This window comes from Dasypus novemcinctus, chromosome 11 (genome assembly GCF_030445035.2).
Source record: "Dasypus novemcinctus isolate mDasNov1 chromosome 11, mDasNov1.1.hap2, whole genome shotgun sequence".
NCBI classification, from domain to species: domain Eukaryota; kingdom Metazoa; phylum Chordata; class Mammalia; order Cingulata; family Dasypodidae; genus Dasypus; species Dasypus novemcinctus.
The window spans coordinates 4900661-4966544 of NC_080683.1; the positions used below are offsets into that span (position 1 = coordinate 4900661).

The following is a 65884-nucleotide window of genomic DNA, read 5'->3' on the forward strand; positions in this document are numbered from 1 at the left end:
AGAGTCTTTAAACACTAAACATTATAGGTTGATAGAGATAAAATTCATTAAATGGGAAAAGGGATCTTTTTTATTAGAACATAAAATCTTCAGCAAAGACAATAGGAGCCAACTTGTCCCTTAGGCAGAGTAGGCACGGTGCTCTAGGGCCCGAGATATGTCCAGGGGTTCATGAAAATGTTTTCATTTCTTTTAAAATAGAAAAAAAAATGAACTTTGGGTCAAAGAAAAAATTTAATGCATAATATGAATATATTCAGCTTTATATCAGCACAATCATAAAATATAATTTTAATCTTCTTTTTTAAAGGAAGAAGGGGTCCTCAGAGGCAGAAGTGCCCAGGGCCCACGGAGGTCATACGGCAGTCCCGGACATAATAATCAGGAAATTTTATGTGCTTAACAGCAAAGCAGCAAAATACAAAAAAGCTGGCAGAGACGCTCCACTCTGAGCTCCTGACATCGTGGCTGCAACAGCTGAGCATGACTTTGGGTTGCCCCATCTGGGAGAGGCTGAGCGGACGCGTTCAAGTGCGGTCGTGGAAGGGCAAAGGGTCTGTTTAGCAGGGAGCCGAGGAGGAAGGACAGCAGACCCTTCTCAGTCTCAGTCATCCCAGCGCACCTTCAAACAGTGTCCCAGTACCCCCCACCCCATCCCAGGGCTCATCCCCATCTGTTCTCTTGTGACACCAGGCCCCAGCCACAGACAAGTGGCCCTTGGAGAGACTTTCCCAAACCAGGCCAACCAGACGTCTCTCCCGGAACCTGACCCGTAGGTCCCGGGACACAAGAGCAGCTCTGCCAAGCAGGGTTCGTGGCCGCGCTCCGGGGGCAGAGTCCACGGGCCCCTGCTCCTGAGGTCCCCAGGGCAGGCAGCATTCCTCCCTAATAACCCAACCCTGCCTTCAATTCTTTGAGCACCCCAATATTTTTACAATACATTCCCTTTGGGGCTTAAGCTGTTCAGAGTCAGATCTTGCTGTTTGCAAGAAAAAGAAACAAGTAGTATGGGGGCTCGGACGGCCCTCAGATCAAAAGCGTAAAAGGGGAGCCCCAGACACTGGTGTGTCAGCAGTAACCAGAAAGGCAGAACCACGATGGCTCGGTCAGGTCCCTTGCCTCTCTTTCCAGTGCGGCCTGTCCTTAAAGGCGCAATTCTTCCCTTTCAGAGCAAATACCATCTCTACTTGGCAAAAGATGCTCGTGTTCAGAGAGCAGCCCAGTTAGAAGCAAAGCACCGCTAACGTCGGGGACACCCGAAGCCTCAAATCTAACCTCCGCCCAGACCTACTCAAACCAGACCACCTGCCTCTGGGGACTTGTCCATCCCATCCTTCTGTCCCCAGGACCCCAATTAAACACAGCCCTACTTCCCACCTTCCCCTCCCCTAACATCTCTGAAACATGATCGTTGGTCTTTGGTTTTTGTTTCTTTGCTTCTATCTCATTCTGAAAAGGAAGAAGAACCTTCAGATGGTAATAGAAGTGCCAACACCTGGAGAGCTGCAGTTGTGAGAGATCTTTACTAGCCCTAGCAATGCAGGTATAACTTACTTAGCTAATAAGTTATATTTATTATATATGTTTCTTTCCCAGTAATAAAGCCCAGCCCCTGGGGAGAGAGGATCACAAAATGGGACTATAGCACCCACCAGCATACTTTGGCCGGAGTATGTGTGGAGTCGGAGCCACTTAGAGGTGAAGAGGCCAGGCCAGGAACGTGGCTCCGCCCCTCGCGCGGCCTTCATGTCCAACGTGTCCATTGTCTGTTACGCTTTGGAAAACCATCCATTTCTCTTTTTTTTACACATTTTTAAAATTAAAGTTAATAGATCATAAAGAATGTTACATTAAAAAACATAAAAGCTTCCCATATAACCCACTCCCCACCCCCACTGCCATCATTTTTGCATCTATTTCTTGAGAATCAAAAGACCTTCGGCCTGGAAGGAGGGTGTTACTAATTGAAAGTGAGGCCAGAGCCAGGTAAACAAAAGGGAGGGACGGGGGGGGGGGGGGGCGGTGTGGGGTGGCTCTCCCGGTCGCTGTGCTCATCCCTCCCTCCGTCCAGGGGCACTGGAGCTGTCCTGGGCCTTCAACCAGCCCTGGAGGCGCAGGTCTTGCCCGTGGAGATGGGTCTGCCGGCAGCGCCTCTTAGGCTTCCACCTTCCCAGGCGGCTGCACTGAAGATGAGGAAAACGGGACAGGGGCCGGGTACAAGCCGCAGGCCCCGAGCCTGAACAGCTCACCTGGTCAGGAAGCAGGCCGGATGTGGCCCCGGCGCCCCCTGCCCAGCACACCGAGCTGGCAGAAGCAGGCGCGACACCACCGTGAAACTGGGTCACCCATTGCCCCCCACTTCCAGCAACTTCTTCCTGAGGTAGCCAGAGCCCTGCTCACCGGCTCCCTCCGCTCTCTTCCCTTCCCCGCCCCAGCCACCCTGATCCATGCAGAAACTACAAATCCCAACATGACCACAGCCACGGGAGGGGGAGAACATTGGCTGGTAGCTCCCTGCTGTTGCTGTTGTGTGATGCTCCCCTGTACCGGAATCTAAGTCATCCGTATTTTACAAGTTGCCTTTTTTTTTTAATTAGATGACATTTTTGGCTTTTTGTTTTTTATCGCTCCCCTCCCGCCCCCAGATGGTACCCTCATCAGTCTGCTCATCTTCTGTAGGAGGCACTGGGTAAGGAATCAGGGCCCTCCCATGTGGGAGGCGGGTGCCCAACTGCTTGAGCCACATCCGCTCGCCCTACAAATTCCCTTTTGGCCTTGAGTCACAGGCGCCACAGCCAGCCCTCCGCTCTCCCATCCCAGATCCCGTCCACAGCCTCCAACCTGCTGCGGGCTGTGTGCCTGTCTCCCTCAGTCCCTAACCCCACCTGGGCGGGGCCCTGCTAGAGCACAGCTCCATCATGCAACTCACCTCTCAACAACCATCAATGACTCCCTCTTACTGAGTTCAAGTTAAACTTTGAGAAGCATCAAGACTTCAGAAACCAGCCCCTCTCTCCTTTAACACCTCCCCACTCCCATCCAGAAGCTTCCATTTCCCCCAAGCCATTGGCGCCCCGGTCAGCACCCACATACCCAGATGCCAGGTGCCCGCAATACCCTGGAACCCTCCCCTCTAGAGCCCTGCCCCTAACTCTTTCCATCTTTCCTCAGCGCCAGGCGCAGGCGGCTGAGAGGAGGGAGAAGTCCCGCTGCAAGGAGAGGGCGGGGGTCCCGGCGTCCTCGGCCACACCTTGGCACACAACGGCTCATAAAGTGTCAGATGGGGCTGGTAGCGCACCAGTCAAGTGCGCGTCTGTGGATTGGCCTAGCCGCTGTGTATAAATGTTATTTGAGTGGCTGAATGGCATTGTTTCCACGGAGAAAAGCCCTCTGAGCTCTGAGCATCTGATCAAAAGTGACCTTTGGCGACACTCCCCTTTTTGCGCTGGGAGCGACAAACTTGGGTTCGGCGCCAACTTCAATGAGCATGCGCAGAGAAACCTCAGCGCTGGCCCCGCCTGGCTGGGAGAGGGTGCGGGTCTGGAGGGTGGGAAGCATCGATTTAGGGCTGATCCCTCCTCCCTCTTTTTTTTTTTTTTTTTTTTTGAGGTGCCAGGGCCGGATTTGAACCAGGACTTCCTACGTGGGAAGCCGGTGCTCAACCACTGAACGATATTGGCTCCCCTGAGTTGGCTTTTCATTTGGTTACTTGTTTGGGTTTCTTGTTCTGTTCTTAGGAGATATGGGGACCCTACCGGGACCTCGCATATGGGAGGCGGGCTCTCAACCACTTGGGCCCCCCCAGTCCCCCGCTCCCCAAGGCTGATCTCCTGAGCTCCGGGCCGTCGGGGAACACCCAGCGGGGTCTGAAACCTTCGGGCCTTGGAGACTGGGCTGGAGGACGCGAGTGGTTCCGGAGACCCGTTCCCGCCCTTCACCCCACCGGGACGGGCTGGGAAGCGCTGAGCACTCCTTCTCCTTTCGGCCTCCTCCTGGGCTGCAGGAGGTCTGAGGGGGCTCGTGGGAGCCGAAGGAGCGGCAGCGGCTGGGGACCTCTGAGGGACCCGATTTATCCCGCTCGCCCTGCAGCGCACCGAGGCCTCGGCGCGGGCTCCAGGGGGTAGCAGAGGCGGGGAGACGCGCGGAGCCCGGGCGCGGGGGGCAGCAGAGGCGGGGAGACGCGCGGAGCGGGGGCGCGGGGGGCAGCAGAGGCGGGGAGACGCGCGGAGCCCGGGCGCGGGTGCAGCAGAGGCGGGGAGACGCGCGGAGCGGGGGCGCGGGGGCAGCAGAGGCGGGGAGACGCGCGGAGCCGGGCCGCGGGGGGGGGGGGGCAGCAGAGGCGGGGAGACGCGCGGAGCCGGGGCGCGGGGGCAGCAGAGGCGGGGAGACGCGCGGAGCCGGGGCGGGGGGCAGCAGAGGCGGGGAGACGCGCGGAGCCCGGGCGCGGGGGCAGCAGAGGCGGGGAGACGCGCGGAGCCCGGGCGCGGGGGCAGCAGAGGCGGGGAGACGCGCGGAGCCCGGGCGCGGGGGCAGCAGAGGCGGGGAGACGCGCGGAGCCGGGCCGCGGGGGCAGCAGAGGCGGGGAGACGCGCGGAGCCGGGGCGGGGGGCAGCAGAGGCGGGGAGACGCGCGGAGCCCGGGCGCGGGGGCAGCAGAGGCGGGGAGACGCGCGGAGCCCGGGCGCGGGGGCAGCAGAGGCGGGGAGACGCGCGGAGCCCGGGCGCGGGGGCAGCAGAGGCGGGGAGACGCGCGGAGCCGGGGCGCGGGGGCAGCAGAGGCGGGGAGACGCGCGGAGCCGGGGCGGGGGGCAGCAGAGGCGGGGAGACGCGCGGAGCGGGGGCGCGGGGGCAGCAGAGGCGGGGAGACGCGCGGAGCCCGGGCGCGGGGGCAGCAGAGGCGGGGAGACGCGCGGAGCGGGGGCGCGGGGGCAGCAGAGGCGGGGAGACGCGCGGAGCCGGGCCGCGGGGGCAGCAGAGGCGGGGAGACGCGCGGAGCCGGGCCGCGGGGGGGGGGGGGGGCGCGTCGGGGTTCTGACCCCGCGCCTTCGTCTGCGGCTGGACTCCCCCGTTCCCGGGGGAGAGCTTCCTGGGATCGGAACGGCTGACGCCCGGCTTTCAGGATTGGGTTTGTCCTTGCGGAGCGGGGACGGTCGCGGCGGTGCGGTCGAGATCCGCGGGCCGGAAGAGGTAGGCGGGGCAGGGGCGGCGGAGGGGCGTCCGTGCTCGGCCCCGGGCCGGGGTACGAGAGCGCCCCGCCAGGCCCGCCCCGGGCTTTGCGGACGCGAAAGCGGACACCCTTGCACCCGTGCACACACATGCCGGCGCCCCTGCGGCCCTGGGAACGGGGCCCTGGGAACGAGCTTCGTAACCTCCCGCCCGGGGACCAGCTGCGCGGGGCTGGGAAGCCCCAGGGGGACGCCAGGCTGCGCGGCCAGCGCTGTGCCCATGCGCCCCGACACCTGCTCTGGGGGGACACGCGCTGCTGCATTAGCCGCAACAGAGACAGCTCCGGAAGGGGGGGGTGGGGACGGCCGGGAGAGGGAGGGGACGGGACGGGGACCGTGAGCGACGCCAGCTGAAGCCTCCAACGCTGTGGGTGCGAATCCACGCAAGAAGGGAGTACCTGGCTTTCGGTGCCAGGACCATGGCAAGGCTGGGGGAGGGACAGTCAGAAGTCCAGGGGCAGTGAGTAGGGACTCGGAAGCAGGCCATTTAAGTCTCCTTCCGGCCTTGATGTCCCTAAAGATGGAGGGGGAGCCTGGGTGGAACAGGGCAGGGTGGGCACGCCCACACTCAAGCCACCTCCCGCTGGTATCAGAACCCTGGGCCGGAGGGACCCTGGTTCCCCACCCCGTGCCACTGGGGCACCGGTTTTGTGCGTCTGTATTTGGCACCCGGGCTCTGCAAACTGCTAGGGCATCCCAGCGGGACGGGCCCCCCGGGGAGTAGGGGCGAGCCGTCCCCCTCTGGTCACAGCCTGCCTGGAGGAAGGGACGCGGGGGACGTGGTGAACTGAGTAAATTAACACAAGCAACCGCACACACACCCCAGGATGAGACATCACGTTGTTTAACCATCAACCACAACGCACCCTGGTCACAGGGCGGGCAAGGTCCTGGGAGTCCCCTCCACCCGCACGCCAGGTAGTAACCCTTTCACTGCAGTCAGGGAGGGGAGGAACCCAGGGGAGGGACTGGGCGTCAGGATGGCAACAGGATATTTGGGGGCTCAGGGCCATGGCGGTTTACCAGCAAATAGAAGTCCCACATTGCGACAGCCTGCTGAACGCAGGCCCTCACCCCCCATTCCTCCCTGGGGAGTGCCTGGTCACCGGCACCCAGCAGCCCCCGCCAGACCCAGGCCAAGTGGAGAACAGCAGGTGTGGAAGAGGGAGCCAAACACCTGGGGAGGAAACGCCCCCGGGGAGACAGAGCCGGCGCCCTGAGGCAAAGCAGACCCTGATTCCGGGGCGCACAGTGGGAGCTCAGGGGGGTGGGGAGGAGGCGTGGGGGCCCCCTGCAGTCACTGAGGAGAGCCCCGAGCAAGGAGGGGGGTGCCGGGGCGCCCAGGCCCAACAGCTGCTGATTCTCGTTGGCATTTCTCTCTTTATCTTTGTGTTCATTTGTTTTCTGCTCTTTAAATAATAGAATTTTAAATACAAAATACACAGTGTCCTTTCTCTTCCACTTGTTTGGGGCGCTGGGAGGCGAGTTTTAAATAAGGGTCTCAGCTCTCTGACAGGTCACAGGCTCCAGGCGGGAGGGCGAGAGCCCCAGGTGCCACCGCTCCTGGGGTATCTGGCACCCAGGTAACCCCTCCCCGGGACCGCCCCTGCCTGGGGGCCCCTGGGGGCCTGGCCCAAGGCCCCGTGGGTGGCGAGGGCCCCCTGGGGAGGGGGCGGTGTGCTGATGCCAGCGGGTCCCAGGTGGGCCTGGGTCAGGCAGAGAAGGGCCTAGCCCATGAAGCACACGGGCCCCAGCAGCACCCCGCCCCGCCTCGGAGGGGCCCCCAGGTCTGCGAAGGAGGCGTCGAGGACCGGCAGCTGCTCCACCACAGGCGTCCGCACCTCCAGCACCGTCCGGCCCTGCTGGGACTTGACGGAGAAACAGAGGAGGACGAGTGAGCACGGAGGGGGCAGGCGGACCCCCGGACCCCGGCCTCAGGCCCCCGCCCGCGTCTCCTCTGAGCACCCCGAGGCGGTATTCCTCCAGCCTGCACCACGTGTTCAGGCGTGCTCCATTTTCTTCCCAAAATTTCTTCCAGAGTCAGGAAGGGGCAAGGTCGGAAAGTTCTTTGTGTGTGCGTGTGAGAGTGTGTCTGTGCGTGCGTGCATGTGCGTATGTGTGGGTGTGCACAGCCAGGGAGGGGGCCTGGGTTTTCTCTGAGGGGCTCTCTGGGTGGGTGGTGGTGGGAATGTGTCGAGGTAAGCGGCTGTGCCTGTGATGACAGCCTCCGTGGTCCCACGTCCATCCAGGCGGCCTGGGTGTCTGTGTGTCCACCTGTGACCCAGGGGGCAGGTGCCTCTGCCGGGCAGCCTGTGCGTGAGCCGGCTCCCCTCGCCCTGGGTGGCTCTGGTGGGTGCACAGGCGTGGAGCCCACCCAGTCTGACCGCCATCCTTCGCCCTCCTCATCCCTGCCTGAGCTCCCTTGGGCCCGTCGGGTGCCGGGAAGCTGGACTCCTCCTGGTTCTCCCCGAGCGCTGCTGCCCAAGGGACCCCCCAACCCCGAGCCTCAGGGCCCAGGACCCCCGGCTCTCCCTGCTCCCACCTGACAGCCGTCTCTGAACTCCTTGACGTAGGGGCTGGTCTCGGGGCTCAGCTCGTCCTCGTTGGCGCCGCGGAGCCGCAGGGGGCCGTCGCGGGCCGCCCCGGAGCACGGGTAGGAGATGTTCTGGTGAGCGGAGACGCTGAGCAGCCGCAGGAAGGTGAGCTGCACCACGCCCACCGGGGAGCCCTCCGAGTCCACGTAGGAGAACTGGGAGAGAGGGGGGAGCTCAGGGGCGACAGCGACGGCGCTGGGGAGCACCGGGGCGGCTGAGGCAGGGGCATGAGAAGGCAATGGGTGCAAGGAACTAGGGAAAAGGGGGGGCTGGAGAGGGAGCCAGGGGCCTGGGGGCAAACGAAAGGCAGACTTGTGTGTGGGATTGTCAAGGGAAAGAGGCAACATGGGCACTGGGGGGCAGATAAGAAAGCAGAAGGAATCCAGGAGTGGAGAGGGGCTGCAGGCCCTGCTGGGGAACACGCCTGGGGGGCGCCCTAGACCGAGGGGTACACTACGGGGCCAGCGCCCACCTGCGTGACATCGTCCCTGGGCACCACACAGGTTTCCCCGCCTGCTGTAAAATTGCAGAAAACCCGGAAGGCGTCCCGAGCACAGCCCTGGTTGGGGTCGACCCAGTACTCTCCTGTTGGGTGGGGGAGAGCGACGGTCAGGCCACCCCAAGCTCCCTCCCCAAGATGCCCCTTGCCCGTCGCGACTCCCACTGCCCTCCCTCTGCTCCAACCCCCTCCAGCCCTCTCCCCAGCATCCGCCCTCGCCCTATCCTCTCCCCCCACCCGTGGCCCCACGGACAGCACATGCTCCTCCTCCCATGCTCTCCCCCAACAGCAACCCCAGGTCCTGTGAGCGGAGGGGGGAGTGTGCACTCACACTGGGCCACGTGAGGCTGCAGGCTCACACGTTTGTGTAAATGCAGTTATGCATGTACGCGTGGGTATGTGTATCTGGGCTGGCATGGAGCTGGTAGCACTGGTACGACACTACCAGTTGTTAAAATAGTCGCCTACCTCTGGCCTTGGTGAGAAACAGCCGCTGTGCTGAGCCCCTCAATCCCCAGCCCCACATCAACGTCTTCCCAAGACCCCCAGCCTCCCCCCGGTGGCCCCGGGCCCATGCTGCCACCAGTGCTTTGACGACTGCCCCTGGTGCATGCCCCGAGGTGGGCACTGACCGTCGGGCAGCTCAGGGTGGCACAGCTTCAGGTCCTGGCAGGTGCGGGCGGGGCTGTCCTGGGTCCCCGCCGGCCGCCTCATCTGCTCGATCTCATCCCGCAGGGAGTCCAGTGAGCCGAAGATCTCCTCCAGGCCCCCGGGACTGCCCGGGGCGCCGCCAGCGGGCACGGCCTCGTCTTCCTGCACGAGGCGGCTTCCGTCCACCGAGCGCCGCGTCTTCTTGGGCATCTGGATGGGCAGCGGCTGGATCACCTCTCCAGGGGGGCCCTGCGTGGAGGCACAGACGGGCAGGGCGAGAGGCGAGGTCAGCGTGGGGGTGCGAGAGAGGGAACCCCAGACCAGAGGGGCAGTCAGAGCGGCGGCCCGACTCGCAGCTCACCGGGTGGCCCGGGGGGCCCTGGACGCCCTTCTCTCCCTTGGGTCCAGCTGGGCCCTGTCAAAGAAGAAAGCGAGCTCAGGGAGGGGCCGGCGGCCACAGGGGGACTCTCCGGCCTGGAATCAGGGGCTCAGCAGGGAGGCTATTTGCCCTGCACAGGCAGGGGAAGGCCCAGGCCAGAGCTGATGGGGTCACTCACTGCGGCTCCTTTGGCTCCTTTGGGGCCAGCGGGTCCCTGGGAAATGAGGAACAAGAAAGAGGCGGTCACCGCCGGTAAGGACAGGCCACGGGGGGACGGAGGGCCGGGTCGTGAGTCCAGGGGACCCTGGGCTGACCACAGGGGGAGCAGGGGGCAGGGGACATGGGAGGCCCAGGGCGTTTGGGGCTCCTGAGGGCTGGGCTTGTCGGGCGGGCAGGTGCCAGGGGAGGAGGAGGCCGATGACGCAGGGGGGCAAAGGAGTGAGGGGTTTCCGGGGGGAGCAGGTGGGTACTCACGGGCAGGCCGGGCGGCCCTCCAGGGCCCAGGGGGCCGGATGCTCCTGGGATGCCCTAGGACGGGGAGGGGGCCGGGTCAAAGGGGCCCTCCCGCCCCGCCTTCTCCGGGCGTCTGTCCCTCCACCCTACAGCCGGATCTCCTCGCCCACCGGCTTCCCAACCCCGACGCGGACCCCATCCTCGTCCCCCAGCCCTTCCCGGACCACTGCCTCCACTCACCGTCTCTCCCTTCTGGCCGGGGGAGCCCTGAGGGCCAGGAAGCCCCCGATCGCCCTTCTCTCCCTGCTCCCCAGGGGGCCCGATCAGTCCAATGAGGCCTGGGTGACCCTGGAGAAGGGGTCAGGTGGTCAGGGGGTGCAGAGGGAGACGGGTGGGTGGGGGAGAAGCAGATGCACAGGGTCGGAGCCAGGAAGACTCAGAGAAGGACAAGAGGGGCTGGGAGAGACCCCCGGGGGTAAGACCCCGAGCCCGCAGCAGGTGGGGGCACTGGGGGCCCTCAGGCTTGGGGGCTGAGGCTGAAGGGAGAGGCCCTGCCTCTGCCTGTCACTCACCTTCTCTCCCTTGGCTCCAGCATCGCCCCTGAGGCCAGGAAGCCCCGGGGGGCCCTGTGGGCAAACGGGAGGTCACTCTCTCCAGGTACAGGTGGGACCAAGTTCTCCCCCCACTGCTTCCACTCCCTGCAGGGCTCGGCCCACTGCCCCCCCCCCCCGGGGCTGCCCCAGCCCACCCGCCCCTTCTGCCATCACTCACCACAGGACCCGGGGGCCCCGCCTGGCCTGTGGCTCCAGGACGGCCTTGCTGGCCCTGCAGTAAAGGAGACCATCAGGGTCAGGGCTGTCCCCGCCAGGCTCGCCCCTCTTCTCTCCACTGCCCGCTCCTCTCCTGGCCCTTCCCCCTACCCCCCCCAGCCCACGTCCCCCTCCCCTCCAGACTCACCACTGAGCCCGGGAGCCCCCTCAGACCATCAGGGCCAGGCTTTCCTGCGGGGCCTGCAGGACCCACGGGGCCGGTCTTTCCCGGGGCGCCCAAAGCGCCAGGATCCCCCTGAAACACACGCAAGGAATGCGTCCTAAAGGGCGGGGGGCGGCGTGCAGGTTGGAGCTCGGGGGTACAGGGTGGAAGGGGTGAGGCAGGCCGGAGGGGCAGGAGCCCAGGAGCGGCGGGGGCAGGAAGCAGCGTGGAGGACCGCGCCCCCCACACGTGCAGGTGGACTTCAGGGAAGCATCTGGAGACAGGCGCCCAGGGGCAGGGTCCAGGGCGCGGCGGCCTCTCCTCACCTTGGCTCCCTTCTCGCCTTGTCGCCCCTCGGGACCAGGTGTGCCGGCAGGGCCCTGCAGGAGGAGGCAGGAGAGAAGGTGAGGCCGCGGGCAGCCGGCTCGACGCCGTCGCCCTCCCTGTCCGCTGGGCACACACCTGCGCACACAGGAGCGAACGCAGGGGCCGAGCCCCGCAGGGAGACCCCACGGCTCCGCGGGGTTTCAAACGCCTCCTGCCCACACCCCGCCCAGGGCCCCGCCTGCCCCAGTGCCTAAAGGGGTAACCCCTGCAGTGTGCACTGTGATTGGCCAGTAAACACCACCTGGCAAAAACACACATCCCAAAGCCCTGCATCAAATATACCCAAAGAGGCACTGGCAAACACGCATGCGCATCGACCAGCCCCAGGCGTCTGCCCCGCCCTCCCACGCCCCATCCTCCCCTCCCCCACCCCGGGGCTGGCCCTCGGGGTCCCAGGTGTCCACCTCCCCTCACTTACCCGCTTTCCAAGTGGTCCAGGGGGTCCATTCTCCCCAGTGGGGCCAGGGGATCCCTAGGGAGGGAGGGAGGAATGGGATGGGTGAGTCTCTAGCCTCCCATCCAGGGACCCCTCGGGGTGATCCTGGAAGCGGGGTACAGAGCCTGAGGGTTTGGGCTCAGTGGTGGCGGGACGGGTCGCCGGTCACTCACAGGCTGTCCTGGCTCGCCATCCTCCCCACGGTCACCCTTAGCACCATCCTGGCCCTGCAGGGAGGAGGCAAGTTTGGGGGGGGCCAAGCCAGCTGATTACCCCCAAAACTGCCATCCCGCCGCCCACCCTGCCATCCCCACAGCGTCCCACGCCAGGTCCATCAGGGGCGCAGAGACCCTCCCTAGGAGCCCCACCCTCTCCACCCCTCCCCTCTGTGGGGGTACTCACTCGAGGACCACCTTCTCCAGGGGGGCCAGGGTCACCGGGAAAACCAACAGGGCCCTGATCCAGGGGAAGAGAGGTCAGGGCCACGCCCACGTCCCACCACAGCCAACCAGACGCTCCCACAGGCCTGAGGGAGAGGCTCCACGCCCCCCATCACCACCCGTCCTCTTACGCTCTCGGGGTCCTAGCGAGGGGTCGGCTCTCCCTTTCTCTCTCTCCGGATCCTAGACCCCATACTTCCCTCCCGGGAGACCCCATTCCCAGAGCCTCATTCCCGAGCACCCCCCAGTCTTAGGCCTTTCTCACCCCCACACACCCGTATTCTCAGGTCTCCCATTTGTGGGGCCCTCTTATCCCCCCAAACTCACAGGGTTCCCTTTAGGGCCATCGTCGCCCGTGGGGCCTTTAGGGCCTGGGGGTCCCGCATCGCCCGACTGACCAGACTCTCCTTTCTCCCCGCGCTCTCCACGTGGACCCTGGGGGATGAGTGGGGGGCATGGGTGGTCCCAAGGGGATTTTTTTTTGCTCTCCCTTTCCCCCCGCCCCCCCTTGTCTGCTCTCTGTGTCCATTCGCTGTGTTCTTCTGTGACTGCTTCTATCCTTATCAGCAGCACAGGAATCTATGTTTCTTTTTGCTGTGTCATCTTGTATCAGCTCTCCATGTGTGCGGCACCATTCCTGGGCAGGCTGTGCTTTCTTTCATGCTGGGCAGCTCTCCTTACGGGGCGCACTCCTTGCATTTGGGGCTCCCACACACAGGGGACACCCCTGCATGGCAGGGCACTCCTTGCGCACATCAGCACTGTGCGTGGGCCAGCTCCACACGGGTCAAGGAGGCCCAGGGTTTGAACCCTGGTCCTCCTATGTAGTAGGCAGACACTCTATCCGTTGAGCCAACTCCGCTTCCCCCAAGGGGCTCTTGAAGAACAGACAAGCAGCTCCTGCCTCCAAGATCCCCCCCAGCCTCCCCCACCCGGCCCCTCTCAGTGACAGTGGGATGCACACAGAAAGTCAAACCTATGAAGCCCCCTACCTCTTTCCTTCAAGGAAAGGGAGACAGAGCTCACACAGTCCCAGGGAGGCTCACAGGAGACGCGGGGCTGGGGCTAGGGAGACGAAGGGGCTTTGGGGGCACCTCCCGGCTTTCACTCACCTTGCCACCTGGCTCCCCTTGGACCCCTGGAGATCCTGACTCTCCTGGCTCCCCCTGCAAGGAGATGGGGCTCAAAAACCTCCTTTCCCCCAAAGCTCCAATATCCCCCCACACTTCATTCTATCCTGACCCCTCCAACCAAAACTGGCAGGACTCCAGCCCGCCTTCCCCTCCCCCCAGACCCACCCTTTCACCCCTTCCCAGGTACCTTCTCTCCAGGGGGACCCAAGTTTCCAATGCCTCCTGGGGGACCTTGTGGACCCTGGAGGGGGAACAGAAGCAGGGGTCATTGCCTGGGTGGAGGGTGCTACTCTAGGGACAGCAAGGAGGCAGCAAGGAGCAGGGGCCTTCCCAGGGGTCGGGAGTTTATGGCCTGGGGACAGGGAGGCAGGGGCGTGGCCACCGAGGCCTGAAGGGGCAAGGGGCCGAGGGACTCACATCAGCACCGTTGGGTCCAGCTGGGCCTCGAGGTCCTGGGGGGCCAGGTGGTCCCTAGAGAGAAACACATACACCAGGGTGGGGAAGGGCAAGGGGAAAAGGAGAGGGATGGGCAGGGGTGGGTGGTGGAGGGTGGGTGGGAGGAGAGGTCCTTGGCAGAGAGGAGAGGCGGGGGACAGGGAGCAGCATGCAGTCAGGACATTTGGAGAAAGTGTGGGGGGGGATGGGCAGGAGGGGGAGATCAGCCGGTGGGGTGGGGTCGTAGGGGTCACGCAGTCACGGGGTCACTCACCATGGGGCCCACGTCTCCAGTTTCTCCCTTCTCCCCCGAGGGGCCTGGCAAGCCCTGGGCAGGGACACAATCCCAGACCCAGTGACCCGCCCAGCAGAGGCACAGCCCGAGGGGTGGGCCCCCACCGTCCCCCCTGAGGTCCCACATGCCCCCCCCATCCTCTACCCGCCTCCCCCATCCTCATCCGCAGGCCGGGCTCAGGGGCAGACATCTGCCCCCTCCCACGCCACCTCTCAGCCCCCGTGCCACCCCCAACTCACCTGCAGGCCAATGGGTCCGGGGGGGCCGTTGAATCCTCTCGTTCCTTCATCCCCTTTGGCTCCGAAGTGTCCCTGGGGTCCCCGAGCTCCGGGCTCCCCGTCTGCTCCCTGAAGAGGGACAGGGACAAGGACACAGAGGCGGGGCATGGGTCAGGCCACACGGAGCTGGGCACCAGGCCCAAAGCCCCCTACTCCCACCCCACCCCAAGGGCGGGGGGATTGAGGGCCGTCTGCAGGGGCGGGGCCTCGGGCAGGGAGGGGCACCGGTCACTCACCGCTGCTCCAGGCTGCCCCACGGGACCGATGGGTCCAGGGGGTCCGGGAGGGCCCTGGGGGAGAGAGAGAGTCAGAGACACCAAGACAGAAAGGGAGCTCACCCCAGGAGGTCAGAGGGCAAAGGTCACACACTCACATGTTCGCCCTTGTTCCCTTTGGTCCCCTTCTGTCCAGGGTCTCCCACCTCGCCCTGGAGAGAAACAGATGAGACACTGAGGAAGGAGAATAATGGGGGGGGGGGGGGGGCGGCGACACACGCGGGTCAGCGGCCTCACTGGGAGGAAGCTGGAGGCGCGGTCAGGGCTCCTCACCTTGTCTCCGTCCTCTCCGGCCCCGCCCGGGGGCCCGGCAGGGCCCGGAAGCCCCACAGGGCCCTGGACCCCATCGCGGCCAGTGGGGCCGATGGGGCCCTTGTCACCCTGTGGGACACGGAGAAATGAGTCACGGCCTGCGGCCACCTCAGCCTCACACCCTCCAGGGCCCACCCTCCGGGGCCCCCCAGCAGCCTCGGCTCGCAGACCCCACCCCAGCATCCCGCCCCCGGGTTCCCCATACTCACCGGGACACCCTTCTCTCCTGCTGCTCCAGGGGGACCCTGTGGGCCTGGGCGCCCTGGGGGGCCGATGGGGCCCCCCGATCCTGCTGCCCCTCGCTCCCCAGGGGAGCCCTGAGAGAGGCGATGGAGTCAGACACGCAAGGAGGAGACTCGGCCACCCACCCGAGGGCCCTAACCAGATGCCTTCGGCTGTCCCCACTCCTCCTGCCGCGTCCCCATCCCCGTCTGGGTGCAGGTGTTCCGGGTCCCTGTCCCCGCCTGGACCCAGATGCTCAGGGTCCCCGTCCCCGCCTGGACCCAGATGCTCGGGGTCCCCGTCCCCGCCTGGACCCAGATGCTCACGGTCCCCATCCCTGCCTGGATGCAGGTGCTCGGGGTCCCCATCCCTGCCTGGATGCAGATGCCGCTGCACGCCTGTCCTCACCCGCCCCCTTTGCTGGGTCCTGCCACTGCGCCCCCAGGGCCCCCAAGCTCACCGCAGGGCCAGGGGGACCAGCAGGGCCTTCGTTCCCCTTCAGGCCAGCTCCGCCCTGTGAAGATTTGGGACAGCAGTTGAGAAGGGGAGGTGGGCCATCACAGGAATGGGGGTCCAAGAGACACACAGGGGAGGGCGAGGGTCGGGGAGGCCGATAGGCTCAGGGACGGGCTGGGGTGGCCCTGGGGGTCCTGGGGTGTGTGGTGACGCATCACAGTCGACTGGGGTCACACTCACAGCAGTGCCCGGCAGGCCTCTCTCTCCTGGGAAGCCCCTCAAGCCAGCAGGACCGTCCTTCCCTGGGGCCCCCGGGGGGCCAGGGTCTCCCTAGAAGGGAAGAAGAGATGGGGAGCCGTGGCCAGGTGCCCGTCAACTCCCAGCCCGGCCCCCAAGTTCCCCTTCTGCCCAGTCCTCCACTGACCTTTGTCCCTTCCTTGCCGGAGGTCCCGGGCAGCCCCTGCTCTCCGGGGGGGCCTGGAGGCCCTGGGTGGCCTCTCTCCCCCATGGGCCCCGTCTCTCCTGCGGCTCCCTGGGAAGGGGGAACCCAATCTCAGACCCTTCCACCCGGCTGCCTGCCCGGAGAGCCAAGCCTGGCTGTCCCCAAACAGCCCCGCCTCCCTCCACACACACATGCCCCTAGGACCCCTCCCTCCCGCCCCAAAGCTGCTGGGAAATTCCTGCCCCGCCCGGGATGGGGTGGGGGCGGTAATGGTTTTCCTGCCTCTGTGTAGCAGGACTGCGTCTGTCCCTCAGGGGCACTGACTCTTCTCCAACAGAAGATGAGAACCGCCCCATAAACAGACTGAGGGTCAGGACCCCCACCCCAAACCTCAGCCCTCACCCCTTACTCCAGCCCCGGAGGCCGGGGTCAGGCAGAAACGGGGCAGGGGCACACGTTTGGGAAAAGCGGGGAGTGGGGCAGGTAGACTGAGGCCAGGTCAGGGGTCTCTAGGGGACAGACATACCTGAGGTCCCACCACCCCTGGGGGGCCAGGGGGGCCCGTCTTCCCTTGGAAACCCTGAGGGAGGAAGAGGGGGGTGCGAGCAGTGAGAAGAGGCAGCGGGCGCTGCGGGGCAGGTCCCCCGTTCCCAGGGTCACGTCCTTGGCATTGCATCCGAGCCACCGGCGGCGACCGCCCCGCACTGCATGAGAGCCTCCCTGGTGGGCCTTCCAGAGCGCTCCCCGGAGCGCGTAAGGATCTGGGGGGCTCGGGGGTCAGGCACACCACTTACCACTTCTCCTCTCTGGCCGGGGTGCCCTGGCAGCCCGTCCTTCCCGGAGGGGCCCTAGAAGGGGTTCAGATGCAGGTGAGCTCGAGGGTGGGAAGGGGGAGGGGAGGAGGCCTGGGGGGGCAGGGGGCCAGAGGTTGACTTACAGGTGGGCCTTTGGGGCCAGGAAATCCATTGGGGCCTTGAGGTCCGGGAAGACCCTAGAGACAGACAGACTGAGCCAGGGGGGTGGGGGGTACTGGGCAGGGGCAGTGTCCTCCCTGGGCGGAGCAGGGGCCGGGAGCACTGGGAGCAGAGAGGCACCGGCCGCACTCACCCTCTCTCCAGGGGGCCCGTGGGGGCCATCGCCGCCTGATGTTCCCTGTTGGGGGGCAGGGGGCGGAGTCAGGGGGCAGGAGAAGCTGCTGATAGCCAGGCTGGGGGCGGTGGGGGGGGAGGCTGGGGCGGAAGCGGGCAGGTGGGGGCAAGCACCACGAACCTTAGCTCCAGACTTGCCAGTGGCGCCTCGGGGCCCGCGCTGACCCCGTGGACCCTGGAGGGAGAGGAGGCGGCGGTCAGGAAAGCCCACGCCCGCCCTGGGTCTCCGGCCGCCTGCCCGTCTCCCCGGCACTCACCGTGGGGCCCCGTTCTCCCCGAGGCCCCGATTTCCCCGACAGGCCCTGGTGGGAATGAAGCAGAGAAAACACGTCACCCTCTGGCATGACGGCCCCGGAGCCCCCTCCCTGCCTCCCACCCCTTCTCGCCCCAGCTTACCCGGGCCCCCTTCTCTCCACCGGCTCCAGGAAATCCAGGAAATCCCAGGGACCCCTGCAGAGGGTGGGAAAGGGGGTAACTGGAGAAGCCAGGACAGGGGGGAGGGCCCAGGAAGGGCCCAGTGAGGGAACACCGGAGCTCCGCCCACAACGGTGGCCTTGGACCAAGCAGGGGCGCCCTGGGCCTGTCTCCGTGTCAGTAGAGAGGGGTGGGCTAATGCTCTCTGGTGTCCCCACCGCCCCTTCAGACCGGACTTCTGTGAATCGGGCTCAGGGAACAGAGGAAGAGGAGGGGGCGCAAACGGGGCACTGCGTTACCTTGGGACCCTGGCGTCCGGGGTAGCCAGGCAGCCCGGGAATGCCCAGCTTGCCCTGGGGAGAGAGGGGAGCGATTAGGGGAGAGGAGCGCAGGGACACTCCAGCCCTGGAGAAGAGCCACCCCAGGGCACCGCCCAGCAGCGCCCCCCACCCAGACCACAGAGCCCCATTCCTCGTCTCGCGACCTCGCCTCGCTGGGAGTGGGTTTTCCCCGATTCTAATGCTCAAATCCTGTGCCGGGAGCCTGAAGTCTGCAGCTCCCCTGAAGTCTAGCCCACCTCGCACCCACAGCTCCCGCCTCTCCCAGCACGCACCCCGGGCCCCCGGGCCGGTCTCCTTGGGGCCTGCAGCCTGCCCTGCACCACCCAGCCTCCCGCACGCACGGTCATGCTGCAAGGCCCGTCTCGCCGAGGCAGCTGAGGAGCAGCGGCTGGGAGCAGGAGGGGACGCCAGGCTGCCTGGATGCCCACCTGGCGTGCCCATCTGGCCGCAGGGCGAACACGCTCACCAGCCCTCGCCTCCCTCTCTCCCACACAAGCCGCGTGCCCTGCCTCCGGGGACTGCCTGGCCGTGCTCCGCCAGGGCTGCTCGGTTGCTCCCGCCTCACCGCCTCTGGACTCTGTCCTTCGGGGGCCTCGTTCTCACTCTGCCTTGTGCCCCCCCCGCCCCGTTCATCCCACACAGCCCCTGTGCCTGCTCTCCACCATCCGCGGCTGGCTCCCACGGTGGAATTTATCCTGACTTCTTGGGCTTCCCCCTCCACCCATCGGGGCCGGGAGGTGCCCCCGCAGGGAGAGGAGCGTGCCAAATGTGCCCTCGTCTTTGACTGTCTTGCTCTGCTTTGGCACCCAGGCCCCCCAACCCCAGCGCCTGTGCCCCAGCCCCTAGAGAACCCTGGCGTGGGCCCCTCATCCCCCCTCACCTTCTCGCCCATGAGCCCAGGGGGGCCGGGGTCTCCGGTAGGTCCAGTGCGTCCCTTCGGCCCCTCAGGGCCATCTTCCCCCCTGGAGCCAGGGACGCCAACCTCGCCCTGGGGGGGGTTGGAGAGGTGAGTGGGGGGGGCTGGAGGTGGGGGGTGGGCCCGCGCGCAGAGGCGGGCACCCGGGAGGCTGGGCGGGTGGGTGGGGTCCCAGAAGCTGCGAGGGGCAGGCAGAGTGTGATGGGGGGTGGCTTGACCCTTAGGGCTGCCATGGTACTGGGACGGGCTGGAAGGGCGAGCACTGGAGTGGGGAGTCGGGTGCCACGGGCAGAGGCCGGCGACGAGGCCTCCCGCATGGAGGATCTCCGGGTGCCCAGGGCGGGGTCTCTACTCACCCGGTCGCCTTTCACGCCCATGTCGCCTTTGAACCCTGGAAAGCCGTCCTCTCCCTGAGGAAGATGGGGGGACGCCCCGGGTGAGGCAGGTGCAGGGGTTACCGGGAGGATGTCGGGGGAGGGCTGGGGGGGGGCTGCAGGAGCTGGGAGGGCACAGCTGGAGGGGGGAGGGGAGGGGGGCAGGACGGTCGTGGGGGCAGGGAGGGGGGCGCAGGGCTCACCTTTTCACCCTTGTGGCCCTTCAGGCCCCGGATTCCATCCACACCCTGGAAGCAGAGGGGGGTGGAGGCAGCCGGGTGAGGGGCGGAGCTGGGCGGGGGGCGCGGAGCCCCTAAGACCCCCTCCCGCGCCCCGACTCCAGCCGGCAGGGGCAGTTACCTTGACCCCACGAGGTCCTGGGTATCCCAGGGGACCCTGAGGGCCAGATGGACCCTGGAAGGAGAGAGGGGAGTTATCCAGGGGCCCCGGGGTGTCAGCGTGAGGGCCTGCGGGGGCGGGAGAAATGCGAGCGACAGCAACGCTGGATGGGGCCAGCGGCGATGGGATGGAGAAGGCGGCCAGATGGCGGGACCACGAGGAGCTCCCGAGGGCCGGGTGGGGGCCCTCGGGGCGGAAGGACTGGGGGAGACCTCACCTGGTTTCCTTTGGTTCCAGGGGGGCCTTCCTTCCCGGGGTGACCCTGGGGGTGGGAGATGGAGGATGAGCCACTGGCCCCCGGCGCCTCCCCCGCGCCCCTTCCCACACGTCCTCCCGCTCAGGACGGCCCTGCGGCCCAGTGAAGCGACCGGCCACGGGCAGGCATGCCGGCAAGGGACGGCTGTGTGCACGGCCCCAGGGCGAGCACCGAGGCCACTCGCCGGGGAGCAGCGTCCAGGGGCGCTGGACTCAGAGGCGGGAGCCCACTCACCGGGAGTCCATCGGAGCCAGGCATGCCGGGCAGCCCTGGCTTCCCGTGAGGACCCTGCGGGGAGACGGGAGGCTCGGGGTCACCAGAGGCCCAGGGGTGACCACAGGCCAAGTCCCGGCCTCATGAGGGCCCCCAACACCCGGCCCCCCTCTCAGCACACCCGCTCCCCACATCACTCAGTCACGTACCTTCTCTCCATGGGGACCGACGGCACCCTGGGGCCCGGGGAGCCCCTACACACAGGGAGAGAGAAGTCACGGGGGCTACAGGGACGGGCCCTCTCCCTCCTCCACCAGCCTCCCCTGTCAACTCGGAGCGTAAGCCACGAGGGCCTGAGGTCCTTAAGCCCCTGTCCCCACCCGGGCTCTGCCCGTGCTGGAAACTCTGGGGAGGTCACTGAAGTGGGGGAGGGGGCAGGCCACTCACCTGGGTCCCAGGCGTGCCCTGTTGTCCAGGAGGTCCTGGCTCTCCCTGGGGCCCCTAGAAACAGACAAGCAGGCAAGGGCCAGGAGATGGTACGAGAACAAGCTTAGGGCCCAGAGCTCAGACCCAGCAGGGAAGGACAAGAGGACAAGGGTGGGAGACAGACGGGATCAAGATGGTGGCAAAGATGTGGGGGGCTAAGGGTGGGGTGGGCTCGCCCGTGTCCATCACTCACCAGGCTCCCTTTGGGGCCTTGGGGACCGTCCATGCCTCGGACTCCCTGAAACACAAGCGGGGCGTGAGCAGGCTGGGAGGGGGCTGGAGTTCCCCAGCGGCCCCGCCATTCCAGGGGGTGGGATGTGGCGGGCGTGGTTCGTCCCCGGCGTAAGCATCCAGCCAGCCCAGGGCCGCGGGGCGTGGGTCTGTGGGTTTGTGGGGTCTGCCCTGTTCCTGGAGGAATTTTCTTTTCTTTTGGCTCCCCTTGGTACCCCGCACCGCACGGCTCTCCGAGGGCACCAGGGGGTGAAGGCGGAAGCGGGCAAGGGGACACGGAGCCCTCTCACGGGGACGGGGAGCAGTTAGGAAGGGTGGAGAGTTTGGAGAGGTCGGGGGGTAGAGGCAGGGTCAGGGATCAGGGACGTCACCTACCGGGGGTCCGGGAATACCAGGTGGGCCTTTGGGGCCAAGGAGACCTCGGGGCCCCTGCATTGGGGGTGAGGGAGGAGAGGGCGTGCCCAGGTGAGACAGAAGGCCCCGCCCCCCGCTTCCCAGAGAACCCCGTCCCCCAGACCCACACCCCGGACACTCACCGACTCTCCAGGCAGCCCCCGAGGCCCGATCTCCCCGTCGTCTCCCTGGAGGGGTGGGGGTAGTCAGGCGGACAATCCCCCAGGCCTCCCCTCCAGAGCCCCCCGCCGCAACACTCACCCGCTCTCCATCATCGCCGGGGGGCCCTGAAAGGCCCTGGGCGCCTGTCTCACCCTGGAACATGGAGGGCCGGTCAGAGGGTCAGGGCCCAGCACAGGCAGGCGGTGACCCCTCCAACCAGGCACCCGCCTGGGGCCCCCGGCCTCCCCCCCCTCTGCCCTCGATACCCACCCCCGCTACTCACCCTGTGTCCCTTCTCCCCGGGCAGCCCAGGGAGTCCATCGAATCCTCGGTCGCCCTGTGGGGAAGAGGGGCCGCCAGAGTGAGGGCCCGGCCCCTTTCCCACCCTCCCCTGCCATGGCACGGGCGGGGAGGGGGAAACTGGGGAACCAGGCCATGCCCAGAGAACAGATGAGCCCAGGTGGGCGCTCCACGTGCGGGAGAGGCCCCGGCCTCCTACCTTCACTCCGGGTTCCCCAGGCATCCCGCGGGCCCCGTCGGCTCCTGCGCGACCCTGGAGGTGCGGGCAAGTGTCGGAGCAAGCAAGGGTACCGTCCTCGGCACTCCATGGCCCATCTCCCACCCACATGCCATCCCCCTCCCCCACCCCCTGGCCACTCACTCTTCGTCCAGCCTTGCCAGGAGGGCCTGAGAGGCCCTGAGGTCCTCGGGGGCCCTGGACGGGGAGAGACAGGCATTGGTTAACGGTCACGGGCCCCGGGGGAGACGCTGGGTTTGAGGATCAGCTATGGGGGCTGAGAGGGTCACCTGAGGTCCTAGGTCTCCAGATTCTCCTTTCAGGCCAGGGCTCCCAGGGTGTCCCTGCGGGAGGGAAAAGTTGGCCGTGTCGGGGACACACCCAAGAGTGACCGCAAAGTCCCTTCCCCAAAGAAGCAAAACTCCTGTCAGCCTGGCCCCTTTCCAGAAAGGTTCATACGTCCCATACACACACACACACACACACACACACACACACACACACACACACACACGAGAAAAAAGCCCCGGGCGGCGGCCTTGGCCCAGTGGTTAGGGTGTCCGTCTACCACATGGGAGGTCCACGGTTCAAACCCTGGGCCTCCTTGACCCGTGTGGAGCTGGCCCATGCGCAGTGCTGATGCGCGCAAGGAGTGTCCTGCCACGCAGGGGTGTCCCCCACGTAGGGGAGCCCCACGCGCAAGGAGTGCGCCCCGTACCCAGCGCAAAAGAAAGTGCAGCCTGCCCAGGAATGGCGCTGCCCACACAGAGAGCTGACACAGCAAGATGACGCAGCAAAAAGAAACACAGATTCCCATGCCGCTGACGACAACAGAAGCGGACAAAAGAAACAAGACGCAGCAAATAGACACAGAGAACAGACAACCCGGGTGGGGGGGAAGGGGAGAGAAATAAATAAATAAAAATCTAAAAAAAAAAAGAAAAGCCCCCTCGCCCCGATACCCTCCTCACTCACCAAGGGTCCAGGACGGCCCGTGTAGCCCATGGGCCCAGGGGGTCCACGGAGCGCCAGCTAAGGGAGCGGGAAGACAGCAGAGCTGAGCACAGGCCACTGAGAACTCCCACCTGAGAACACCCTCCAAATTCACTCCTCCACTCCTAACTCTAACCTCCCACCCTCCCTCCTCAGCCCCAAACCAACCCCGCCCCGGCACCCTTCACCCCAGCCTACCCTTGCAGCGCCCCCCCGGAGCCCTGCTCTCCCCGTGCCCCTCCTCCACCGAGAGCCCCTGCCGACTCACCCGCGCCTGCTGCAGGATGGCCTGGGCCTGGGCCTCCTGGGCCGCCACCACAGGGCCCTTGTCACCCCCGCCACTGCCAAACCGGAACTGGCGTTGGGAGGGCCAGGGGAAGGAGAGGAGGCTCAGGATCTCTTCCAGGACACCCATGTGCCTCCCTACCAGAAGCTTCATCCAGAACGTTCGTCCCACCCCAGGTCCCAGGAACCCCTCCTGCCCTCCTCCAGTGGCGCCCATGGGTTCCAGTTAATGACGTTGAGGTTTTTATAAATTCAGCTCCATCCCTCTTCCCCACTGTCTAACCTCTTTCCTCTGGAAAGACTCTCTTTTGGTTCTAAACCTCCCTGAAGGATAGAATTTTCTACCTGGTTCTAGGTAATCCTAATTTGGTTCTAGAAGATCTATGCTTGACTCTAGGTCACCTACTGAGGCCCTAAGCCCCCACCCAAAGACCAGTCCCTTGGGGTTGACGGGCTTTAGATTCCTGCACTGCTTTCCTACCTTCTGGGTTCTTGAAGACACAACACAACCCCCTTGGCCACCCTCCCCCACCACCACCCCTTCCCAAACCCAGAGGACAACTCACTGGAAGCATGAGGGACGTGCCAGGAGGGCCAGGGACCCCATCTGATCCAGGGAGCCCTGCTCGACCAGGGGGACCCTGGAGCAGGGAGAGAACGAGAAGCCAAGAGCGACAGCCAGAGGGACACATTAGGGCTTTGGCATCATTTTGAAACCCTCCCCAACGGACTGAGTGTAGACTTCCCTAGATCTTTCCTGAACACCCTCCCACCATGGAGAAAACGGAGGGTGAGACGCCAGGCCATTCCTCTCCCCAGCCAGGGCCCAGCCTCCCTTCCGGATGCTGAGGAGCGCAACCGCCCCTCATTCATGAATCAGCAGCTACGGGGGGTCACTGAGCAGGGGCGCCCAGTCGGTACCAGGGCCTCCTCCACACAGGACAGTCCCTTACCCTCTCGCCGGGATCTCCAACCGGGCCAGGGTTCCCCTGGATGCCAGGGGGACCAGTCAACCCCTGAGGAACAAAACGAGGAGGGGGTCAGATATAGGTGAGCAGAGAGTGCAGACAGGAGGGGGTACGTGGCTGAGGGGTGGTCTCCACAGAAGAAGCCTGGACGTCTGAGGAGCCTCCGTGGGACGGATGCTCTGGAGTTCTGAGGAGGAGGCCTGGGCGTCTGTGGGGAAGGCAGGGGCACGCGGGCACGCGGGGTCCCCGAACGGGAATGGAGGCTGAGGTCACAGCTGGACTCACCGCAGGGCCTTCTGGGCCAGGGGGCCCCTCCACGAGCATACCCTGGGGAGTGACGGTTAGAAGTCAGAGGCTCCAGGGCTGGCACTCCCCCCACCCGCACCCCACCCCCATTCCCTCTCCTCCACCGCCCTCAACGCTGTCACCAGGGTGACTTACAGGTTCCAGCACTGCAGGTTCCCCCTTCTCTCCCTTCAGCCCCCGGGGTCCACGGGCAGCCTGAGGGAGACACACATGTAGCCCCCAGTGGGGCCCGTGAGCAGCCAGGACCCCAGGGCTCTCCCACCCAACTCCCGCCTTCACTCCCAGATCTTCTCGAGCCCCCTCTGGCCCAGTCCCCAACCTCCCAGCCCTCCCCAATCTCCCAGGGAGACCCCAAAATCCCCCAACCCCACCAGGCCCCCGTGAGCTCGCCTTCCCAGTCCCATCTCGGCAAACACCACCCCCTCCTCTCCCTTACAGCCCCTCTCAGGAAGGCCTCCCCACCCTTCCCGGAACCCCAACCCCCAACCTTCCCAAACCTTCTTCCACAGACCCCCACCCTTGTCCCCAAACTCCCTCGGACCCTAGGAATCTTTAAACCTTAGAAGCCATCACCTTCCTCACCCCTTCCCCAACCCACCAAATATGAACCTCTCTAAGGCTGTAGATAGAGTTTTATTAGTGGGGGAGGGGAGAGGGGCAATGGATCCATATGAGAAACCCATAAAAGGTACGGGGCTTTTCTCCAAAAGAGAAAAAGTGTACGCCTTTATGCACAGAATTTTACTTAGAATTTCAAGGGGTTCACAAGTTAAAAATTCCCCCAGGGTTAAACATCCATACTAGAGGTAGATTCAGGGGACAATTGTCCCTGATATTCTGAACTCGTCTCATCACTGTTTTGTTTTTCTTTTTTGGGGGGGTGGGGGAGGTGGTTGGGGGGAATACAGCACTTGGGCTCATTCATTCAACCCCAGGGCAAAACCTCCTGAAGTCCTGTAGTTCCTACCCCAGTCAGAACCTGAACTCTCCCTCTGGTCCTCCCTTATCCTGAGCCCACCAGTTCCCTCCCTCCACACCTCCCACTCAGATGCCCAACCCCAGCTCGAGGGCCAGAGCCAAGACAAGATCAGGGAGAAGGGAGGACCCCACCCCACTCACCCAACCAAGGTACTGAGAATGTCCCCTTCCACCTCCACCCTGACATTCAATGACCGGTTTCCAGATCCCCCCAAATCCCAGATAAACCCCACATCTCCAGAAAGCAGCACAAAGGAAAGGCAGCAAAAGGTTAAGGGGTGGCAATATTAGAAAGGGGAGGGGTGGGGGAGGCAGCAGGGTAGGGAAGGCAGCCATAACTGCAAGGCAGGCACAGGAGGAAGTGGAGAGGAAATACCCCAACTGACAGGAAGCGGTTGAAGACATGGCAGACAATTAAAGAAGGGAGAACAAAGGCACAAATACTTGGAAGCAAGAATGAGGCCATGGCCAAGAAAAATTAAACACGGCCAAGATGGTTAGAAAGTGAAGAGAACAAACAGGAAGTGGTTGGACAGACAGGAAGCGCCCAAGAAAAAGGATCCAGGGAGTGGACCTTCGACATGGCTACCAGGACCGAGAGAGAGAACAAATTCACAAAACTGACAGAACATGACTCCTGGAAGGAGAATCGTGACAATGAAAGGAAACTCTTCCAGAAAACACAAACATCAAGGCTAAGACACACAGGAAGAGGCCACTAGAAATATCTAGGCCCACGAAGGAAACTTTATGATTTGGATGACTAAAAACACACAGAAAATCGCTTAGTCTCAAAGGAAATTACCACGAGAAGCATGAAAAATTAGAGCCAAACACAGATAATAAGTGTTTACTTCATTCCAATCTGACACAGTCACCAAAATGGATGCCACGGCTGGAGAAGACAGGAGAGACAGGCAGGAAGTGGCCTCAAGATTAGAAAGTAGGAAATTCGATTCTGTGACAGCAACACGGACAAGAAATTGTTCTGACCAAGAAGAAATGATGGAGACAGACTGAAAATGGATGTAAAGTAGAGATTTATTGACCAAAAGCTAAGTGAAATCCAGTTTGACTGAAATAGAAAGTGCCCAAAAAAGACAGGAAGTGGTCATAAGATTTTTTTTTAAATCCCAGTTGCCCTCCCAGAAGGATCCACAAGGAGTCAGATAGAAAAGGAAGGCAGGAACGAATCTTCTCAAGCAACATATACACCTGATGTGAACAGAAAACGGCACTCCACCCAGGCGAAGTAGCTCACAGCCAATAATGACCAAAAACAACAGGAAGCGATTCTTGTAGCCCCCACGGAGGCCGAGCACGGAGAGGAGCTCCCTTCACTTACGGCTCCCGAGTGTGCTGTCTCCGCAGAGAGGGCAGGGCCAAGCTCGGTCTCCTCACGGTAATCGTCCCCATAGCCATAGGTGTAATCGTAGGGCCCCGCGGGGGAGTCCGTGCCCCCCTCCCCGTATTCCTCTGCCGGGAACCTGTCGGCTGTGGGGGGGACCTGGAGATCTGTCTGCTCCTTCCCGGGGGTGGGGAGGGAGAGGGGGTAGACGGGGGCATTAGGGCTGAGAGGAGGTTTTGCCCTGGACCCCAGGGTACACCGACTTCTAGCCCGAAGGACTCTGAGGGTAAGTGGGACTGGAGTTTATCTCACAGAGGGGCAGAGGGAGTAGCAGCACGGAAAGGGGATGGGATGGCCACCAAAGGCTCAGAAGGAGGAGGGATGTCCAGCCATGGGCCTGGACGGGAAGAGACGGTGGGTGGCAAGAAGACTGGCCGGAGGGCTGGACACAGAGCAGACAGGCCACGGACATAATGACAGACAAAGGAGTCCAGGGAACGACCGAAGAGATGGAAGGAGAGACTGGGAAGAGAGGAAAAGTGATAGCGTTTGACAGAAAATGGCACCTGGGTACAGAAATATGACACAGAAAGTAAGATCACCTGACACCAATACGGAGAGGCAGTTACTCCGGAATCAAAGAGTGACGAAGGGAGACAAGGACGCTGAAGGAAAACAGTTGTACTTAGGGACGAGCAAACCGAGAGGTCTGGAATGACCAGAATGGATATGACAAAGAACCCTCCGGCCAGAGGGGTGGCTGATCCACGATGGCACGGGGCAGGACGAGAGGGTCACAGACGCCCATCGCCCCCAACCGGGGTGAGGGGAGGAGATGGAGTTACCTCCTCGGGGGGTGGCAAGGGGCTTGTCTCCAAGAGTCCTTCCTCTTCACCTAGGGTGGGGTCCTAACCCAGAGGGGAAGAGGCAGAGAGGTGTGGGGGGAAGGAGAGAGGTTAGCGGGGGAGGCGAAGCAGCACCTACGCCCCCCCTGAGGGCAGCACCTATCCGTGCTGGGGGGTGGGGGAAATCTCAGATCTTGCCGCCCCTTCGGAAGGGGGACAGTTTGGGGAGAGTGACTCTCCGAGGCCGTAGGGTTTGGGGGCAGAGATCTGGATGCCCCGGCTCTACCTGCCGGTAACCGCTGCCTCTGGTCCTGGGGGGGCCCCGGGCAGTGGGGGGAGCAGCCCGCCGAGCTGGGCGTCGGGAGGGGAGAGGTTGGCCCCGGGCTGGGCCAGAGCCCCCAACTCGAGAGGGCCTCCGGCCTGGTGAGGGGGGCGCCTGCCGGGCCGCTGACCTCTTGGCAGGCGGGGCAGGCTTTCGGGGAGGGGTCCGGCGGCCCCTGGGGGAAGGGAGACCCCTGTGGTTGGGGCTCCGTGGCCGCTGCAGCAGAGAGACACGGGAGGGGCAGTGAGGAAGGAGGCCCCACGTCTCAGTCAATGGAGCGTGTCCCCACAGGCTGGGGAGGGGCGCAAGGTGTCACGGGGGATGCTCGAGGGGGGAGTGGGAAGAAGGGGAGAGATGCAGGGGCCCCTCAGGTTTACCTGGTAGTCAGGGGGTGTCCCGGTAGTCATCGCATCGTAATAGGGGGGCTCGTAGTCATAGTAGAGAGACTCAGTGGGCTGGGGTCACGGGAGGGAGCAGTGGGGATAAGTAGGAAGGGGACAGGGAAATCGGAGGGTCCAGAGGGAAAGGGTGGGGAGAAGGAAATGAGGAAATGGTGTGGGAGGGGGGAAACAGGGGCGGCGTGGATTGGGAAACAGGGAGTTGGGGATAAAAGAGGTCAGGAAAGAAAGGGGGGAGGAGGGGGATTTGCGCCCCGCATGTGGAACAGAAGCAGACATGATTAAGAGATTGACCCCCCCCAACCTCACCACTGACCCCAGATCATCTGTCACCCTAACCCTGCAGGGTCCACCCAAGCCAGAGTCTCCCTTCCCTGCCCCCCAACCACCATCACAGCCCCAAACCCTGCACCTCCATTAGCAGGGGGGCGGAGACCGGGCTTCCTACCCCCACTTCTGCGGACCACCACCCCTCTGGGAACACCTCCATCTCCCGTCCTTCCCCATTTCTCCTCCTTGGTCTTATCGTCTCAACTTCTTTCTCCCTGTTCCTGTCTCCCCCCTACCCTGCTCTCCCATCCTCCCTCCCAAGTCTCCCCCCACCCCCTCCACCCTCGCACCCATTCTCTGCCAATCTCTTAATTCAAGAAGGGATGGGAAAGTCAAGGACACAGTTTTGGAAAGACTGGCAGAGGAGGAGACAAAATAAGCAGGAGACACAGCTCCCAGCTACGAATTCTTCATAACAACTCTTTTTATTTTTAAATGAAAATAAAAAGGTTAATGAATGAGGACCGGGGAGGAAGGAAATCGGAGAAGGACGATACGGCTGGGAAGGGGGGTGGTTTGGAAGGGGAGAATGAGGGCCCAAAATGGGGGGCTCTAGAACTCTTGGGGACATTCCCCTGGGGAAGATGTCTGGGCGTCTTCCCTGCCTGGGGTGTGCTGTGGCTGGGGGTTCTCCCACGTCCCTCACCTGTCGCTGGGGTTCCTGGCTTTGGGGTCTATGAAGTCTTGACGGCGGCTGTTTTGGAGACCTCTGGACTCTGTGGGACTGCTGGCTCTGGGCTCTCTCCCGTGGACCCCCGTCACACTCTGGCTCCTTCTGCTCACAGGACTCATAGGCAGCCTGCACCCCCGGCATGATGACCAGCTGCTGGACGTCCCCCTGCAGGGACAGGAGGAAGCACCTCTGCTGGAGGGGGCACGTGTGGTTTCAGAGAGCGACACGGGACCAGCCTGGGGTCAAGGCCAGGGGGCCAGACCTAGGGGAAGAAGGCACCCTCAGCCTCCCATGAGCTCAGCCCTCTCCGGTTTCAAGGGACTCTCATCCATCATCTAGCTGGACCTTCACTACATCCGGGACAGCCAGCACGGCGAGCAAGTGCACTCCATTTTTCCAATGCATTTCATTCAGAGAAGCGGAAAGAGACAGTGACTGACCCAAAGTCACTCGCAGAGGCAGAAACAGGACTAAGCCCAGGTCTTCCACCTCTAAGCTCACACCTCACCCCTAGCGGTAATGCACAGGCCTCTTCCCAGGCGCCTTCCGGAGACTGGGGCCCAGCCTTAGCTGTCATGCCTGCCGACGCTCATAAAGATGAAAATTCGCAGGACCTCTGGGAATGGGGGAGGGGGAAGATGCCCTCAATTCCAAAGGCATCAAACGTACCCACACTATATTGTAGTTTCCATCTCCAGAGGCAAACTCGGATCCCTTGGCATGACAAAGACCTTTTATTATTTTTGTGTGCTCCCTTTGGGCCAGCAGATATTCAGAAAATCCTGACTGGCTAGGTGGGTGGGTGAATGGATGGATGGGGTGCCACTGAGCGGATGATGAATGGGGACTCCAATTCATGGCTGAACGGGAAGGTCGGTGGTTGGTGAATGAATGATTGTATGTATGGCTGGATTGCTGAGAGATGGTGGCAGACTGGTGGGTAAGTGGATGGACGGAAGTGAATCTGTTGGCGGATAATTGGGTGGATGGTGGACTGAAGGGGAGAGTGGTTGAGTGGGTGGCAGGATAGGTGAGTAGATGGGTAGGTGGGTGGATGGATGGATGATTTGAAGGAGGGCATGGTGAGCAGGGGAAAGATAGATAGAAGCCTGAATGCATGAGCAGGTGGATGAGTGGGTGAATGGTTGGGTGGGTGGATGGATGGGAGAGTGGACAATGGATGCACGAATGCACGTGTAGGTGGGTAGGCGAGTGAGTGGGGTGAATGGATGGACAGGTGGATAAATGGGTGGCTTGAAGGCATGCATGGATGGGGCAGACTGGTAAAGACTGAGTAACAGAATAAGTGGGTATCAGCAAAGGTGCAGACAGGTGGGCACCTCGTTCTCCTGGAGAACTAGGAGATAAGAAGTGGAAATCTAAGTTCACAAGAGGAGAAATGAATGGGAAGATGGGGTGCTGGGACCAGAAGGTAAGTAGAAATCACTCCTTTCTGATTGCTCCCGTTACCTCAAAGACTTCTTCATCCAGGATACGGGCACCAAAGATTATCACTCCATGGGTGTCCAAGACAGGACGAGCACTTCGGAGGAGCGGCCGGGTGACCCGCTTCTTACAGTCCACAATGAGAGTGACCGACTGGCCCTTCACGGCTACAGCCACACGGTGCCACCTGGTCATGGGAGAGAGGTTCAAGTGACTGACTGAAGGCAGAAAAGTCAACAAGGTTGAGGGAACACTGGATAAAAGGGTCGAAGCCAATGATCACAATAATAGTCACCATCATCGCTGCTATTTATTGATGCTTATAATGCACCAAGCACCATGCAATCATTTTCTCATTGATTCCCACATTTCTATTATTCTTGTTTTACTGGCATGGAACTAAGGCTCAAAAAAGTGAAGTAACTTGCCCAAGGCACAAGCTAGTGCTACACACAGTGCAATGACAAACTCTAAAGCCCAGACCAATCAGCTGGAGTTTGGGCACTGGGGAGGTGAGCTCTGGCCAAAAGGGCCAGCAGGATTTCCCGGTTCTGAGAGTGGGGGCTGTGGGCAGTGGCCAGAGGGGAGCACCTGAAAGTGTGGCCCAGGCTGGCCAGAGGAGCAAAGTGACTTACTTGCCATCTGCTAGACTGAGGCCTCGGAAGACCGGCTGAGCCGAGGGTTGAGGCCGTCCAGTCTGGTCCTCGTACAGGAAGCGGACGGGCCGGCCCAGCTCCAGGACCAGCTGTCGGACACCCTGGGCGCTGTAGAGAGCCAGGAGGGGAGGCTGGAGGCCAGGGCGCGTCCGGACCACCGTCAGCAGAGAGAAATCTTTGGGGAAGCCTCCTGGTACCCAAGAGAGACACACAGGTGGCGTGAGAGGCACAGAGAGCCACGAGCCCCTTCCCTTCGTGGGTCTGACCCCAGACCCCACCCCTGTGACCTCCCCTGGCGATCCCGACTCCACCATTGGCAGCCATGCCTGGGAAGAGCTGGCGGGTGGGCGCGCTGAGCTGGGCAGGCCGCGAAACTCGGTAGGCTACATCGGCGGGACAGATGCCTCTGGCTCTCCGAACGCCGTCAGGAAGGGAGGGCAACCTCAACGCGCGGAGCACGTCCACAGGGCCTGCACCTGGGAGAGCCCAGTAGAGTAGCGGGGGACATTAGATTGGGAGTCTTTTGGGGCCAGGATCTGGATGGACGGGAAGCACCGTGTCACCTGGATGGGGACGGGGAAGGCCCGTCCTGCCCTCCCCCTCCCAGCACCTCGTCCCTTACTCTCCCTGTGTCCTGCTTTCAGCCTGTGAGTCTGTCTCTCTCTGTTGTCTCGCGATGCCTCTCAATGCGCCATCCTTCTCCCCGCCACGCTCTCACCGACTGTTATGCTCTCTGCCTCTCTATCTGTAGGTCTCTCTGTCTCCCTGTCTGCTGCCTTCCTCTCTTTGCCTCGCCTTCTGCCCATCTTTTCCTTTCCCTGCCTCTCTCCCTCTCCCTCCCCTTCCATATCTCTCGGTCTCCGGGTCTCTGGCCACTGTCCAGTCTCCGGCACAAACAACATCTGGGCAGTCGATCATCCTGGGCACGAGGGGTGTGGGGTGGGGGCACCGGGGAGGGAGCAGAGAGGCAGCTCAGGACGAGGTGCTCCGGGCTGCTAGAGCCTGTGTTTGGGGAGGTGGGGACAGCTCTGGTCATGCTGGGGAATGAAATATAAGAAAAGACCGCCCCAGGAGCCTGTGCCGGCCCCCCCTCGAGAGATGGGCTGGGGGCTGGTGGGGGGGGCAGCCTGCAGCCGCCACGTGGAGCCGGAGCAGGTCCAGGGCCCCGAGCCACACATCTGTGGATCCCATTAAAGGCCTTGCCCGAAGCCCAGGCAAGCTCCCCACACCTGGACCCTCAGCCCTGCCGCACCACCAGGAGCCAAGACCAGCACCCACCACCAGCCCTGCCCACCTAGGACTCCGCTGCTTGCCGGGGGCTCAAACTCCCTGCAAGGTCAAGGGCACCTCTCCCTCCCTTGCCCCCTCGTACACGCGCTCCTCACACCATCAGCTCCAGATTGGAAAAATCCCAAGGAGAGTTCCAGCAAAACTTTCATAGAAATGTGGGGCAGGGCAGGGGCCAGAGCAATCAGGAGAGCAGAGCTGGGTGGGGTGGGTGAGGTGGGGCGAGCAGGCAGAGAAAAGGCCCTTTGAGTCCAGGGGCTGGGAAACCACGGCCCGACCCCCCCACCCCGCCCGCGCCGGCCCCCGCGTACGGCGGCTCCGCAAACACCACCATACAAGGGCCGCTTTGAGAGGCGGAAGGTGAGCGAGACAGAGACACAGAGACTCACAGAGACCCCGGGCCAGCGAGACCTCAGAAGGCCCCCGCCCTCCACCAAGCCCTGGAGAGGAATCCCACAGACCACCTACCCCGGGGCTGCCCACAGCCTCCTCACCTCACACTCGCCCCACGTCTCCAGCCCCCAGCTCTGCCCCCCAGTCACCCCCACCACTCTATCTCTGCCCCCCCAAATGCCCCGTTCTTTAACCTTAGGAATTCCACGGAAACCCATTTCCCATTAGACCTCCACCTCCACCCACCCAGCCAGAAGCGGGACGACGGTCATCTCTGCCATCCCCTGTCTCCACGCCAATGGGTGCCTCTGGCCCTAAAAGAGATTCCCAGGGCCTGCGGTCGTTGTACACTTCAGTTTCCTGTCCCCAAGCCTCTCTTGGAAGTGCTTCCTTCTGCAATCTAACCTAAAGCCTTTATGCTGCCCTTCTGACCATCTTCTCTCCAGGGCAGAGAAGAAATGGATAGTCAAGTGAAGTGCACCTCAGCCCCTTCCAGCAGTGGGGGCTTGCTCCAGCCTGCCCAGGCCCAGATGCGGCCAGCCCCCTCCTCGCAGACCCCAATCCCCTCTCCTAGGAGCCAGCACTTCTGGATCCTGAGAAAAAAGGAGGAAAAGATTCGGGTCATGGGCACCAGGGTCCCAGGGGAGTCCGGCTGGCCAGAGGGGGAGGGAGGGGGCAGGAATGCAAAGAGTTGGCTCTGGCCGCAGACACCTGATCCCAGCCTGTCCGGCGGCCGTCCTGTTGGCAGGCGGCCCCGGGGCTCCCCAGAGCCAGCCGCGTGGCAGCATCGAGGGCACGGGGAGGGGGAGGGGGTCCTGGCGAGGAAGCCATTGGGTCCAGCCGGTCCAAGCATCCAGTCTTCCCCAGCTTGCTAGGCTCTGCTCTGACCCACAGAAGCTCCCCGGCTCCCCACACTCCAGAGATATAGAAGAACGAGCAACAGACACACACCTCACCACACCACCGGCATCTACCCCTCCCACCCAGCCCCGGGCTGGGCCAGCTGGCCTGGCCATCGTCCACTCTTCCAGGGGACCCAAGCCGCCAGCCCCGCTCAGGGCTGTCTAAGGTGGTCCTCCACCGCGCAACCTCGCCCGCCTTCCCCGGCACTCCAGGGAGGAACCCAGGGTCCTGCCCTCCAACCTGGGCCCTCGATGCCCAAAGTGCCTCCTCAGGACCTGAAGCTCCTGCCCCAGGCATGGGCGGTCCCCTGCGCCTGGGTACTCTGAGCTCCTGGCTGGCTTGAACCACCCAGGGCTCTGAGTCCCGACTCCGCTTACCTGCCCAGGCGGGGGCCCCGCTCAGCCCCAGCAGGAGCGGTACCAGCAGGAGGAGGTGGTGGCAGCGGCTGCACCCCTCCATGGCTGGGCGGCCGCTCCCCGGTCCCAGGGCTGGGGGCACCCGCAGGCCCTGGACGCCTGGAGGCTGACAAGAGGGTTGGAGATGGCACTGGGCGCGGGGTCCCAGGGACAGCAGAGGCTGTGGGGCTGCGACAGCTGTCAGCAGCCCAGCTCCATGCAGCAGGCGCCTTCGGGGCTCCGCGCTGCTGCCTCCTTGGCGGCCGCCGCTCCTGTGTGTCCCCGGCCACCCCAGCTGCCCAGAGCCCCCACCCCGCCCCCGCCCCCGGCCCGGCCCCCTCCTGCAGCCGCCCGCCCACAGCCACCGAGGGGAAACCCCACCCTCAGTCCCCACCTGGAGTGGGGCTGGGAAAGGGGGGCGGGAACCCTCCTTCCTCCACCTCCTCCCTCCTCCCTCCTCCACTTCCCTCCACCTCTCCGACCCTCGGACTGCTCTACCCCGCTCCTTGCGGGTTGTCAGTGCACTGTACTCAGCCTCCTCGCGGGAACCCCGGTATCTCCTTCCCAGCTATTCCTTTCCTAAGACCAGAGGTCCAGTCACAGCGCCCCCCCCCTCAGTTCTTTCCCCCTTGGGACCCCAGAGCCCCCTTTCAGCAGCGGCCAGGGAAGGATTTAGGGCACAGTGGGAGGGGAGAGACGGGCTGGGGTCGCCCCCCACACGCCCGCAATCAGGTCTCCATAATTACTTCTCCTCGGCCCGCCCGGGGTAATTACAGGGCCCAGCCCGGTCCAGCCCGGTCCGGGCGGGGGTAGCCGGGGTATTTATAGACCCGGCTATAGATAGTGACTGGAGACCCCCAGCGGGGGCCGGGGACGTGGGGACAGGGAAGGGACGACGGGGGGCAGAGGCCAGGCACTGGGACAGATGGACACACACAGGCTCGTCAGGCCCGAGGAGATGGGCAGGGGGGCAGTTAGGGGAGCCGGGAATCCAGCTGGACGGGGCCGCTGCGGAGAGATGAAGGGGAACTGACACTAGTTGGAAGCGCCCGGAGAAACGGGGTCACTCGGGGACGTGGGGCCGCCCGCAGGCGCTCGGCGCCCCGCGCCCCCACGGACGGGCACGGCGCCGGGTCTGCCCGGAGCCCGCGGCGCGGCCGGAGAGAAGGCCCCGCGGAGCCGAGGCGCCGCCGCCCGCTGTCGCCGGGAGGGCGCGGGCGAACAAGGAGCCTTTGAGGACCAGCCGCACCCCCCGCGCCGCCCTTCCTGCGCCGCGGCCCGCCCCCAGCCGCACACCCCGCCCCCGCCCCGCCCGGGACAAAGCGCGCCTTGTCTCCCACCTGCGCGGCCGGGCGCCCGGGGCAGGTCGGCGGCGTCCACGACCCGAGCCGCCGGGTCCCACCTCCGCTCCTGCGCGGCCCGCCCGCCCATAGAGCCACGCCAGTCCAGAAAGGCAGCGACTTTAATTTGAAAGCGGTTTTATGTGAGTGAAGGAGAGGGGAAGGGAACCCCAAAGACAGGAGCTGCGGGGCAAAACTCATGCAGCCCCAGCACCCCAGCTCTGCGGGCTGCCCGCCTCCCCTCAGTTTTCAGGACGAGGCTGTGCCCCACTCCCCACTCTGTGCCCAGGGCTGGGGGCGGCTGTGACGGGCCTGAGGACCGCACTCCCCAAATGCTCCCGTCACAGCCCAGGCCCCTTCTCCAAGTTACCGGGGCTTGGGGGCGGGGGGAGGAGGGGTGTTAGGCCAGTGCTTGGAGAGCCCCAGGGACAGCCGTCTCAGAGCCACCTTTCCCAAACGCCCACCTCCACCATCGGCACTGCTTAACCTGGAGAAATACAGTACTTCTTTGAGTCTAACTGCAAGTTTCTAGCCTCAGAGGGAATTAAAAATAGATCAGTTCCTGCATCTCCACCCACCCTTTTACCACCACCACCTTTTCATTCCTCAGTCTGACTGCAGAAGGGGCGTTGTGAAAGGGGATGCTGGACAGGAGAGGGTGACAGAACCCCCTCTTCTTCAGGAAGAAGGCAGGCCTGTCAGAGCCCTACTCCATGTCCGTCAGCTTAGGGGGCCTGCCCCCAATATCCACCTCTGGGGAAGCTCCCCATTTCCACACTTCTGATGGAGAAATGAGTGAAGCAAGATGAGAGAGGGAACAAGGTCCTAGGAGCAAAGCCAGTGCTTTGTGCAGAAGGGTGGGAAGGAGAGATCGTCAGGGCAAGGGGTGGAACGACCCCAATCATGGGAGACTCCAACAAGTTCAGATTCAAGGCCACTAAAGGGAGCTGCTCAGCCCTCACGGGGGCCTTGCGTCCCCTGACATGGGATGTCAAGCGAACCCCTCGGAGATCTGTTCTGGCCCTGCAGTCCTCTCCCCACCAAGGTTCTGGGAACATCGCCCTCCCCACTGTCTCGGGGCTTGGAGTCCCTCTTCGATGTGCACTCCTCAAGTGAGGGGGCACCAAGTCTGGGTCCAGGCTCAGGCCAGCTGGTGGGGAGCCTCGAGCATCTCCATGAGGAAGGTGTCGATGGGAGTGTCGCCAATGAGCTTGAAGAAAAACAGATGCTCTAGACACTTGAGGCCAATAGACCGGAGGGCAGGAAGACGTAGCAGCAGCTTGGCAAACCTGAGGCGGGGTGAGAGCAAGGGCTGAGAGCTGGACGCACGAGAACCCTGCAGCAGCCTCGCAGCACCCCGTGCCCCCGTGGGACCCTCGGGCCCACAGTCCCTCGCTCCTGCAGCCCCAGCTCACCGTCCCTGCTGCTCAGGGTACTTCTGTTTGCAGTAGGTCTCCAGTGACGCGTACACTTTCTCTCGCAGGACCTCCACCTCGCTGGGGTTGGAGAGACCCTTGGCATCTGGGATAGAAGGGAAGAGAGGAAGAGGAGGGAAGAAAAATCAAATTAGGACAGACATGCCAATGTGTCCCCACAGGATACCCCTCTTGGGCCCCACCTACTTGGCCTTCACCAGCTGCCTGGCAAAAGAAGCAGAGCCTCAGGGCTCTTAGATGCTCAATAGAAGGGGGGCCCATTGGGTTTCTGAGTGGGGGTCAGAAACAGAATGTACAGTGGCTGGGGCTTTTTCTTAGTCATATGGGAGACTGCTGGGTGGAGTGTCTTACTGAGGGGGTGACTGGGTAACTTAAAAGAGTCTCCAGAGAAGAGGAGGCTCCAAGGCTGCCTTGGCCTTGAGAGACAGGGGTAATTCTCCTCTTACCTGGATTGAACAGAATGATTGCCCTCAGGCAGCCAAGCTCTGTCTTGTCCATCCTCATGTCCCGCATTTTGGACACTAGCTCTGTCAGCACCCTGGAGAGGGACCTGCAGGTCACTCAAAGGTCACAGCTCAGCCAGCCTTGGACACGGACCAGCCTATAGCCCCACCCCCTCTACCTACAGGCCAGCCCAGCCCAGGGCCACTGACCGGTCAAAGATGGCTCCCACGCCCGCGGAATGGGCTGAGTTGCGGTGCACATGGAGACCTGTGGCGAGGAGGATGCCATCTCGGACATCAATGGAGCGGTGGGAGAAGGAGGCAATGAGGAGCTCATTCCAGCCTGGGTGGGGGGCAGCAAGGGTCAGGGGCCAAGGATCAGGCCATGGAATTCAAAGCGTATTAGGGGAAGAAAAGAAAATGGTGGCGGGATCTGAACTTGGCTCCCGAGCGTGCGAGGTAAGGCCTCTAAGGTCACTGGAGGTCAGGAGGTCAGAAGGGGACAAGGGTCAAGAGGTCACTGACCTGCCCGGAGCAAAATGACCTGGTCATCCAGAGGCAAGGAGGAAAAGTGTGGGATCCTCTTCGCCCACTCAACGAGCGTGAAGAGCTGTTTGTCAGCTGCCTGACAGATGTTAGTCACAGGGTCATTTGGCTGCAGGGGATGGGGGGGTATGAGTTACGGAAGGTGTGGAGGTGCACTGGACCCCCTCCCTGTTAAGAGGCTCTTTACACCCCCTCCTTTTATTGGAGCCTCCTTCCAAGCTCCATCTGAACCAATCCCTATAAATTGGTCTTCTCGTCTGACATTTGCATAAACCATTATTTATTTGGGACTTGACGGTGGTTCTGCCGGTGGGTCGCTCTAAGGGTGGGGACGGAGGGAGCTCTCAGGCCACCTCAGATGTTTGAGAGACCGCATTTGGCAGCACTTCCCATCCCAGGCAGTGTTGGGAGGTCGTGAGGGGAAGGGAGGAGAGGAAGGGGGAGACAGAACAGGCCTAGCCTCCCTCCGCCCACCCCCTCGGGAAGGAGAGAGGGCTGGCCCCATCACTCACGCTGCTGCCGCTACCACCGGTTCCCCCAGGACCCTCAACGCCCTGGTCACTCTTCTGCTCCACAGCGAGCTCTGCCTCCAGGATCCTGTCCACGGGCATCTCCTCAGGGGCTCCCCCAGCCCCCTCCCCATCCCCGTCCTTGTCCTTCCCCCGCTGACGCTCCTCCTGTACCGCTTGGGGTTGGGGGAAGAGGGAGAAAAAGTGGAAAATCAGCAGCCAGTCATGAAGGAGTTCAAAATGTCCTTCGGGCCTAGCAGGGTCTCACGGCAGGAAGGACAGATTCATAAGAGCTGGAGAAGTCATTAGAATTTGGGGAGCAATCTGGAAGCAGCGATCCTAAAAAGGCAGATAAATGAGCCAAGAAGGAAAGGGGGTAAAGAAATTAGGAAGGAATCTAACATTTAAATGGAGGGCCTACCCCATGCTAAGAAACGTGCCAAGCACTTTTTAATACTCACGCCAGCATCACAACAACCCTGTGAACTACAGTCCCCACTTTTAAAGGGTAAGAATTTGGGTCTTGGAGAAGTTAAATATTAATAACTTGCCCAAGTTCACACAATACATAGCAGGTCATACATTTGAAACCAAGGGTACCTGACTGCAAATCTCATACTGTTCTGACTCAACAAAGAGGTAGTAAAAGGAATGCTGGCCGGAGCCTTCAAAGATGTGGGTTCTGATCCCAGTCCTGCTACTCTCTTGTGTGACTTTGAGCTCCTACACTCATCTTCTCTAAAATAAGGGATTGGGTCAGGATCCTCTCTAAAATGTCTCCCTTAGAATCCTATGAATCACACTAAGATAAGGACACAAAGCAGAGAGAGAAGGGTAGCATCCCAGAGGTCAGCAGAGAGACCACAGACAAGAGAGAGACAGAGACCAAAGAGGAGCATCAGCTCAAAGAGGAGGAACTATTCAGGTTAGAAAAGGGGAAACAGGAAAGAAAGTTATCCCCCCAACCTGTATGGGGAGGGGAGTCACTGGAGTCCACCAGAAACGCAAAACCATTAAAAAGAAAACTAGAGGAACTAAATCAGGGCACCAGGGAGAACTGAGGAGGAAGGTCAGAGAGAAGTCAAACACCGCCCTCTGGAGGAGAGAGAGAACAGTTCTGCTTTCCCGGCAGGTAAACAGCTTGTAGTTCCTTCAGTCTGCCCTCTACCTCCCCCCTCCTCTCCTACAGGGTGGGGTGGGAGAGGAAGGGCCTTTGGACTGGGAAGCCCAGGCAGGGTCGGCGCTTACCCTCCCTCTTCATGCCAGTGGCCAGGCACTTCTGGTAGCGGCAGTACTGACAGCGGTTCCGCTGGCGCTTGTCCACCGTGCAGTCCTTGTTGTCCCGGCACGAGTAGGTCAGGTCCTTTCGGATGGTGCGTTTGAAGAAGCCCTTGCAGCCCTCACAGCTGTAGACCCCATAGTGCTTGCCTATTGGGGGGGGGGGGGCGTGAACAGCAATAGGAAGACTGCATACAGATATCCCTCACCTTTAAATCTCTTGCCAGCCTCCCCCTGGCAGAACTTAAAGTCCTCTCTCTGTTTGCCAAAAGCAGAGACTAGTGACCAAGGAGGTGTGGGATGATCCAGTCCCACTCTCCCTCATGCTCCAGAAACCCTGCCCAGCTCCCTCTTCCCTCCAACACCCCTTCCCACAGCTGAGTTTCAGGCTCCTTAGCCCTCATCAGGCCTCCCCCAGCTCACTCACTCTGTCCCAACCCCATGAGACCCTGGGAATCCCACAGATGATGGCAAGTGGCCCAGACTCTTTCTTTCCTCCTCTTTGCTGATCCGCTGAGCCTCATACCTGAGCTTCTGTCCCCGCAGATTGCACATAGACGTTTGCCAGCCCCAGAGCCACCTGGAGGAGGTGGACAGTGCAGGCCCCGGACCCCTAAGACTGGTGGCTTCACATCTTCAGGGGGGCCAGACCCACCTCCAGGGAGTGACACTGTTGAGTTAATCTGGGATGGGGGAAATAGGGAAGTCACAGGGAGACTCATTGGGAAGGAAACTCTCTCTGAGCTGATGGAAATCATTCCCTAAAACCTAGGCAGGGCACTGTGACTGCACATTCCAGAGGGCATTCTTTACACTGCAGTCCATGGGAAAGGCCTCCCCTGGAGCGCAACCCCAAAGAAAAGACATCAACAGTGCTCCCTGGAGGTGTGCAACACAGTGGCCCTGAAGGACACGTATCTCTGAAGGGCAGATGGGACCAAAAGGGTGGAAAATCATTGATAGATGAGAGGGACATCAGGATATAGGGTTTTTGTTTTTGTTTTCTTTTTAAATGGGGCTGGGGAGGAGGCATGCATGGAAAGACCAGTCATCTCAGGAGGGGCAAGGGGGTCTCACAAGGACCCCAGGCCTGCCAGGATTAAAGGATGGAAGGTTAGTGGGCCAAAGGGAGGTTCACACAAGGATCTAGGGTCACAGGGAAATGAAAGTGGAGAGGCAGTAAGTGGGTCACAACCTCTCACCTGGGGGCTGCTGACAGGCCCGGAGAATCCTGGGGGAGCTGGAGGGGGCAGACCAGGGGACCCCATGGAAGAGCTGATGACTGGGAAGGGGGAGCCCAGTGGGGGGGGTGGCAGTGGGGGTGGGGCCCCAGAACCTCCCAGGGATGGAGCAGCTGAAGCAGGCAGTAGTGGCCCAGGAGGAGAAGGAGGAGGTGCTCCGTGGTGAAGGGGATTGGGGGAGGAGCTATCTGGACTTCGGGAATCTGAGGGAGGGGTACACACAGGCACAGAGACACACAGAGACAGGAGAGACAAAAAGAGAACATGAGTCTTTGAACTCCTGTTGGAACTGGACCCCTTACTTCTCTAATTCTCCCACTGCAACCATCCCATCCCCAAGTCCAAAAACTCCCTGTTGTTAAACAACTGTTTAACTGTGTGTGAGGGAGGGGGGGGGGAGTTGACAAAGGACAGAAGGAGAGTTCAGGTGAAGAAAATCTCCAAGCAAGGCATTTGGATGAATACCATGTCATCCCAAGCCAGACCCGTCTTCTGTGGGGTGGGAAAGCACGTGGGGTAGACCAGTCAGTCCCCCAGTTCCCAACCTATAGCCAGGTAGCCGGATCGTGCAAGGAAAGGAGAGAGGGGTAAGACACCCCTTCCAGGGCGTGGGATCCGCCTCCACACGTCCAGAGCCCTCAAATTATGGGGGAATCCTGTGCTTCCCACGCCCGGGACTCCCGTGCAAGGCCCCACAAGGCCGCCGCCAGGAGGGCGGAAGCTCCCCCGCCCCGCCCCGGGGGCAGGGCGCTAAGGCCCTCGGAAGGGAGGGGACGCGTGTTTACAAACAGGGGGCGGGAGCGCCCGGCGAAGAGCGCCGGCGAGGGCTGTGGGGGGAGGGGCTGCACATACCACGGCCACTCGCTCGCCCGCCCGCCTGCTAGGACACTCACCCCGCCCGCTGTCGCCCATCCCGTCCCGTCCAGCCTCCCCCGGCTCCGGCTCCGGGGTTTGTTGCTCTCCGGCTGCCGCCGCCGCCGCCGCCGCCGCCGCCGCGGGATCCAGCCAGGGCCGTCGCCGCCGCCACCGGGACGCGACCCCACAATGCATTTCTTTTCGCACCCCCACTGGCCCACACTGCCCTGCGGCATGCCGCTGGGGGAGGAAGGGCGGGCGAGCAGCCCAAGACATGATTCTTGGCTGAGTATGAGGATACCGAAGTTACCAGGGGCTCCAAAAAATTGACCGGGGGACTAGCTGAGCAGGAGGAAGCCCCAGAGAAAAAAGTTCTGGGCCCGGGCCGGGCGGAACTAAGCGCTTCGCTCTGCTCTGGCCCAAAATGACAGGGCCGACGTGGCAGCCATCTTGGTACAGACGGGAAGTCTCCACGCTAGTTCCCGCCCCCTCGGCTAGCTGGAAACGGAGGAGGCGGTCTCCTCGGGCTTGTTAGCCCTCCTCGCCCAGGCTCGCCTCAAGTAACCTCCACGTCTGCGCATGCGCAAAAGCGCAGCGTGGGTACTCCGCTGCCGGAGTGCAGCCATCTTGGTAAAGGTGTTGGGGCGGTGGAAGAACGGAACTTCCTGTTCTCGCGGGACCTAGAGGCGGGAGTGCCACGTCCGAGCAAACCGGGAAAGGACTGGATCCCGGAGCCGGTGAGAATCCCTGCTTTTCCCTACTATCCTTTCTAGGCCCTTTCCCCCACCTAGTGGGTCATAGAGACGAGGGCGCAGAGAGCCGAAAAAGAGGCGGATCAAAGCCTAGAGCGGCGTCCCGGGGGCCCTGCATCCGGGAGGGGGCTCGGAATAAAGAGAACGAGGCTTGGGAACAATGTGGGTGGGAGCAGAGTGGAATGGGGGAGCGGTCCACAGAAGTGGACGGAGAGCGCGCTTGGAGTAAAGCGCACCCCGCGTAGGTATAGAGTTGAGGGTCAAGTGGAGTCACTCTCTCTGTCCCTCTGGTCAGCGTCATGGCCAGGGGCCTGGGGGCCCCCCACTGGGTGGCCGTGGGACTGCTGACCTGGGCGGCCTTGGGGCTGCTGGTGGCCGGACACGGGGGTCATGGCGACCTGCACGAAGACCTGCACGAGGATTTCCATGGGCACGGCCACAGTCACTCACATGAGGATTTCCACCATGGACACAGCCATGCCCATGGCCATGGCCACACTCACGAGAGCATCTGGCATGGACATGCCCACGGGCACGACCAGGGACATTCACGTGAGGATTTGCACCATGGCCATAGCCATGGCCACGCCCGTGAGAGCCTCTACCAAAGAGGACATGGACATGACCATGAGCATAGCCATGGAGGCTACGGGGAGTCTGGGGCTCCAGGCATCAAGCAGGACCTGGACACTGTCACTCTCTGGGCCTATGTGAGTCCCCAGGGGATGGGGGAGAGAGGGGCTGGTTCTAGATTGTTGGGAGACCCACTTGACCCCTGACTCTCCCTCACCAGGCACTAGGGGCCACGGTGCTGATCTCTGCAGCTCCTTTTTTCGTCCTCTTCCTTATCCCCGTGGAGTCAAACTCCCCCCGGCACCGCTCTCTGCTCCAGATCTTGCTCAGTTTTGCTTCCGGGGGGCTCCTTGGAGATGCCTTCCTGCACCTCATCCCTCATGCCCTGGGTAAGTGGTCTTTAATCTCTACCTTTAACCTTAATATATAATTATTCTGTAAGCAAAAGGGTTCTTTCCCCTTTGTGATCTCTGATCTTCCAAATTTCCCCAAATACAAATACCCTGGATTGGGTGTTCCCTCCCTGGACCTTTTTTCCCCTTCTTCCCCCAGAGCCTCACTCTCACCATCCGGTGGAGCAGCGGGGACACGGACACTCCCATAGTAGTGAGTAAGGGGCAGACAGGGGCAGGGTTGGGGTGATGGCTGAGGAAACTCTAGCCCTCCGTAATTTTCACCTCCTGCGTTTGGGAGGGGGGGTCTGAAATCCGCATTTCTCTGTTAATGTTTCAATGCCTCCATTCCCAGGCCAGGGCCCCATTCTTTCTGTGGGGCTGTGGGTCCTCAGTGGCATTGTCGCCTTTCTTGTGGTGGAGAAATTTGTGAGACATGTAAAAGGAGGACATGGACACGGTCACGGACACGGACATTCTCATGGTCACACGCGTGGAAGTCATGGACATGGAAGACAGGGTGAGCCCAGGAACAACTCCCAGAAGCCACCTTGCCTGCCTCAGTATTCCTTCATCTGATGGCTCTTAGATAGGAGAGGACTTCTCTCTTGAGAAAATGTCAGGAGATCTCTGGTCCCCATTTTTATGTTTCCAACAGATCACCGTTCAAAGGAGAAGCAGAGCTCAGAGGAAGAAGAAAAGGAAGCAGAGGGGACAAGAAAGAGGAGAGGAGGTGGCACAGGGCCCAAAGATGGGCCAGTGAGACCACAGAATACTGAAGAGGAAACAACAGGCTCAGGTGAGGGCCAGGGTTGGCAATGAGCTTGAGCCAGGGGCATCATCTTGAAATTGGCACACATGAATTGGAGTATGCACTAGTGTCTGAGAAACACTGAGGAGCTGGGAGTACGGTGGTCTCTAAGGGGAGGTGTGAGAATGGCTGAACAGGGCCGAGAACGGGAGTGAGGGATGCCTCTGATCATTCTATCTTCCTCTCTTGTCTAAGATCTGCGTGTGTCAGGGTACCTGAATCTGGCTGCTGATCTGGCACATAATTTCACGGATGGTCTGGCAATTGGTGCTTCATTTCGAGGGGGCCGGGGGCTGGGGATCCTGACCACAATGACTGTTTTGCTACATGAAGTACCCCATGAGGTTGGCGACTTTGCCATCTTGGTCCAGTCTGGCTGCAGCAAAAAGCAGGTTGGTGATGAGGTGCAATCAGCACGGTTGTCTCAAAACCTTTATCCCTGCTCACCCCAGCATAAAGTCTGCTTCTCATTAGTTTCAAACCAGTCATATTGTCATTGACAACAATTATCCTGGTGGGGAAGGAAGTTCTATTTCCTTGTTCTGTAGCTAGTATTTCTTAAAATGTGTTCCATAAACCATCAAGTGGCTGACGGGGATCTTGCACAGCACCCCCACTACCCCACCCTGACCTCCTGAATCACAGTGTCTGTGAAGCAGAGTGAATTAGACGTTCACTGCTTTAACCTCTTCAGTAGCTAAGATTTTTTGGAAACTATCTTCTACTTCCCCCTTTTTTTTGCCTTAAATTTTAGTTTCCAAAGGCGTGTACCCTACCTGTCATGTTTAAAGCTCTGATATTCTTTAGCTGTCAGTGAGTTTCTCCTTTCTGCCCACCAGGCGATGCGTCTACAGCTGCTGACGGCAATAGGGGCACTGGCAGGCACAGCCTGTGCCCTCCTAGCTGAAGGAGGGGCAGTGGGCAGTGAAGTTGCAGGCGGTGCAGGTCCTGGGTGGATCCTGCCGTTTACTGCAGGCGGCTTCATCTACGTGGCAACAGTGTCCGTGCTGCCCGAGCTGCTGAGGGAGGCATCACCATTGCAGTCACTCCTGGAGGTCCTGGGACTGCTAGGGGGAGTTGTCATGATGGTGCTGATTGCCCACCTCGAGTGAGGTGGGACAAACCGTCCCCACCCCTGCCCCAAACCTCTAGCTCCTAAATCCAGGTTGGGGTCTTTGAAGGTTGAGGGCCCCTGCCAGGAACATCTGCCAAAGGAAGGAGTTGTAACGGAGGGGAGTGCTGGCTTTGACACTGTGGTCATCAAGGTTTGGCAGGCTTCTGGGGGCGGTAGAGATGAGAATGAGAGGCCGGAGGGACCATGTTGTAGGGTTCAGGGGGCCAAGTGGAGCCATGAAGAACACTGGAAGGAAGAGGTGATGGCAGCCTGCCTGGTGTCTCCTGCCCACCTAGAGGACCAGCTATCACGCAGGCTTCACCGCAGTCTGCCGCCCTCGCTCTCACCTGTTGGTGGAAGCTTGAGAAAACAGAGCCCTGGACAGAGCTGGTAACAAGAGGAGTCTGGGATAAACCTCAATCGTGTGTCCTGATTTGGGTGGGATTGTGTTGGGGGGGGGAATTGGGAGAGGAGAGGGTTAGTTGCTAATCTCACCGCCTGATTTTTTGTTGTTGGTTTCTATTCTTTTTGTATCACTGTGATCGAATCCGAGGGGAGGGATGGTGACCGGAAATAAAGCCCTGGGATCTTACGCCCCACACGTAGTCTTTGTCTCTTTAGGGGGCCGGGGGCCCCTGGTTCTGCCCTCCCGGGTCCTTAAACGGTGCTGTGTGGCCACGCCCCCGCGGTGGGAGGTCTGCCCACTGGTGGGCACGGAGGGCGGCGCTGGCGGGCTTTGGATTGGCTCAGGCCGCGCCTGGCCCCGCCCACCTGCTCCCGGATTGGGCCGCCCGCCGCCCGCCGCCGGCCATGGCGTCCCAGCTTCGGCTCCGCTCGGCTCTGGCGCTGGTCACAGGTCGAGGGGCTTCTTCCCGGGGCGGGCTGGGGATATGGAGTGGTGTCAGGGGGCGCCCTCGGACCTCGAGGCCGCAGGGACCTCTGGTCCCTTGTCCGGATTTTGCCAACTCTGCGCGGGACGAGCTCCGACCCCTGCCCACTCCTTCCGTCCTCGCGGCGTGTTTTCTCCCATCCCAGGTGCGGGCGGCGGCATCGGGCGGGCGGTCAGTGTGCGCCTGGCCAGAGAGGGAGCCGCCGTGGCCGCCTGCGACCTGGACGGGGCAGCGGCACGGGAGACCGTGCAGCTGCTGGGCTCGCGGGGCAGCGAGGACGGGGCGCCCCGCGGGGCCCACGCTGCCTTCCAGGCCGACGTGTCTGAGGCCGGAGCCGTCAGGCGCCTGCTGGAACAAGTGCAGGTGAATGCCAGGCGCCCTCGCCCCTTCAGAGCGCTGCCGCTGCTACACTGCCCCGGCTCTCTGTGCTTTTTTGGTGGATAACCCCCCCTCCCGTAGGCCTGCTTTTCTCGCCCGCCATCTGTCGTCGTGTCCTGTGCGGGCATCACCCGGGATCAGTTTCTGCTCCATATGTCTGAGGATGACTGGGACAAAGTCATAGCTGTCAACCTCAAGGTGGTGACCTCTAGCCCTGTGACTTCCGGCTCCCCCTACGGTGGGGAGGTGGCAGAGTTGGAGGAGGGCTGTCTGTTAATCCTCTGCTCCTTACTGCCTTGCTGCCTCTCCCCCCAGGGCATCTTTCTAGTCACTCAAGCTGCAGCCCACGCCTTGGTGTCCAGCGGTTGTCCTGGCTCCATCATCAACATCAGTAGCATTGTGGGAAAGGTCAGGTTGAGTTGGGACCAGGTCAAGTGAGCATGGAGAAGAGAGACCCTCTTTGGTCTCCCTACTCATTCCAGATCTCTAACTCTCCTATAGGTGGGGAATGTGGGGCAAACAAACTACGCTGCATCCAAGGCTGGAGTGACCGGGCTGACCCAGACTGCAGCCCGGGAGCTTGGGCGGTTAGTCAGACCCCCGGAGGTGCTGGGGGCTTCACCAAGGCACGGGAAAGTCTGAGGGGGGGTCAGGGTTCATTCGGTCTGCTCCAGAGTCAGCGGCCACTCTCCCTTCCACAGACATGGGATCCGCTGTAACACTGTCCTCCCAGGGTTCATTAGAACACCTATGACCCAGAAGGTGCCACAGAAAGTGCTGGACAAGGTAGGAGGTTTGGGGGGAAGGGTAGAATCCTTCAGAGACCCACCCTGCCCAGACTGCAGAGAGAGAGAGAACGCTAGACACAGTGCCTGGCAGACAGTAGGTGCTCAAGAAATGTACGAAGCGATAGATGACAAAAGGAAGAAGGGCCACAGACTTCAATTCAGTCTACAAAAAGATCCATAAATGAAACTTCACCCACAAAGGAGTGTTTCCTTACAGGTGACTGGAATGATCCCGTTGGGACACATGGGGGACCCTGAGGGTAAGCACTGAGCAGAGGCGGCCCCGGGGAGGGGGCCTGAGTGATCCCAAGGTTTGTGCCCTTTGGGAGAAGGCCTCCCCAGGGATTGGCGGCTGCAGTGTGTGTTGGGGGAAGGACGGAGAGTTTGGGGGGGGCGGGGGGAGATGGTGGCTGGTTCAGGTCCACGTGGGTGAGCAGGATTCTGCCCTCTGCCCACCATTCCCACAGATGTGGCAGATGTGGTCGCATTCCTGGCATCCGAGGACAGCGGATACATCACCGGGGCCTCAGTGGAAGTCACTGGTACGAAGTCGGCGTGGGGAAGGAGAGGGCAGAGGAGTGGAACCCAGACAACACGGAAAGCAAGTGGGGCGGGAGCGTGGAGCCACGAGAGGAGGGGCCAAGGTTCCTGCGGGCCAGGAGCAGAGGGGGCACCCCCGGCCGTTCGTCTCCCCACCTCTGCATCTGTCCAAATGCTTCTGCCCCTATCAGGAGGTCTTTTCATGTAACTGCCTGGAGAACTCCGGACTCGGCTCACTCCCTGCCACCCTGCTGGACTCCTGCTGATGAGGACTCCAAGTTCCCAGGCCACAAAAGGGGTGGCAGTGTATGGCTCGGGAATGCTGAATATGGGAGGCAGGGGTGCTTGTGACCCTAATAAATTCCAAATCCTCTTCCCTGCCACCTCCGGTTCTTCTTGTGTCCAAGCCCTCAGACCCTTTCCCACCTCCCCCTCCTTTCCCTTTCCCCAAGGATTGTTCCCTTTCACTGCCTGGTCTCCCAGGGCAACCCCCGCCGCCGGGTGTGAGAGCAGAGAGTGTGTGTCACTGTGTATGCGTGACACTGGGCCTTTTGGAGGGAGGGGTCTCTGCCCCACCCCCTTTCACTGGTCCTGTAGCTTCAGCCCCCCTCCAACAACCTGAGTCCTTACGGTCCCCAAGGGTGATTTGTTCATGGCGCCACGGCAGTGTCCAGTCTAGCCTTGGGAGGGGGGTCTTGGAACAGGTGGCCCTCCCCCACCCCTCTCCTTTCTCTGAGTCCCCCTCTCCCTTTTCTCTCCACCTTACAATAGCTGCAGCCGGCCTGGGGTCGGATGGGGGGGATTAAGGGAGGGGGCCAGGATTAGGGGAATGGACCAGCCGATGAAAGGGGCTGGAGGAGAGCAGAAGGGAGGGGGCTGGGAAGAGGAGGAGGGAGGGGAGGGGGTCGGTGCTAATCGACTCTGGAGCCCACATAAGGACTGGCCACGGAGAGAAGGAGAGGACAGGGAAGTAGGGGGGAACCGGGAGGTGGGGAGGGGACCCACTGCCGCCCTGTCCTGGAGACAGACCACCCCCTGGCAGCTGCAGCCCAAGTCCGGAAGCCCCAGCTTAGGCCGGTGGGCACAGGAGGCCCGGCAGCGGCCTGGTCTCTTTCTCCTTACCCCCCTCAGCCCCTGCCCTCAGCGGGGCGGCTCTGCTCCTGCTTCTCTTTCCTCGCGGCCCTTCCTTTCCGCGAGGCCTGCAGGAAGCTTCCGCCCGCTCCCCACTCCAGACATGCAGCCCCGGTGCCCCCACCCACCCACACGCGCACGCCCCCTCCCCGACAGGGGCCCGGCGGGTGCGTGCGCGTGTGCCCCTGCTTCCGCGTGGTGTCTGCATTCCCCCTTCCTCCCGGGCGCCTCCCTCCCCCGCCCCGGGTCGCGGCTCTTGATTGTCCAAACGCAATTCTCGAGTCTCTGGATCCGGCCGAGAGTTGAGTCTGGACGTCCCGAGCCGCCGCCCCCAGACTTCGAGGGAGAGAGCGGGTCGGGGGCCCTGGGGAGAGGCAAAGCCGGTTCCCGGGGTGGCAGGGGGCGTCCCGGCCCCGGGGAGCTCGCTGCGCTCCCGGGGCTGCAGGGCCGAAGCGGCCGAGGGGGGCTCGCAACTTTTCTCCCGGGATCCCGAGCTGGGGTGCCCGAGGTGTTTTGTTTCTGCCTTGGGTCGTTGTTTTTGTTTTTGGGGGGGGGGGCTGTTTCTTGCGGGGGAGCCTCCCAGGCTGCGAGGGGAAGCGGAGTGGGGGAGGCGGCCCCTCTCCCGAGCCCTGCGTCCCCTCCCGGGATCCGGGCCGTCCCAGGCTCCACCCTCCGGAGCCCAGGCCGCGGGGTGGGGGGATCCAGGGGGGGGACGGCGGCGGAGGCTGCGGGCCACCGCGGGAGACGCGCGCGGGCCACGGCCCCACGTGGCGCGGGACGCCGGTGCCCCCGCGCCTGCCCGGGGGCGGCGCGCCTCGCGGGCGGGGGAACCCCGCGGCCCACGTCGCGTCCCACCCGCGCCCGGCCGGCGGGTGACGTCTCCGCCGGGGGGTGGGAGGGAGTGCGGGGCAGGCGGAAGTGACGCAGGCCCCAGTGCCCGGCCATGGCGGCGGCGGCGGCGGGAGCTGCCGTCTGAGCGGCGGCTGCGGACCGAGCGCCCGGGGCCCGGGGCCCGGGGAGAGGCGCGGCGACCGCCGGCGCGCGGACGGCCGGAGCCGGGTGAGGGGCCGCGCCCGCGCGGGGTCGGGGGCCGCGGGGTGAGCTCCTGGGGGGGCGGGGACTGCGCGGGGGGCGGCCCCCTAACGCCCCCCTTCTCCTCCTCTCCCCTCCAGCCGGCCCCTGCTCCTCCTCCGCAGCGGGGCCCTGGTGGGGGGTCTGCGCCCGGTCACCATGACGACGCCGGCGAATGCCCAGAATGCCAGCAAAACGTGGGAACTGAGCCTGTACGAGCTGCACCGGACCCCGCAGGTGACGAGGGACCCTCCCTTCGCAGCGTGTCCTCCGCGCCTCCAAGCCCTTCACTCCGCAGACTTCCATCGCACCGCCTCTTTCCCATTCTTTGCCCTGTTCTGCCGATCCTGCTGTACTTCACACGCTTCCCAACGCTACCTCTGAATCACTTTAATCTTTTTAAAGCACTTTCATATTTATTATCGCATGTAATCCTCAAAACTGCCAGGGAGGTAGAGCACTATCTGCGGTTGAAAAATAGTAAACAGAGACAGAAATGACCTTCCTTTTTCCTCATCTTAATGTTAGTGCATTCAGGACTCACCTTGGGAGCTTATTAAAAATGGAGCTTCGCAGGTGCACCCCCAGACATTCTGGTTCAGTAAGTGGGATGGGGCCCCATAATCTGCATTTCCAAGAGGCATTCTAGGGGATTCTGATATAGGTGGTGCCAAACCACCAATCTATGTCACCCTCCTGCCCCCACCGTTCAGGCCTCTTCCCGAACCCAGGATTTCTCCAGAACTAACGAACACGAATCCTTTCTGTTCTCCATTCCTTCCAAACCAGTTGCCCCTCTCTGTCTCAGAATTCCCATCTTTTTCAAGCTCCCAAGATGAGGCACCCAGATTCTCCCATTTCACTGTATTTCTCAAAACCCCTATTTCACAGGTTGTTTGTTTCTAAAACCCTTCTCTACTCACCTTTCCCCTCACTGATGCCTCCAGGAAGCCATCATGGATGGCACAGAGATTGCGGTTTCCCCTCGGTCACTGCATTCAGAACTCATGTGCCCCATCTGCCTGGACATGCTGAAGAATACAATGACCACCAAGGAGTGCCTCCACCGGTTCTGCTCCGACTGCATCGTCACGGCCCTGCGCAGCGGGTAACGGGAGGGACGTGTTCGAGGTGGGCGAAAGGGATGCAGAGTTGGGCCCCTCTCACTGGTCCCGGTTTCAGCCTGGGTGCCAATGGGCTGGCCACTGACTGCCCACGGCCTCCCCTCTCCCATCCCAGGAACAAGGAGTGCCCCACCTGCCGCAAGAAGCTGGTATCCAAGAGGTCCCTAAGGCCAGACCCCAACTTTGATGCCCTGATCTCTAAGATCTACCCCAGCCGGGAGGAATACGAGGCTCACCAGGACCGGGTGCTCATCCGCCTCAGCCGTCTGCACAACCAGCAAGCGCTGAGCTCCAGCATCGAGGAGGGGCTGCGCATGCAGGCCATGCACAGGTGCACAGGGGTGGGAGAGGAGGTGGCAGGGCCAGTGGGAGGGTGGGTGGGTCCACCTCCTGGTGCTAGTTTTGCTGCCTGCCAGCTGAGTGACCGTAACCCTTCTGAACCTCAGCATCCTAAGAGCTGACCGCCAGCCTGGTTGTCAGCCTTGAAAGTCACGGGTGTAAATTGTAGCTTCTTGTAAGTCACCGGTGCTCCTGTTCTCAAGAAGAAAATAGCCCGTTCTCTGATTTTCCAGAAGTTAGAAGAGCAGAGTGATTTTGAGCCTAAGCTCTGGGTTCATATACTGCTGGGGTTTAAATCATTTCCTAGGTCAGCATTTTTCAAACTTCCATCATATTCCAAATTACTGGAGGGTTTTGTTCAAAATGGAAATTCTGATTTAGTAGGTCTGGAGTTGGGCCTGAGATTCTGCATTTCTTCAAGCTCCCATATGGTGCTGATGTTACTGGTTCGTGGATCACGCTTTGAGAGGCAAGGTCCTATCATCTCAAACGAATTACTTAAGCTCACTGAACCTCAATATCCCAGCCATAAAATAGAGATAATACCGTTAACGCCTTTATAGGATTTCTTGTATTAAGGGGGTAATAATGCAAAACGCGTAGCAGGGTGTTTGACATGTAGTTAGTGTTTAATAAATACTAGATATCGTTACTAAGGTTTCCCTGATCTCTTAATTCTCTGAAGTTTCAAGTCTGCACCCCACTTGTTGGTGTTTTCTAACCTCAGCCCCTTGCTTCCGCAGGGCCCAGCGAGTGAGGCGGCCGATGCCCGGCTCAGATCAGACCACGACCATGAGTGGGGGGGAAGGAGAGCCTGGGGAGGGAGAGGGGGATGGAGAGGATGTGAGCTCAGACTCCGCCCCCGACTCTGCCCCAGGCCCTGCTCCCAAGCGGCACCGAGGAGGGGGCGCAGGGGGGAGCAGTGTAGGGACAGTGGGAGGTGGCACTGGTGGGGTGGGTGGGGGTGCTGGTTCTGAAGACTCTGGTGACCGGGGAGGGATCCTGGGAGGGGGGACCCTAGGCCCCCCAAGCCCTCCGGGGGCCCCCAGTCCCCCAGAGCCAGGTGGAGAAATCGAGCTCGTGTTCCGGCCCCACCCCCTGCTCGTGGAGAAGGGAGAATACTGCCAGACTAGGTGAGGAGCCCTGCCTTTCCCCAGACCACTGCCAAACCAAAGGCTTCCCCCAGAAGCGGGCGGCCCTCCAGCCCAGGGCCCTTGTAGAAAGCGCCTCCCTCCCTCCCTCCCCCGGTGAGGCCGGCTGCGCCCTGAAGCTGTCCTCTTCCCGCTGCAGGTACGTGAAGACCACCGGGAATGCCACGGTGGACCATCTCTCCAAGTACTTGGCCCTGCGTATTGCCCTCGAGCGGAGGCAGCAGCAGGAGGCGGGAGAGCCAGGAGGGCCTGGAGGGGGCGCCTCTGATGCCGGGGGACCTGACGGGGGCAGTGGGGAGGGGGGCGGAGCCGGAGGAGGCGATGGCCCTGAGGAGCCCGCCTTGCCCAGCCTGGAGGGTGTCAGCGAGAAGCAGTACACCATCTACATCGCCCCCGGGGGCGGAGCCTTCACGGTAAGGGCCTCGGGGAGCAGTGGTGTGCGGGGTGCAGCGATGGGGGGTGGCCCGGGGCCAGACAGTACCACCGGCCTGACCGCCTAACTGCCCACACGCTTCTCCCTCTGCGTCTTCTGTCGCCCGTCTCTGTCCTCTCCCGTGTTCTCCATACTCTCCTGCTCTGCCCCACCTCTCCTTTTCTGTCCTCCACTCCTTGGTCACTTCTGTCTCTCATTTCCTTTTCCAATTTTCCTCTCTCTTTCCCCCTGCTTCTGCCGTCCCCCCTTCCCTAGATACTGAACGGCTCGCTGACCCTGGAGCTGGTGAACGAGAAGTTTTGGAAGGTGTCTCGGCCACTGGAGCTCTGCTACGCCCCCACCAAGGATCCAAAGTGAGCCTGCACGCAGACAGAGAATGGGGACCACAGGCTGTCCCTGTGTCTTAGCCCGCCGCCCCAGCTTCTTTGTCCCCCAGTGCCCCCAACCCAGCCGGTCAGCAAGAGGACACACACGAGGACAAGAATGAGGACATGTGGCTTTTATACAAAGTATCTATATCAGATTCTTCTATATTGTACAGAGGGGCGTGAGCCCCCATCGACTGCCTTTTCTATGCCGACAGCCTAGCATCCACACGATGCTGGGGAAGGTGAACCGCCCTTCACGCCTCCTCTCGACAACATATTTGCTTTTTCTCCTCTTTGAAACATGCAGTTCTGTGTCTTTGTTTATTAAAGGTACACACGAGGAAGAAAGGAAAAAAAAAAAAAAGATTGGGGAGGGAGGCCCAGACATGATGTAGAATCACCCTGGGGATGGGGAGATGTCAGAGGTCACTGGACTCTGACGCCCACTTTGCTCAACTTCCAACTTAGCACGTGGGTAAGAAAATAGGGAGAGGTGACTGGTGAGGCTGGAAGGGACGGCGTGAGGCGCAGAGAGGTGTGTGGAAATCATCCCAGACTTGCCCCCTAAATCGTGAGCGGTCCCGGCTGCAATCTAGGGTCTGGGTGCCAAAAAGAAAGCTGGCGCTAGGCGGTTAGGGCCCTGAATTTAGAAGGGGAGTGATTTTGTTGTCACCGCGAGAAGCAGGTTTTATTCGCTCCAATGAAAAGAAGAGAGAGACGGGGAGCGCGCGGGGTTCCTGCTCCACGCGGGTCAGCCCCGGGAAGGGCGGCGGGCGGGAACTACAGTTCCCAGGAGCGCGCGAGCCCGCGGCCGGCCGGAGCGGGGGACGTCGGCCAGGAGCGGGGCGCTGGCCGCGTCGCCCCCGCCGCCCCGGCCTCCAGGCTGCGGGCGGCCGAGCCCCGAGCCCGGGCCGGGTGCGGGCGCGCGCGGGTCCCGAGCGGGCGCCGGCGGGGCGGGGACGGGGGCGCCGCCTCTCCCGCAGGGGCCGCCGCTGCCTCTTCCCCTTCAGCCTCCGCCCCTCGCGTCCCGGTGCCGCAGCTGTTGGCGCCCCCCAGCCCGAGCAGCTCGCCGTTTTCGCTGCCCCCTGGCGAGGAGCGGGGGGGCGCACGTGCAGCCCTCCTGGGGCCCCGACCCCAAGACCCCGCTCCGCGCTTGGCTGCTGGTTCGTTTCCCAGGACCCCGCAAATACCGCAGGCCTAGTGGCCTGGCGCTCGGTCCCAGAGACCCCCAGACCCCATGCCCCGCAGAAGTAGACGACACCCCCCACCCTCCGAGCAGCCCCGGTGCACGCCGACACGCCCGCCTCCCCGGAGCCCCGACCCTAACTCGCGTCCCTGGGGTCCGAGACAGCCAGGCGTGCGCTCCCAGGGTGCCGGGGAGGGGGCGGCAAGCAGGTGCGGCGTCAGCTGCTCTTGTGGTTACTGGAGCTGCTGCGAGCGTCCCCCCTCCCCGCCTCTCCTGCGCAGCCCTCGCCGCCCCTGAAAGCAGCCGGGTCTGTGTCTGTCCCCGGGCCCCCCAGCTTCTCTCGGAACAGCCCCGTCCCCTCTCCGCTGTGAAGGCGCCCTCACCCTCCAGGCCATTCCGTCCCTGGGAGCCTCGCAGCTGACGGCTAAATAAATGGCCGTTGATGCCATCCACGTGGGAGACACACAAGAACCTTTCCTCCTGTCTCCCCTACGCACCCCAAAATAAAAATAGCGGCCCCCACGGGACCCGGCGCATCCCTCGCCCGGGCTGGGAGGAGGAGGAGTTTCTGAGCCCGAGCTGAGCCGCAGCCCCCTCCAATCGCGTCCCGCCCCCAGCGCTGCTGGAGTGCTAAGCCCCCAAGTCCCCAGGCTCCCTCGGTCGAGCCTGCGCCTGTGGAGTACTGGGGTGAGTGAAGGGAGAGCTACGAAGCACACAGAAGGGGAGTGCCGAGGCAAGGGAGCAGGGCACGGGAAGGCGGGGAACCACCAGGCCCGGTTCAAGCCTCGGTCAGCCCGCGACAAGCCGAGCGGGCCTGCACAGGTCGTTGGACCTTGCCCCGGATTCCTCCCCTGCGGAAGGAGGAGGCTAACAGGCTGCTGTGAGGGTTTAGTACGACCATGGAGGAGAAGTAACGTGCTTCGCAGGGCCCTCTTCTCCCAGCGTGGTTCCCAGGTCCGTCTGGGAACGGTTAGAAATGCAAATTCTTGACCCCACCCCAGATCTGCTGAATCAGAAACTCCGGAGTGGGCCAGCAACTTGTGTTTAATAAGCCTCCAGGGGATTCTGATGCGCACGCGAGGTTGAGAATCCCTCTAGTAAAACTTTCAATTAACTGTTAGTGCCCTTCCTTAGAGGGCGAAAGGCAGGCCTCGCACGCAGGAGGGCCTCTAAGCTTTCAGAGCAGGGCATCTCTGTGCGCCAAGAGGATGGTCAGGGAGGGCCCCACAGAGGTCGGATGGGGAGGGGAAGGGCCAAGGAATAAAGTTTCTCCACTGCTCCCCCCATTTTTGTCTCTCAGACTTCTCAGTTCCCAAACCTGAGCAGATCACCGTCTGAAGGCAGAAGCTGAGCCCTGGAGCCCAGGGCCTCAAAAGCCTGAGGAAGGCACCCTCCAGGAGCCCCCCACCCACCAGATGAGATCAAACTCTGAGGGTCCCCTCCTTGCCTGGCCAGCCCTCAAAACCCTGGTTCTCCTCCTAGGTACACATCACAAAGAATTGAAAACCAGAGCTCACAGAGATGCTTGCACACCACTGTTCCCAGCAGCATTTTTCACAATAACCAAAAGGTAGAAACAAGCCAGGTATCCACCAACAGAGGAACGGGTACCAAAATGTGGTATTAAGGTCCATCCACACAACGAAATATTACGCAGCCATGAAGAGGAATGACGTACTTATACCTGCGATGGCCTGGATGAGCCTTCAAGACGTTAGGCTAAGAGAAAGGAGCCAACACGAAAGGACAAAGATTCGCTGATTCCACTGACGTGAAATCACCGGAAGAAGCAAATTCACAGAGACAGAAAGCAGGTTCGAGGTTACCAGGGGCTGGGAGAGGGGAGGGGGCAGCTATTGCTTCATGGGTAGAAGAGTTCCTGTTGGGGCGATGAAGAAGTTTTGGTGGTGGGTAGTGGTGGTGGCAGCACAGCATTGTAAACGTGGTTAATGCCACTGAATTGTACACCTAAGAAAGATTAAAATGGCAAATTTCATGCTGTATATATGGCTACCACATTAAAATTAAAAAAAAAAAAAAGCTTTGGTCAACTGCTCACAGAAAAGTAGTGCCCTGGGTCCCTCCTCCCTCCGCTGGGAGCGGGGCCTCACCTCTGCTCTCCCACCTCGTCCATTTGCGCTCTCGCCCCTTGCTGCTCTCACCTTTGTCTTCCCACAACCCCTTCCCCATCCCCAGGCCTGGGAACAAAGGAAGAGGAGGAGAAGGCAGGACAGACCCCAGTCCCTATCTACCACGGCCCTCCCGAGCTCTCGCTGTCACGCCTGGCCCTTCCCGCCTCCCCAGCCAGGCCCCCACCCCCCCATCTCCAGCTCTTCTCCCGCCTGCCTGGAACATGGAGCCTCCTCTCCCCCATCCCCACCTCTCCAGGTGCATCTCACTTCACTTGGACGAGCGGCCCTTTCACTGCAGCAGGTGCAGGCAGCACTGCTGCCAAAGAGCCCGCCTGGCCCTGCGCCAACCCTTGCCCACGGGTGACTGCCCCGACCCCACATCGCTGCGCACACCTGCCCGAGCCCCCCATGGCTGTACCTAGTGTGGCGAGATCTCCCTGGGCTCCCGCCGCTGCTTTGCACCTCTGTACACTCGATCCCGCAACCCCGTGTCAGCGCCAACTGCAGATGGGATTTGGGGCGCCACCCGAGCCTCACCAGCCATGAGAAGTCCCACTCACTGGGCATCCTACCTCCTGCCCAAGTGGGGCAAGCGCTGCGCCCAGGGTGCCAACCTGGCCTGGCACCCACGATGCACACGGGGGAGACGTTCCGCCTGGCCAGCAAGCGTGGTCGTGGCTTCCGCCAGCACCCCGGGCTGGTGGCCCTCTAGCAGGTCTACTGCACCCCCCGCTGTCCCCGCCTGCCCACACGTGCCAGGACCACCGTGAGCTCTTCCCCCAGGCCCTGGCCGTGGCTGGCCACGGAGCAGCCCCTCCTCTGCCCCAGTGTGGCCAGGGCTTCATATGGAGCTAGGTGGGCCGGCCCCATGAGTCCATCCAGGCGAGAAGCCCTTCTGCTGCCCGGCTGCGCGCGTGGCTTCTGCTCCAGCTCCGCCCTGGACAGGCCTGACCGCGCGGCCTCTCGGCCCTGGCTTCATTCAGAGCTCCCATCTGCTGCCATCCCCGGCCACACACGGCGGGGGAAGGTGAGCTAGGGCACCTGCGGCAGACCCCGCTCCCTGCCCCCTTCCGGTAATCCCAGCAGGAGGAGCAGCACTAGTTCCAGGCTCCCTCTGCTGTCGCAGTGACTGTCCGTCCGTGGGAGGCATAATGGAGCCCAGCTCCCACACGGCCCCAGCCAGAGCGACTTTCAGTGCAACCGTGGCCAGAGCGTGTCGTCTGGACTTATTCAAAGCTGGAGTGGCCAGCCCACTGAGCCCATGGCCAAGGTGCTGAGCCCCAGGGGAGCTCCCAGGCCTGGAAAGAGCTTCCCCTGCTTCTGAGAAGGCAATCTGGGGAAGCGGATGTGGCTCGAGCAATTGAGCTCCCGCCTGCCGCATGGGAGGTCCCGGGTTGGGTTCCCCGTGCCTCCTAAAGAAGACAAGTAAGATGGCGAGCTGGCGTTACAGGCTGACGTGGCAAGCCGATGCAACGAGATGATGCAGCAAGGAGCCGCAAAGAGGAAACACAATGAGAGACGCAACGAAGCGGGAGTGGAGGTGGCTCAAGCAATTGAGCGCCTCTCCCCCACATGGGAGCTCCCAGGTTTGGGTCCTGGTGCCTCCCAAAGAGAAGACGAGCAGACACAGAGAGCACACAGCGAATGGACACGGAGAGCACCCAGCGAATGGACACAGAGAGCACCCAGCGAATGGACACAGAGAGCACCCAGCGAATGGACACGGAGAGCAGAGAGCAAGCGCAAAGAACGAGGTGGGCAGGGGTGATAATTAACATAAATCTTTAAAGAAAAAGGTAATCTGTACTTCCCAGTTTAAAAAAACTAGAGTCCCCGGCCTGTTCCCGTCTCCCGGTCTCTATTTGAGAGGTTTATCCAGGCAGCCGGGCTTTCTTGGACCTGCTGGGATACTCTCGAAGGGTCTGATTCCCTGGGATACTCTTGAAGGGTTCTTTTCAGAGAGATACCTGAGTCCCCAGAGATCTCCATGACAACCTCATCAAGTCCTAGACCCCCTGGCCCCCCGACCCGTCATTTCCCCCAGAGGTCGCCAGGTGCTGATCCCAGGTGTCAAAGCTTCACCCGACATCCCCCTCTGATGGTGCCCCCGCCCTGCCCTGTTTCCAGGACCCCAGAGCTTTCCTTTTTTTTTTTTAAGATTTATTTTATTTATTCCCCCCCCCCCCCCCCCCCGCCCATTGTCTGCTCTTTGTGTCATTCACTGCGTGTTCTTCTATGCCCACTTCTATTCTTGTCATGTGGGACTGGGAAACTGCATCTCTGTTTTGTTGCATCATCTTGCTACATCAGCTCTCTGTGTGGCGCTACTCCTGGGTGGGCTGTGCTTTTTTCGCACGGGGCAGCTCTCCTTGAGAGGAGCACTCCTTGCGCGTGGGGCTCCCCTACGCGGGGGACACCCCTGCGTGGCATGGCACTCCTTGCGCGCACGGCAGCACTGCGCGTGGGCCAGCTCATCACATGGGCCAGGAGACCCTGGGGATCGAACCCTGGACCTCCCATGTGGTAGGCGGGCGCTCTGTCAGTTGAGCCACATCCACGTCCCTTGGAGCTTTCTGAAAAGCCTTGTAGCGATTATCCCTGAGGTTCAAGCACAGACGACGCTGCTTCTCCGTCGGCACAGGCGCCTCTTCATGAAAGGTGAGAGCTGGCAGAGGCGCGGCCCGAGGACAGGGCAGGGAAACGAAGGAGGTAGAGGCGAGAGCAAGAAGGCGAGGGAGCCGGGGAGAGCGGGCAGCGTCCTCGGCTGCGGAGGAGGAACCGGGGCCGTGTGAGGTGAGACGCACAGGAAACACCGCAGAAGTCTTGGAACTGCCTTCAGCCACAAACGTCTGCAGGAACCGTCATTCCTTCTTCTTTACACCTTCCCGCCGTGTCGCCTTCAGCAGGGCCACCGCCACCCACCTGCCTCCCGCAGGATCGCTTGTTTCACGTCCTCTTCGTTCTCTGGGGAACTGGCTTTGCACAGAGGGTCAGTGGGAGCCCCACAGGAGCGCCCCCTCCCGCGCCCCGGGCCCAGGCTGGCCCAGGGGGGTGTCATCCGTCACCTCGGACAAGGTTCGGTTGCTGGAGCTCCTCCCTTGGGCAACCCTTAGGGTAAGTTTGCCGTTGCTGCCGTGTCAATGGCCAGGCTGGGCTGTAGGTCTTGGGCTGACTGCCCTAATGGGTGTTCGCTGGAATTCCGCATCATTTATCCCTGTGCTGCCTCAAAGAGAGGTGGGATTATCGGTACTTGCAAGAAGGACTGGAGGAGCCTTAGAGGTGAAAGGGGCTGTTTGAGAGACGACTCTCAGCGTCACCCTTCCAGGAAGCAGGTATGTGCGTCAGGGGCCGTCCTGGAACAGGAGCCCTGCAACAGGGACGCCAGGTGGCCCGGTCCTTGACGCAGGGGCGTTGGGTGCGAGCATCTCCGCATTGAATCCGGCACCTAGGGCCATCAGTTTTATCGCTGTCGTCTCTCTCAAGCCTGTCGGCTCTCGCTGTCCGCCACCTCCCCGGTCCTACCACCGTCACCTACATCACTGCAGTAGCCACCCTAGCGCTCTCCTCGGAAGAGGCTGTATAGCCCTCTCTAATCAGTGCTGCACCTCTGAGCAGGAGAGAGCTTTTTGAAATGCAAATCAGAGTGTTTCAGGCACCCGGCTCCAACCCCACCAGGGGTCTCCCGCTGATCTTCGGTTAAAGACCCAGTGGTTGCCCCGCGGTAAGACCTGGGAGGTGTGGCCCTGCCTCCCCCCTCCTTTTGCCCTCTGCCCCCGCGGCACAGCCCTGCTCCAGCTGCCGGCTCTGCGCCTGCTCCGCAGCAAGCCCTGCGCCCTGGGCCCTGCCTCAAAGCCTCCTCTCCATGCCCGCCTGGTGAGCTGCTCCTCCTTCTTCAGAGCTCAGCTCACTTATCGCATCCTCGGGGAAGGTTTCAGTGTCACGTTCCCCTTTCCCGAGCTCCCACATTCCTTGGTGGCACTTGGCACCGTTGCACTTCTACACGTTGGTGACTTTGATCGACGTCTGTGTGCGCGTGTGTACATTTTTAATGTGCACGTATTGTCATAGACTCCAAGCTCCCTGAGGGCAGGGATCACGTCTGCACATGCTCACTCCAGCCCTTGCCCGGGCCTAACACGTGCAGGCCCATAATTAACACTCCACAGTTACTTCTTCAGTGGATGCCGGGATCCGGTGCAGTGGGCTAGATATTTTAGGATTTCCGAGAGGGTAGGCTGAGGCTACAGCCGGCAGTAGCACATGCCATTTCCTTAGCACCGGCACTTCCTTTACATTTCCCAGCACTGTCCCGCCTCGTCCCAGGCCCCGTCCAGCTTACCTGTAAGACCCTAATTTAACTGTCTAGTATCCCTCTCTTGTTTGACCTCATTGTCTTCACACGGCAGCATGGAATCAAGCGGCAAGAGCACAGGATTTGTCATCAGAAAAGCTGGGTTCAATAACGAGGTTAAACGTATTCATGACGTGACCTTGGGCAGGCTATTAAACCACCTGCAGAGTTGTTGTCTATAAAATGGGAGCATCAGCTTCAGAATCAAGCAAGTTGAGGAATCAGTAAATCTAAAAGCACTCCTGCTCCGTCCCCTAGAAGAGCTGGCTAAAACATGAAGAACAACAACAACGTATGATGGAGTTCTAAAAGGAAAGTGCCTGGTGCTAGAAACCAGGAGGCACTGACAGTCCTGGGGTGAGCCAGCTGCTACAGCTTCTCCGGAAGAGGGGCTGGAGGGACTGGGCTCTGTAGCTAATGGCTTGTGTTTCTTGTTTGTTCGTTTTGCTTTGTTTTTATGAGGTACCGGGGAATGAGCCCTGGAGCCCGTACCTGTGAAGCAGGTGCTCAGTCACTGAGCTACACCTGTTCTGCACGTTTTTCAAGCCACCCAAAGGTGGAGATGCATCTTTGGTCCTGCAGACGTGGGCAAGTTAGATGAAAGGCAACCCAAGCTGAGGCTTGAAAATTTACACACGCACACAGAGTAACCAGATGGTTTTACGGAGGTATTCTGCCAACTCTCAAAGGAACTGTTTATCTGTTTATTCACATAAACTGCTCCAGACAATTGAAAAAGAGGGCCAGTCATACTCACAAATCTTGAAAATAGTAAATAAAACAATAACTTTCCTGTTACTTTACCAGAATTGTAGTTGGTGCTGGGCTTTAGGATATACTCAGGAGATCTGAATCTCTGGACTGACCATATGATAGCCAGGCCCTGAGCCTCAACAGACTTCAGCTCCTACAGTCTGGTTTATTGGACTTACCCCACTCAGCTAAGATGGAGTTGAAGAAGGTCAACCACCACACCATGGAGCCTAGAGTGCCTACAACTGAAAGCAGGAGGATTGCATCCAGCATCCATGTGGAATCTAAGCCCCCTCTTGACATAGATGTGGAATGGACACAACCAAGCCAAGGTCCACAGGAAGGAGGAATACAGTAAGAATTAGAGTGGACTTAATGATATTCTATTCATGAACTATTGTGGTTAATAATCGAGAAAAAGTGTCCATGGTGCCTGCTGGGTGCGGGGAATGGGAGGAAGAGATGAGATGTGGGGGCGTTTTCAGGACTTGGAGTTGTCCTGGGTGGTGCTGCAGGGACAATTACCAGACATTGTATGTCCTCCAATGGCCCCCTGGATGGAACGTGGGAGAGTGTGGGCTATGGTGTGGACCACAGGCCAAGGGGTGCAGCGGTGCTCAGAGATGTACTCACCAGATGCAATGACTGTGTCATGATGATGGAGGAGAATGTTGCTATGGGGGGAGTAGTGGGGTGAGGGGGGTGGGGGTACATGGGGATCTCATATTTTTTTAATGTGATATTTTAAAAAATGAATTAAAAAATAAATAAATAAAAAGTTAATTAAAAAAAAACAATAACAAACTGAATCCAGTGGAGTTTGGGTATACACATGTTTAATGAATGACCAAGCAGAGTTTATTCCAGTAATGCAAGGATGGTTTACTTTTAAAAATCCATCAATAGGGGAGCAGATGTGGCTCAAGTGGTTGAGTGCCTGCTTCCCATGTATGAGGTCCCAGGTTCAATCCCCAAAACCTCCTAAAAACAAAACAAACAGGGAAGCAGATGTGGTGCAAGTGATAGAGCTTCCTCCTACCATATGGGAGGACCCGGGTTTGACCCCTGGGGCCTCCTGGTGAAAAAGGAGAAGAGAAAGCATGCCCATGTGGCAAGCTAGTGCCCGCGCAAGTGCTCGCATGGTGAGTCAGTGCCCACATGAGTGCCCACATGGTGAGCCAATGCCCCATGCAAGTGAGTCATGGAGCAAGATAATGACACATCAAAAGAGAGACAAGGGAAGAGTCAAGGTGAAGCACAGCAGAGACCAGGAACTGAGGTGGCACAACTGACAGGACAGGGAACTTCTCTCCACATCAGAGATCTCCAGGATCAAATACCCAGTGAATCCTAGAGGTAAAAGACGAGAACAGAAGACAACACAGACAACAAAAACAGCAGGGCAGGAGGAGGGGAAGGGGGGAAATAAATAAATAGATTTTTTTTAAAAAGAGGAAGGAATGGAAGAGATTGCCTTGCCACTGTACATACAGGGCAACACCTGTTACAGTGATGAAAGGCAAAATGTCAAAAACAAAATTTTATGTTATTTTTCATTTCTTAATACCCCAATTTATTTTTATTTTAGTTTTTCTAAATTAGTATGTATTTTATTTCTAATCTTTAAAACTATCATTACTATTTCACTTTCCTACTAATTGAATTTGGCAATATAATAGGCTTCATTTTTGCAGAAGTTTTGGATCACAGAGGGGTTCAAGTATGACAGGGGAGGAGCCCAGGTGTGGGGTGTCATTGATGGGGGATGCACGGGTGGGAGGGAGTTCTCTAGGGCATGTATATAGGGTATATAAAAATGTTCAGATATTCACTGGGTATTGTCATAGTGGGTAGAGTTACACACGACAACTGAGGGAGTGCTGAGTTCCTAGCTGGGAGAGCTCTGTCACATTCACCAATGGAACAGCCACAATCACCCAAGTGCAAGGGCAAAGACCAGTGAAGAAGGATGCTCCAATGATGGGCCCTTGATACTGATGACTATGCTTATGAGCCTGTGTGTCTGAAATTTCAACTAGGCCTAGAGCTGCAGGTGCCTAAGAGTTACCTCCTGAGAGCCTCCATGTTGCTCAAATGTGGCCCCTCTCTAAGCCAAACTCAGCATGTAAATGCATTACCTTCCCCCCAGTATGGGACATGACTCCTGGGGATGAGCCTCCCTGGCACTGAGGGATTACTACCAATCACCAGCTGGTGAGGCAACTAGAAAAAGACCTTGAATAAAAGGGGGAAACGGTAAGGACAAATGAGTTTATATGACTAAGAGACTTCAAAATGAGTCAGGAGGTGATCAGAGGGGTCACGCTTATGCATGTCTCAGCAGGATCTCAGAGACAGCCAAAGTAGATACAACCCCAGGTAGTGGTGCTCCTGAGGACTATGGAGATACCCAGGTCCTACAGTGATGGCAGATGGCTCTGGAGTTCAGTGCCTTGTCAGTGGGCCCTACTTTGGAATTTGTGCTCCTGAGTGTGATGGAGTTGGACTCATATGTGACTTCTCTACACATGCCTCTCTTGTCACTTTTACTGAACCTGTGGTAGGCACTAGGTTGGTGTATGCTCAGGAGACTTGAATCTCTGGACTAGCCATGTGCCACCTGGGTCCTGAGCCTCAGCAGAGTTGCAACACCTACTCTCCAGTTCGTTGGACTTACCCAGGTCAGCTAACAGGGAGGTAAATATGGTCAACTACCACACCAGGGAACCAAGAGTGTCTACAACCACAAGCAGGAGAATCATATCCATCGGCCATGCGGGATCTAAGCCCCCTGTCGATTTAGAGGTGGAGTGGACATCACCATGCCAGGGTTCACAGGATGGAGAAATAAAATATGAATTAGAGTGGACTTACTGGTATTCTACTATAGAACTATTGTGACTCTAGCAATGGATGAAATTGTACGACTGATGTGGAGACAGTGGCCATGGGAGTTGCTGAGGGTAGGGAGAGGGAAGAAGAGGTGTGATGTGGGAGCATTTTTGGGACTTAGAGTTGTCCTGAATGATATTGCAGGGATAGATGCAGGACATTATATATCCTGCCATAACCCACTGCATGGACTGGTGGGGAGTGTAAACTACAATGTAAACTACAATCCATGCATTGTAGCAGTGCTCCAAAATGTATTCACCAAATGCAATGAATATGCCACACTGATGAAAGAGGTTGCTGACGTGGGAGGAGAGGGGGTGGGGTAGGGGTAGGGAATATGGGAACCTCTTCTCTTTTTTAATGTAACATTTTTTGTGTGATCTATGTATCTTTAAAAGAAAAGACAAATTTAACAAAATGAAAAACCAGCTCTCATTGGGGAGCAGATGTAGCTCAGTGGTTGAGTATCCTGCTTCCCATGTATGAGGTCCTGAGTTCAATCCTGGTACCTCCTAAAAAAAATCCATTCATGATATTCATAACTTTGAGTTATTTAAAGGAAAAACACATTGATCATTTCAGCGAGTACAGAAAAATGATTGGATAAAATTTAGCACTCATCCATGATTCTTAAAATAGAGCTAATGAGGGGAAGCAGATGTGGCTCAACTGTTAGCATGTCCACCTGCCATGTGAAGGGTCCAGGGTTCAATACCCAGGGCCCCCTGACCCGGGTGGTGAGCTGGCCCTCGCACAGTGCTGCCACACGCAAGGAGTGCCGTGCCATGCAGAGGTACTCCCGTGT

At 60.9% G+C, this 65884-nt stretch overlaps 5 protein-coding genes across 9 annotated transcripts; 3 read left to right on the plus strand and 2 right to left on the minus strand.

Moving 5' to 3' along the window:
* Window positions 1-6052: 6052 nt before the first annotated feature.
* COL11A2 (collagen type XI alpha 2 chain) lies at window positions 6053-34531 on the minus strand. Its single transcript, XM_058306555.1, has 66 exons — window positions 34242-34531; window positions 31608-31757; window positions 31261-31471; window positions 30650-30812; window positions 29153-29344; window positions 28156-28233; window positions 27457-27519; window positions 26609-26788; window positions 24421-24480; window positions 24265-24306; window positions 23965-24027; window positions 23578-23652; window positions 22995-23081; window positions 22709-22765; window positions 22024-22077; window positions 21878-21931; window positions 21716-21769; window positions 21500-21553; window positions 21316-21369; window positions 21198-21242; window positions 21037-21090; window positions 20624-20668; window positions 20392-20445; window positions 20154-20198; window positions 19966-20019; window positions 19693-19737; window positions 19437-19490; window positions 19280-19324; window positions 19059-19112; window positions 18667-18774; window positions 17745-17798; window positions 17428-17481; window positions 17289-17333; window positions 17153-17206; window positions 16991-17035; window positions 16821-16874; window positions 16678-16731; window positions 16410-16463; window positions 15866-15973; window positions 15682-15771; window positions 15446-15499; window positions 14973-15080; window positions 14725-14832; window positions 14550-14603; window positions 14413-14466; window positions 14138-14245; window positions 13878-13931; window positions 13586-13639; window positions 13356-13409; window positions 13148-13201; window positions 12363-12470; window positions 11998-12051; window positions 11769-11822; window positions 11578-11631; window positions 11099-11152; window positions 10758-10865; window positions 10572-10625; window positions 10373-10426; window positions 10041-10148; window positions 9822-9875; window positions 9526-9561; window positions 9330-9383; window positions 8950-9217; window positions 8291-8403; window positions 7767-7973; window positions 6053-7092 (listed from the first exon to the last, which is right to left on the minus strand). Exons 1-66 carry the CDS (start codon window positions 34321-34323, stop codon window positions 6952-6954), a joined length of 5211 nt encoding a protein of 1736 aa, XP_058162538.1. The 5' UTR covers window positions 34324-34531; the 3' UTR covers window positions 6053-6951.
* A 1172-nt stretch (window positions 34532-35703) lies between these two features.
* RXRB (retinoid X receptor beta) lies at window positions 35704-42478 on the minus strand. Of its 4 annotated transcripts, none has more exons than XM_058306557.2 (10): window positions 41946-42379; window positions 41014-41255; window positions 40338-40494; window positions 39782-39961; window positions 38537-38709; window positions 38004-38133; window positions 37689-37821; window positions 37482-37573; window positions 37015-37120; window positions 35704-36888 (listed from the first exon to the last, which is right to left on the minus strand). In XM_058306557.2, exons 1-10 carry the CDS (start codon window positions 42181-42183, stop codon window positions 36741-36743), a joined length of 1599 nt encoding a protein of 532 aa, XP_058162540.1. In that variant the 5' UTR covers window positions 42184-42379; the 3' UTR covers window positions 35704-36740. The 4 variants fall into 4 exon arrangements, with proteins under 4 accessions (XP_058162540.1, XP_058162539.1, XP_058162542.1 ...); XM_058306556.2 differs by having other exon boundaries at window positions 37482-37585; XM_058306559.2 differs by lacking the exon at window positions 41014-41255 and having other exon boundaries at window positions 41946-42478.
* A 50-nt stretch (window positions 42479-42528) lies between these two features.
* SLC39A7 (solute carrier family 39 member 7) lies at window positions 42529-46148 on the plus strand. Its single transcript, XM_004479800.5, has 8 exons — window positions 42529-42644; window positions 42955-43369; window positions 43453-43621; window positions 43785-43838; window positions 43980-44144; window positions 44283-44423; window positions 44631-44827; window positions 45275-46148. The coding sequence occupies exons 2-8, from the start codon at window positions 42959-42961 to the stop codon at window positions 45545-45547; spliced, it is 1410 nt and encodes a 469-aa protein (XP_004479857.1). The 5' UTR covers window positions 42529-42644; window positions 42955-42958; the 3' UTR covers window positions 45548-46148.
* A 173-nt stretch (window positions 46149-46321) lies between these two features.
* On the plus strand, window positions 46322-48528 carry HSD17B8 (hydroxysteroid 17-beta dehydrogenase 8). 2 transcript variants are annotated; one of them, XM_012520154.4, is made up of 9 exons: window positions 46322-46405; window positions 46585-46802; window positions 46899-47015; window positions 47133-47225; window positions 47319-47404; window positions 47519-47603; window positions 47823-47865; window positions 48073-48147; window positions 48337-48528. In XM_012520154.4, the coding sequence occupies exons 1-9, from the start codon at window positions 46360-46362 to the stop codon at window positions 48351-48353; spliced, it is 780 nt and encodes a 259-aa protein (XP_012375608.1). In that variant the 5' UTR covers window positions 46322-46359; the 3' UTR covers window positions 48354-48528. The 2 variants fall into 2 exon arrangements, with proteins under 2 accessions (XP_012375608.1, XP_071074517.1); XM_071218416.1 differs by lacking the exons at window positions 46899-47015; window positions 47133-47225; window positions 47319-47404 and having other exon boundaries at window positions 46328-46802.
* A 1665-nt stretch (window positions 48529-50193) lies between these two features.
* On the plus strand, window positions 50194-54062 carry RING1 (ring finger protein 1). Its single transcript, XM_058306560.2, has 7 exons — window positions 50194-50335; window positions 50449-50584; window positions 51295-51455; window positions 51587-51802; window positions 52554-52943; window positions 53101-53374; window positions 53650-54062. Exons 2-7 carry the CDS (start codon window positions 50507-50509, stop codon window positions 53749-53751), a joined length of 1221 nt encoding a protein of 406 aa, XP_058162543.1. The 5' UTR covers window positions 50194-50335; window positions 50449-50506; the 3' UTR covers window positions 53752-54062.
* Window positions 54063-65884: the final 11822 nt, after the last annotated feature.

Coding starts and splice junctions, on each gene's coding strand:
- SLC39A7 (XM_004479800.5), top strand. CDS start 42,959: ATGGCCAGGGGCCTGGGGGCCCCCCACTGGGTGGCCGTGGGACTGCTG. Junction 43,622..43,784: donor CCTCATCCCTCATGCCCTGG/GTAAGTGGTCTT, acceptor TTCTTCCCCCAG/AGCCTCACTCTCACCATCCG. Junction 44,828..45,274: donor CTGGCTGCAGCAAAAAGCAG/GTTGGTGATGAG, acceptor TCTGCCCACCAG/GCGATGCGTCTACAGCTGCT.
- RING1 (XM_058306560.2), top strand. CDS start 50,507: ATGACGACGCCGGCGAATGCCCAGAATGCCAGCAAAACGTGGGAACTG. Junction 51,803..52,553: donor CGCATGCAGGCCATGCACAG/GTGCACAGGGGT, acceptor TTGCTTCCGCAG/GGCCCAGCGAGTGAGGCGGC. Junction 53,375..53,649: donor CCGGGGGCGGAGCCTTCACG/GTAAGGGCCTCG, acceptor CCCCTTCCCTAG/ATACTGAACGGCTCGCTGAC.
- HSD17B8 (XM_012520154.4), top strand. CDS start 46,360: ATGGCGTCCCAGCTTCGGCTCCGCTCGGCTCTGGCGCTGGTCACAG. Junction 47,016..47,132: donor TCATAGCTGTCAACCTCAAG/GTGGTGACCTCT, acceptor CTCTCCCCCCAG/GGCATCTTTCTAGTCACTCA. Junction 47,604..47,822: donor CACAGAAAGTGCTGGACAAG/GTAGGAGGTTTG, acceptor GTTTCCTTACAG/GTGACTGGAATGATCCCGTT.
- RXRB (XM_058306556.2), bottom strand. CDS start 42,183: ATGTCTTGGGCTGCTCGCCCGCCCTTCCTCCCCCAGCGGCATGCCGCA. Junction 38,134..38,536: donor CCGGTGGTAGCGGCAGCAGC/GTGAGTGATGGG, acceptor CATCCCCTGCAG/CCAAATGACCCTGTGACTAA. Junction 36,889..37,014: donor TACCCTGAGCAGCAGGGACG/GTGAGCTGGGGC, acceptor ACCCCGCCTCAG/GTTTGCCAAGCTGCTGCTAC.
- COL11A2 (XM_058306555.1), bottom strand. CDS start 34,323: ATGGAGGGGTGCAGCCGCTGCCACCACCTCCTCCTGCTGGTACCGCTC. Junction 31,758..34,241: donor CGGGGCCCCCGCCTGGGCAG/GTAAGCGGAGTC, acceptor GGGCTCTCCCAG/GTGCAGGCCCTGTGGACGTG. Junction 11,153..11,577: donor CTGGACCACTTGGAAAGCGG/GTAAGTGAGGGG, acceptor CTCCTCCTGCAG/GGCCCTGCCGGCACACCTGG.